General features: G+C 54.6%; 3 protein-coding genes across 3 annotated transcripts; 1 reads left to right on the top strand and 2 right to left on the bottom strand.

The window, feature by feature from the left end:
- Positions 1–16,067: 16,067 nt before the first annotated feature.
- On the bottom strand, positions 16,068–30,801 carry KRT80 (keratin 80). The gene is made up of 9 exons (XM_061442947.1): positions 30,120–30,801; positions 26,748–26,962; positions 22,071–22,131; positions 21,076–21,171; positions 18,354–18,518; positions 17,740–17,865; positions 17,431–17,651; positions 17,040–17,095; positions 16,068–16,944 (listed from the first exon to the last, which is right to left on the bottom strand). Exons 1-9 carry the CDS (start codon positions 30,411–30,413, stop codon positions 16,748–16,750), a joined length of 1,431 nt encoding a protein of 476 aa, XP_061298931.1. The 5' UTR covers positions 30,414–30,801; the 3' UTR covers positions 16,068–16,747.
- Positions 30,802–45,535: 14,734 nt separating this feature from the next.
- Positions 45,536–57,742, top strand: LOC133263231 (keratin, type II cytoskeletal cochleal). The gene is made up of 9 exons (XM_061442946.1): positions 45,536–46,138; positions 46,965–47,173; positions 50,249–50,309; positions 50,809–50,904; positions 51,644–51,808; positions 51,925–52,050; positions 54,992–55,212; positions 55,738–55,772; positions 56,506–57,742. The coding sequence occupies exons 1-9, from the start codon at positions 45,740–45,742 to the stop codon at positions 56,691–56,693; spliced, it is 1,500 nt and encodes a 499-aa protein (XP_061298930.1). The 5' UTR covers positions 45,536–45,739; the 3' UTR covers positions 56,694–57,742.
- A 5,365-nt stretch (positions 57,743–63,107) lies between these two features.
- LOC133263241 (keratin, type II cuticular Hb4-like) lies at positions 63,108–66,930 on the bottom strand. The gene is made up of 7 exons (XM_061442954.1): positions 66,484–66,930; positions 65,804–66,012; positions 65,145–65,205; positions 64,399–64,494; positions 63,982–64,146; positions 63,712–63,837; positions 63,108–63,332 (listed from the first exon to the last, which is right to left on the bottom strand). Exons 1-7 carry the CDS (start codon positions 66,928–66,930, stop codon positions 63,108–63,110), a joined length of 1,329 nt encoding a protein of 442 aa, XP_061298938.1.
- Between the last annotated feature and the right edge of the window lie 1,020 nt (positions 66,931–67,950).

The following is a 67,950-nucleotide window of genomic DNA, read 5'->3' as shown; positions in this document are numbered from 1 at the left end:
AAAATTGCTGCTCTTGCACTGCATTTACCACGTTAACGTTGACAGCTGCCTGAGCAATGGCTGCTGTGAGCAGCTCTCCCTGCTGGGTGCTTCCCTCTCACACACACAAGCACCGAGAGCCTCACAGACACTGCTCATCAGCATTTCTAAAGGGTGACCTGGTCTAAAAATGCTTCAATTCAGCTTTCCCCAGAGCGTGTGACCAGCCCAAGAGTGGAGGAACCAAGGTGAGGAACAGAGAGTTGGCAGCAACGTGTCTGCACCCATAAGCAGCTTCCTCTAGCTGGAACCCAGCAACTTGTCCCTACAGGCTTCTATGGCAGAGGCTGCAGATCTTCGGATTTCCTTTGCTCAGCTGAGGGCAAGTTCCTTCTTGTTCTTCCTGGCACTTTGCTGCCTGTGAATTAAAGGAGACAAGTGAGAGGTGTCCACCCATGGAAACATGGGCAGCTGCTTCTGGCAGTGTGGAGACCTGGGAAAGGAACAGCCACAAACCAAACACCCGAGGTCTGTTTGATCCCAGGGCTCAGCCAGTTCTCTTGCCAAGTCTGGATGCATTCAGTGGGGTGCTGGTGGGAGGAAAGAGCCCTTGTGGCAGAGCTGGGGGGCTCGGTGGGAAAAGTGACCACAGCCCAAGGTGTGAGTCTGAGTTTCACTGTGGACAAGTGCTGAAGGCTGGGCCTGTTTGGCTTTGGAAGTGAGGAGTCAGGGGAGGTCAGAGGGGATCAAAAGGATGAGCTGTTCCCTTCCTTACATTGGTTATGGAAGTGGAGGCAGCTGAGCCGTGTACACTGAGGTTTGATGGCTGGGGGGGAATGGTCCCTTCAGGTCTCTCTGGACCTAGTGGAGAAGCTGCGAGACAGACAAGCAGTGTGTAGGAAGTCTGTCCTGCCATTGCATTCCCTCTTTGGTCTTCAGGGTTTTGTTGCAGGCACCTCAGTTTTCCCATCAGGTCCACTTGTGTTACCCTGGTGGTTTCCCACAGGCCCTGGAGCAGGAATCCCTTGGAGCACTATGGGCAGAAGCTTTGCCACTGGTTCTCTTATCGATCAAGCTGAGTTTCTTGCCTTTCATTATGTGGGGCTGTCCCTTAGGGCTGGGCCACCCATTAGGTTTGGACTCCAAAGGGGTCTCCAGTTTGATGAGGATGGCTTGGGGTCATTCCCTGGGGCTGGGATATGCTCAGAACGCTCTGACAGAACTGCGGGTGCTTCCTCATGTCTGAAAGACCTTTGCTGGAGGTTGGAAGTGTGGGTTCCTATCTCAGGCTGCAGACCCTGGCCAAGCTGCTCCCTTCCTTGGGCCTCTCATCTTGCTCTATGGGAAGCACAACCTGCCTTGGGGGGATAAGCACTGGGGTTATCACAGCCTTGAATACAGAATGCTGTGCAGACCTGCTCTGTTGGGCCCAGACACACACAGAGCTCAGCCAGTTGTAGGTCTGCCTTATGAAATGCTTATCAGCTGCCTGGATTTTTAGTCCCAACCTTAAACACAGCTGATCCTTGGATCCTCAGCAGAGTGGCTTGACTCTGAGCTCTGCGTTTCTTCTGAGTGAGAACGTTTTAAGAGGTGGTAAAGCTTTCTAGCCTCATTCACTGTAGCGTGGGGCCCTTGCAGTGAAGCAGGGGGGGAAGGAGGGATCTCACCCATAGCAGAAGGCACTTTAGATAAGTGCCTTTGTAACTGATTAAACCCCCCTTCATCTAAGGCCAAAGATTACACAGGCGCTGCAGATGCTCTGCTCTGTTTCCTGGTGTGGGGTGCTTCACGATTCCGTAATGGTTACTTCTGCTTTATTGCTGCATTAGCAATCTGAGTCTTCCACGTGAGTGACAAGGATTTAGTTGGAGCTTAGTGTGAGGGTGGTGTCCCTCCTTGGCCTCCTCGCTTCCCCTCCACCACTGGGGTCAACCCAGCGGCTCCCAAGCCCGTGAAGCACACAGAAGCTGCTGAAGTGCAGGTTTGTTGCCCCAGCAGCTCCAAGCCAGGAGCAGTCGTGCTGCAACAGGCCCCCTGCGAGGGAACAAGCTGCAAGGCTGACACATCAAAAGAGAAGGGCAGCTCCGTGGGGTTCTCTGCCAGATCAAAAGGCAGCAGTAAGCAGGGCGGCTCCTCTCCTGCCTGGCCCTTGAGACTGCTCATCTCTTGCTCTTTACGTGTCCCTTTAATCTCAGCTCCCTCCTAGATCACCGCTTCAAGCGTGTGAGGTGGTGGTGGTGGTGGGAAAAGCTCATCTCCAAAGTGGCTTCCATGCAGGAAGAGCTCCTCAGGTGCATGTGGTGAAGGAGAGAGTGAAGGTTTTAGGACAAACCCTCCTCACACAGCAGCACCTTCGTGTCCCATCAGAGCTGGTGACCCAGCAGGAGCAGAGATGGGTGCAGGGGATGGGAGCTGCCCTGTGTGGGTCTGGTGTCAATCTCTACCTAGAGACCATCAGTTCCCTTCTGCAGCTGCAGTGCCTCGATGGTGCCAGGGCAGGAGGGCTCCCCTGTGGGGCTCTGTTTGCTGCAGTGCATGGAGGCAGTGAGTTAGTAGGCCAGCATCCTCAGGTTGTGAGGGCTGTTCAGGAATGTTGGAGGCTGTTATCCAGGCTCTTGGCTTCCCTGGGACTGCTTAGCTGCTGTAACCACTGCATTCTCCACCTGGCCATTCCCAGCCTGGCCAGTGCTGACTCCTGTTGTCCAGGGAGGCTAAGTAGGGCAGATGCTGCATTATTCATTGTCCTGCAGTGCATTCCTTACTGACTCAGGTTAAGCTTTAACTCCCCATCTTAACCATGCCTTACAGAGGCGGTGTTTGGCCTCCCTCAGAACAGCCACAGCTGATGCTTGGCAACTGTGTTGGGTTTGTCCTCATCCCTTCCAAGCCCCCTGCACATCACCTTTGTGGGCAGCTCTGTCCTTGGATCAGGGCAGCCACAGTGACCTGGGAAAACAGCTTTCCCACCTTGCCTCAACCAACCCGAGAGACTTCCCTCCTTCCCTCACATCTTGTGCAGTGCTCAGGGCAAGCACTGACTGCATGGAGAAGCCATAAAGGAGCAGAGGTGTTGAACCTGAGAGCGTGGGCACGTGGAGCCAAGCATTTGGTCTTGAGTGGAGAAGATGCTCTCTGGAAGGCTCTGGCTCAGTGAGAGGGGACAGGGACCTCACAGGGGCCTTCTAGCTGCTTTGGAGAGGAGGAGGAAGGAAAGGGGAGTAACTGGGGATGGGACTTGGGAATCAAATTAGATATTCCTGGGATACCTTTGTATTTATGAGCTCTTCCCCCTGAGGATTGTACCATTGATGCTGGAAGCAGGAATCTCATCTGACCTCGAATGGCATCACTGCAGAACTGATTCTGGGGGGGGGGGGGGGGGTGTTCCCAAGGCATTTACCTGAGCTGGAGACTAAAGCAAAAGAACAACCTGGCCCGTGCTGGGCCTTTCTGTGCCTGGTGCAGGTTTCCCAGGTGAGCAGTGAGTGTCCCAAACACGGCTCCTTGCCTTGGGGGGAGGCGGAGGGCAGGAGCTGCTTTGCTGCTCCCTGTTCTCTCTTGATCTGCGTTTCTGGCTGCTGCTGTCACCAGCCCATTGGCTCTGCTCTCTGCCAAGGCTGCAGGTCGGGGCTGGTCGCTGTTCCTGCTCCGTGTGTAAGTGTCTGCCTCCATGGCAGGGACCAGCTCCAGCTGGTTTGGGTGAAGTGCTGACTTCAGGCACTGCCGAGCATGACTCAGAAGGGGGAGAGGGCTGGCGAGAAGGAGGAAAGGCTTTTTAAGGAGTTGTAAGCTATAAACGACAGCAAACAACGCTGGTCGAGGTGGCCTGGTTCTCTTCCAGGTTCTAAAGGAAGAGTATTAAGGATTTATAAAGAGCTGGCACAACTGCAAGGCAAAAGAATGCTTTATTGAGTGTGTAGAGGCCCATAAAGCCATAGGAAGCCTGATAATGTTGTGTATGTAGAGACAAGGAGGAGAGCAGTCACATACCGAGAAGGTACATGAAGGTTTCCAGAGGGCCTCATGCTCCCTGTGCATTGACAGTGGTCACAGTTGTCATCGGTGGAGCAAGTGGTTGGTGCAGAACCTGCTTCCTTTCAACTCCCTGCTTGGATTTTGGGGCGCAGGGCAGGCGGGTCCATCAGTCGCTATTGCAGCACCTTGAGCCGTGTTGTCTAAGGGTTGTCTTGAAGGGTTAACACTTCTCTGCTCCCCAAGAGTCAAAGGGGCCACTGGATCTCGTAGAGGAGGTCCGGGAGAGCGGCTCACCCTGGTTCCTCTCTCTGGGATGTGCCTGTGTGTATCCTGTAACAGGAATACAGATTTGCCCCTGTGGTAAGACAACGGCCCATTTCCCCCCATCACAGGAGCTGCTCTGCGTGAGACCCTGCTGTGGGCCCCAGGCACACGTCTGACCTCCAGTAACATCACTGCAGAACTGATTCTTTATTCTACAGCCATGTACCTGAGCTGTAGAATGAAGCAGGACATGGTGCTGTGGTGGCACGATGGCAAACAGGAACCGGGTGGACAGTGAGGGGGGCAAAGAGCAGCTTGGTCTGGACTTGAGGGGCTGGGGGAGAGGAAAGGGCAGTAGATGAGCTCTTTGTGAGTGTAATGGGCACCTCCACGTGTGAGAATGCCCCAACACTCCCCTTACACTGGCAGGAGAGCCCCTGCCCTTCCATGGGGTGTGAGTGGGCTCTAATGCAGTGATGGATCATTATGTCTCTTCATCAGGGACTGGAGCGATGGGACAAGGAGTTTGGACTGAAAGGAGAAGTTCAGGTTGGAGATAAGGGAGAAGCTCTTCCCTGTGAGGGTGCTGAGGTGCTGGCACAGGGTGCCCAGAGAAGCTGTGGCTGCCCCATCCCTGGCAGTGTTCAAGGCCAGGTTGGACACAGGGGCTTGGAGCACCCTGCTCCAGTGGAAGGGGTCCCTGCCTGTGACAGGGGTTGGAACTGGATGATCTTACGGTCTCTTCAACCCAAACCATTCCATGATGCGGATTCAGGGAAGCGTCCACCAGGGCCTGGGAATGCAATGGGAGCACTGGTTGTGTAGGGCTGCTGCAGGCATCTCCACCAGGGCTGTCCCACTGCTTATGGCTCTGCAGGAGAGCTCTGGAGCTGAAGAGCTACTGAGTTTTGCTGGTTTCTGCATTCAGGTGGAGAGGCCGGGATGTGCTTTAGAGGAATAAAGGCCAGTTGTGAGATTCCCTTCTGAAGCTGGGTTTGGATCTTGCTGCAGACTAAACAAATGTGACTGCGAAGCTGCTTAATGCTGAGCACCGAGATGCAGCCATGAACATATGCATTAGTGTCTGCTCTGCTCTGCAAGAGGCAGCTGCTGGTGAAGATGTAGGAAGAACTGGAATTGTTTTCTGCTGTGGGAGGATTTAACTGGGGAATGTTGTCAGCCTTGGTGCCAGCCTCACCTGCAGCGCGCCCAGCCAGGCAGTGGGGCTCAGAGATGCTCCCACGTGCACACAGGCACACACCCACAATCAGTGGGGTTCACAGAATCATGGAGTAGTTAGGGTTGGAAAGGACCTTAAGATCATCCAGTTCCAACCCCCCTGCCATGGGCAGGGACACCTCACACTAAACCATCTCACCCAAGGCTTTGTCCAACCTGGCCTTGAACACTGCCAGGGATGGAGCATTCCCAACCTCCCTGGGCAACCCATTCCAGTGCCTCAGCACCCTCACAGGAAAGAATTTCCTCCTTAGATCCAATCTAAACTTCCCCTGTTTCAGTTTGAACCCGTTACCCCTTGTGCTGTCACTGCAGTCCCTAATGAAGAGTCCCTCCCCAGCATCCCTACAGCCCCCTTCAGACACTGGAAACTGCTCTGAGGTCTCCACGCATCCTTCTCTTCTCCAGCCTGAACAGCCCCAATTTTCTCAGCCTGTTCCACACACAGCTACCAGGCCCAGGCACAACCTGTGTGTGTTCACTGTGGTCTGGGCAGTGTTTGCTCCCTGCAGGCTCTTTTCTGTGAGCTCTATATTGCTGAAGAGAGAAAACCCCTTTAAGTCCTCCCTCCCTTCCACCCAGCACTGGGAAGGCTGCTTTTGCTCTGGTTTAACCCCTGCACCAGCTGCCCATACCTTCCCCGAGCAGCACTACGTGCGCATCGACACCGCTCTGTGCAGCGGTTGCTCCCTGCAGTGTCTTTTAACGCTGTCTGGATTGCTCTGTGCTCGCTGTGATTGAGAAACACGAGCACGCAGAGAGCATTAAAAGGTGAGCGCGGAGGGAGCTGGGTGGGATCTGTAAGTCATCCAAGAGTCCATGTCAAAACATCCCCACCCCATTCCTTGCATGGCTGGGATGCTTTGTGAAAAGCCCAGACTTCTCAGTAAATCCCAGAGGAACTGGCACAAAAGTAACTCTGAGAGGGGCCCAGTCCAGCTCCGTGGAACACGCTGGAGTCTAATCCCACTGCTGCTTGTAGCCAATGCTCACTGAAGGTTTGCTTATTCCACTTAGGTTTAAGCTGGCAGATGCCTGTGAGTGTTCTTAGCTTAAATCAGGAGCAAGGTGATGGTGTGGCATTGGAACAGGCAGGTGAAGTTAAGTCTCCGTATCACAGCTCCACTTGTGGACAGGAGCATCCTCAATACAGTCCCAAGCTGGTCCCAGCAGCTCTGTCCTCTCAGTGCTGGCAAGTACCTGAGCCAGCTACCAACCTAAGGTTAATCTTGGGGCTGTGAGGATGGCAGGGGTTGGGGAGGCTCAGGAGCAGCAGAAGTCTTGCTATGCTGATGCTGCCTCTTGTGAGGACCTGGATGGACAAGCATGGCCAGGCTGCCGCTGGTGGTTTCCTTTCCTTGAGTGAAGAACTGGGCTCTTTTCTGGGGTGGGAAGAGGACTGGGATGGCTCAGCCCACCTTAGGAAGGAGAGATTGGAACGCTGCCCCTTCCCAGAACCAAGCAGTGGATGGGAGCTGCAGCCAAGAGGCAATTCCCAGTTGTGAGCCAGGTTTCTAACCAGTGCACAGGGCTGGAGCATTGCTGCATGGTCAGGAGGTGACCATGGGTTGCTTTATCCTCTACTTAATACCTCATCATGAGCTGAGAACCTTCCAGCAAGGGGGAAGTTCATGGTTCTGGGTTACAGGAAGGTATTTTATGTTGAACTTCAGTCCTGCCAGCCCTGGATCCTCTGCTTGGTGCACGTGGGATCCCCACTTGCAAGGTCAGGGGCTCTGCTCTGGATGCTCTGTGGCTGTGCCCTACATAACGTGTGTTGTATAATGTGCACGCTGCAGATACCTACGTGGGCGACTCCTCCAGGGAGAGCAGAATCCAGTGCTCAGGTCTCAACACGTCCCATAGGTGTTTGCTGCCATGAGTCTGAGCTGCCTGGGAAGCTGCCAGCGGAGCATGCATGGATGGATGGATGCATGGAGCCCTTCTCTTTCAGCCAGACACTCCACACCACCCTGGTGCCCTCAAAACCAGGTTGGAGAAGGCGTTGACATGAGGATGGAGCAGCATCCGTGTGTCTGATGCTGCCTGGGGTCTGGCTCTTAAGAGCTGCTGAGTTTCAGGTTTCCCCATGACAAATCCAAGGCTAAAATGAACCCCAGGGTCTTCTAGTGCCTTTGTGAGCTGCTGCTTTAACAGGAAAAGACCTTTGGAGTTGTTTCCCCTTGTGTAGTTTGTAAGTCTTGTGGGCTCCCAGTGTTTGAGGGTTTCCTGTTGTTGGTAGGCTTGACCCAGAAGAGCCACTGTTCTTCCATGTTGCTCTGACTTCAAGAAGTGGGACTTAAACCAGTGTCACCCACTGGGAGAGCTGGTGCTCTGGGGATAAACCGATGCAGCATCAGTGACTTAGTGAAGTTACCCCAGCTTCTATGCAGTGAAGTGCTAGGGCAGTGCTGGATTTACACCTCTTTGAGCTCAGTGGGACAGGCAGATGTAAACCTAGAGTGGATCTGTGCCTGTAGATCTGAATCAGTGGTGTCTTACTCCTTGTCTTTTATTTCTAACCCCTGCAAATGATAACGAAGGCTCCAGATGAGGGTTCCTCTGTTGGTAATGGTGTCTTTCAGCCCTGCTGTACTTACCCTGCACAAAGATCGCTTTGGCTGCATGATAAGGCTCTGGAAGAGCTGGAAACTGAGCCAGATGTTTTCTAGTCCCTTTTTAAAGTGTAAACCTCTTTCCTGTGTGTGTTGGGGCAGCTCAAAGGGTTGAATGCTTATGGGGTGTTAGAGATTGATGGCCAGGGCTTGATGTTGCACTGGGCTATCGCTCCTGGAGCTGATTCAGTGCCGTAGAGGTGGGTTAAGCTGGGCACCTGGGTGTTAGGGACTGGGGAAGGTTTGCTCATGCTAAGCAAAGAGCTCAGCCCATTTCCATGGGCAGAAGCTGGGCTCTGATGGCACCATGGGGAGGCTGGATGGATGCTGGCACTGTGCTTTGTACAGAGGGGCTGCAGGGTCCCCTCGCAGGGCTTGGTTGCCCTCCCCTGACCCTCTTCCCATCATTCCCAGCCCCGCTCCCTGCGTCAGAGCCCCGCCGTGACTCAGGGCTGGGATTCCTCAGCTCTGAAGTGGTTCCTTCTCCCCCCCCCCCCCCCTTCATCCCCAGGTGCTTCATTTCCAAAGCCCTGAATTGCAGGGTGTGCCCAGGAGCTCTCGCAAACAGCGCAGGCCCCAGCAGGAGCGGGTGAGCGGCGTTCCCAGTGTGTGATGAATCCCTGGCTCCGGGCCACCGGGCTCCTGCCAGCCCCAAGCAGCCAATCTGGAGCACCCAGACCTGCTGAGCTCGGGGCTTTTGCTGCTCTTGCTAAGTCATTGCTCTGCAGGGACGGAGAGTTTTAATCTCCTCTCAGCAATAGCCATGTTTTGGTACTGGCTTGGCTGCCTGTGGCATCCCGGTTCCCACGGGGAGCAGCTTCCCAGGGTGTACCGGGAGGGTGGAGAGTAGGAGCAGGCTGCTCCGGCGCTGGGCTGCCCATCCTGCTGTGACTCATCCCGTCCAGCCTGCAACCTCAACCCCTTTCTGCGCCCTGCCCTGCGTGCTGGGCACTGCCCCAGCTCCCCCGGGCCCCTCTGTGCCTTCGAGGGGCTGTGGAAGGGTTGGGGGCTGCCCCGTGGGGCTGTGCATGGGAGAGATCAGTGGGGCTGGGAGGGAGCAGAGCTGGGTGGTCTGGGCACGAAGCATCTCCATTTCCCAAGGGTGGACCTGTGCCACCTCCTCACATGCACCACGAGTGCTTGGTTGTTCTGGTGGGCATGCTGAGGGATGCGTGGTGTTGAAGTAGCAAAGAGGGCGAGGAGCTGAGGCTTCAGCATCACCTCTTGAGCAGACAGTGAACTGAGCCCCAGTTGCAAGCTCTGGCTGCTGATACCTGCAGAAGCCCAAGAGCAGGCTGTCAGCAAGGCTCAGCACCAGGGAAGCTCTGCAGCCCAGGCCAGCCTTTGGGAGCTGTCTCAGACTCAGCATCTATGCAGAGGAGAGATGATGGTGTGAAGCTGTAAATGGTCTCTGAACCACACTGAGCTTGGAGCATATGACAGGCCCCGATCAGAGCTGCAGTGATCACAGCTGCTTCTAACCTGTCCTGTCTGCTTTCCTGCGCTCACTCAGCACAATGGGCACCAGCTCACCACATCTGGCCTTGGCATCACGTCTGCACTTGGGCCAGGATGGCCTTCCCAAGCCTCCACGCTGCAAAGAGGAACATCCCCGACTCTGTCGTGACCTGATGGAAGTTAGCATGGGCCACAATCCATACAGCAACACATCCTGTGGGCAGAGCTGCTGCTCCTCTGCTCCCTGCCCTTGATTCCCACTGTTGCTCTGTGTGTGTGTGTGTGAAGGGGAGAGCAGGTCAGGAGGTGCTGGAAAAGCCTGGTTTGCCTCATGCCTTGCAGGGAATGCGACGTTGCTCCCGCACACGCTGCTCCCACCCTTCTTGTCCCAACACTGGGTTCTGTCCTGCTGGAGGGATTAAAGGGGGGGCACACATCAAATGGCCACCCTCTTGCCACCCGGTTCAGGTGAGGCTCCCTCCATGCCTGTGGATGGGCAGGAGCTGGGGCTGGCTGGGGAGGGTGGTGAAGCAGCAGCCCTGGCAGGGCTGGAGGCGGAGGTGTGGGACCTGCCGGTGCTCCCACCCTGCGGCCCCGGGGCAAGGAGCTGACACAACAGTGCTGGAGCCCTGCTCCTGGCACCACAACAAGGGAACGCTGCAATCCCCGGCCTCCTTTGGTCAGGGCACGGAGCCACCGCAGAGCTGGCACATGGAGACAGCTCCCAGGGGCTGTGGGCACCTCGGTGCCTCTCCTGTCCCTTCTGCCTGGGGTCTGGTTTGGCTTTGTGATGGGCCAAGCGTGTCCTTCATCCCTCCCTTCACCTTGGGCTGTGGCAGCGGGATGTGGCCCTGGGGGACACTGGGCTATGGGGCTGCCAGCCCCATCGCACCCTGGAGTTGTGCTGCTGGGAGTCCCCAGGCATCCCAAGCAGGTCCCCCCCTTGATCCAGCTCCCCCGAAGCGAAGCCTTGAGTGCATCTCAAAGGTGAAGCTCCCCCCGCAGATCTCCTGTATCCCAGGCACTGCCTGGGAGGTGGGGACCCCAGGGCTGCCCTGAGCCAGGCAGAGATGGGAACGGAGCACAGGGATGGCTGCGGGACCGGAGGGGGTGTTCCATGTGTCTGGGGTGGTGAATGACAGCAAGGGGCAGCCCAGCCTTGCAGCGGGCACCGTGATGGGCTGCAGGACCGGGGAGCTCCTTTGGGATGCTGTGCCCGTGAGGGCTCGGTGCAGGACCGGGTGTGAGGTGCTCCGTGTGCTGGGCAGGGCTCAGGTGTGCACATTCCTCCCCACATTGCTCACGGAGACCAAAACCTGGCCTTATATGGTGAGAAAAGCCGGCGCCGGCTGCTCCTGCTCCTCCCTGCCGATGGGGCCGGGCATGTTTGCCTCCACCCGGCCCTGCCCTGCCTGCAGGTGAGGCCCTGGGGACAGCACAGCCCTGGCTCTGCAGCGTGTGGGTGATCAATGGGGCTGGGGTTGTGTCCCCCAGGAGCTGGGTGGGCAGTCCCTTGGAGATCTGGAGGGTAGGGGCAGCACAAATCACTGCCTCCTTCTTGCGTGCGCTGGGCTGGGCTGGAGGTTTTGGGGAGGAAAACTGCGTTTTACCCCCTTCAGCTTCATCCCATCTTAACTCGCAGGTGAAAGCAAACAGGGGAAACTGAGGCACGGTCTTGTCCCAGAGCATGCAGGGAAGGGAAATGAAACTCTTGGCTTTGCCCACACCCGGGGGAAGCTCCTTGTCCCTACAGCTGATTTCCTGGGATAAGCCCCTGGAAGCGGCTGTGCCAGGAGTCAGCTCTGGGAGATCCCTGCAGGATCCATCCTTGTCCTTCTGATTGTCCCCTGGCTCTCGGAGCTGCTCTGGCCACGCTATGGCACAGGGGGAGCACATGTGGGTGATGTGGGACTGGAGCCTTAAACCGGGCTGGAAACTAGAGTGGGCTCAAGGGTGTTCTTTGCACTCAGGGGGTCCTGGTGCAGCGGAAAGGCTCTGGAGCTCTGGGCCGTCCTTCCTCCGTGCCAGGAGCACGTTTCCATCTCGCTTCCCACACATTTAACCTGTGGAGCTCACATGATGAGCTCAGCTTGTGCCAGGTTTCCCCCGTCTCCATTGGCTTGTCTCTGGGAGCCCGGCTGCTCAGTGCCCTGCTACGGACCAGTCTGTGACTGGTTTTAATGGGAGCCTGTTGGGTGCTCTCTGCTTCTGTCCAGGGGAGCATCCCCGCATCTAGAGGGAAAGGGGAGGTGGGAGAACCAGCAATGCTCCCACATGGATGGATGTTTGATGGGGACCAAATGGGCTGGAAGCTGTTTCCAAAGGGAAACCATGGCTTATCCCTTCATAAGGTTATTTTTGGTGTTCTCTTGCAGGGCTTAGCCCCTAGAGCACAACACAAGTGGGGTTTCTGTAGGGTCCCTGTCTTGTGTCAGTGTGGGGCTGGCAGCATCCCCCCTCCCAGCCAGAGCTTCCACCCCAGCCAGCCCCAAGGGGGGAATGTCCCGGCTCCATTCCCTGTGCTGCTGGGATCTGAGGTGTTGAGGGAGGGGTTGCTCATCCTCAGCAGCTCTGCTGGGAATGGATTTGCCTTTCCCAAGCAGATCCCCAGCCCAATTGGAAGCAGAGGGATGGGATCTCAGTGTGTGTGTGGTGGAATGAACCCGGGCCAGCCAGGCTGGAGTTCCACCAGGACATGAGGAGAGGAGCACGCTGCAGGATCAGGCAGACCTCTGTGCCCCATGAAGCACCCACTGCTCTCCTGTTCCTTGCTGCGTGTTATCCTGTTCCCTGGGAGGCCAGGCTCACAGGGGGGCAGGAGGTCCAGGATGGGGATGGGGATGTGGATGTGGATGAGGATGTGGATGTGGATGTTGATGTTGATGGGGATGTGGATGTTGATGGGGATGTGGATGTGGATGTGGATGGGGATGTGGATGTGGATGTGGATGTTGATGGGGATGTGGATGAGGATGTGGATGTGGATGGGGATGGGGACGTGGATGGGGATGTGGATGTGGATGTGGATGAGGATGTGGATGAGGATGGGGATGGGGATGTGGATGGGGATGTGGATGTTGATGGGGATGTGGATGAGGATGTGGATGTTGATGGGGATGGGGATGTGGATGTGGATGGGGATGGGGATGAGGATGGGGATGTGGATGTGGATGTGGATGGGGATGAGGATGGGGATGAGGATGGGGATGTGGATGGGGATGTGGATGTGGATGTGGATGTGGATGGGGATGAGGATGGGGATGAGGATGTGGATGTGGATGGGGATGTGGATGATGTGGATGTGGACGTGGGCTCCGCGTGCCTCCCGTGCAGTGGAGCCACCTGCCCAGCAGAGGGAGCCTGGAGCTCACACTTGGCTCCGCACCCGCAGGCGGTCGCTCAGGCATGCGGAGCCTCAGCCGCGGTGCGGAGCTCAGCCTGCCCCGGCCCGTCTGCTGGCTCCAGTGCAGACGGGAGCGTGTCCCTGGGGAGCCTCCCGGCCCCACAGCATCAGCCCCTGCTCTCAGCACCCGGGTTTGGCTGTCCCTGAGCTTTGGCTCGCAATGAGCCACGTCCTGGCCGTCTGATGGCTCCTTTCGCCACGCTTGGGCTGAGGCTTCAATCCTTGGCTCCAGACAGGGGTTGAGATCATGTTTGGGAAGCCTCTTGCAGTTGAAACTGATAGGGCTTTACCTGGAGATGGCTGTGGTTTGGCTGCATAGATAACAGGAGCTGCCTTTAGTATACCAGCCCCAGTAGCAGCAGCTGGGTCTGTTGGATGCTGCGCTGGCTCAGCATCCTTGCAGGGCTGTCCCCAGCAGCCCGGAGGGGGTCCTGAGATCCTGCTGCTGGTCCTGCCTGGTGTTTCTCAAGGGGACAAGGGGTGTTGGTGTCCTTCACCAGACAAAGGGAGCCAATGCAGAACTTCCCCTGGGAATTCCCCAGCTTTAGGGCTGGCTGTGTCCCTGCTGTAAGAAATTGGTCCTGGTCATTCAGGGCTTATGGGTAGTGTGATGGAGGGGGAGGGATGGGTGCATGGGCAGGTCCTGGAGCAATAGGACTGTCTCAGGCATAGCTCAGGCCCCATCAATGGAATGCAGAAGTTGTTCTGTGTTGCCCTGGTAGGATGTGGCTTGGTTCTCACTTTCCAGTTGCCAGTGGGGAAACTGAGGCACGGAGCAGAGAAGTGACTGAGACAGTGAAATAGTGACTTGGGTCTTTCTCTCCTGGGCCCTACAACAGTGAACAAGACCCCAGGGGTCCAGCTCCTAATGCCCTGCTCAGGCCCCAGGGCTCTCTCCCATTGCTTTGGGTGGTGAAAGCTCAGAAGCAGCAACGAGAGGGATGATACCCACAAGGCTGTGGCAGGGAAGGAAACCAGCTAAAATCTCTCTTCTTGCAGGCCCAGGCTGGTGCTGAGCCCGTGCCCATCCCATCCAGCCTGGCTGCAGACCCCTCTCTGACCGCCCTTGTTCACTCAATGGAACATTGAGAGCTCCCAAACCCCCCGTTCCGCTCCGGTTTCATTCTGGACAACACCCGCGCTGTGCTCCTGCTCTTCCCCTCTGCTGCAGCGCCGGGGCTGTGCAGAGCAGTGCTGGGCCTCACACACCCCGCGGGTGTCCCTCAGCCAAGCACAGCCCCGCGGTGTCCCCGCAGCCAGGATGCGGAACGGGCTGTGTGGGGAGCTGCCTGCAGGGGCAGCTCTGCGCTAAGCGCTGCGCGCTGGGCTGGGTGGGCGGGTGTGACCGGAGCGCAATCACTGCTCCATCAGTCACTGCTCCATCAATCACTGCTTCATCACTGCTTCATCAATCACTGTTCCATCACTGCTCCATCACTGCTCCATCAATCACTGCTCCATCACTGCTCCATCAATCACTGTTCCATCACTGCTCCATCACTGCTCAATCTCTGCTCCATCACTGCTCAATCACTGCTCCGTCAATCACTGCTCAATCACTGCTCCATCACTGCTCAATCACTGCTCAATCAATCACTGCTCAATCTCTGCTCCATCACTGCTCCATCAATCACTGCTCCATCAGTGCTCCATCAGTGCTCTGTCACTGCTCAGTCACTGCTCCATCACTGCTCAGTCACTGCTCCCTCACTGCTCAGTCACTGCTCAATCAGTCACTGCTCCCTAACTGCTCAGTCACTGCTCCCTCACTGCTCAGTCACTGCTCCATCACTGCTCAGTCACTGCTCAATCAATCACTGCTCCATCACTGCTCAGTCACTGCTCTATCACTGCTCAGTCACTGCTCAATCAATCACTGCTCCCTCACTGCTCAGTCACTGCTCCATCACTGCTCAGTCACTGCTCAATCAATCACTGCTCCATCACTGCTCCATCACTGCTCAGTCACTGCTCTATCACTGCTCAATCACTGCTCCATCAATCACTGCTCCATCACTGCTCCCCTTGTCCAGTGAGAAATCAGGTTTAATGTGTGGCTAGCAAACAGAGCGGAGAAAGATGCTCCCCATCCTGGGTCCTTGAGGGCTTTGACTGTTTTGGATCTCCCATAAGTCATAGAATCATGAAATGGTTTGTGTTGGAAGGGACCAGCTCCAATCCCCTGCTATGGGCAGGGACCCCTTCCACTGGAGCAGGGTGCTCCAAGCCCCATCCAGCCTGGCCTTGAACACTGCCAGGGCTGGGGCAGCCACAGCTTCTCTGGGCACCCTGTGCCAGCGCCTCAGCTCCCTCCCAGGGAAGAGCTTCTGCCTAAGAGCTCATCTCAGTCTGCCCTCGGGCAGGTTCAAGCCATTCCCCTTGGCCTGTCCCTACAGGCCCTTGTCCAAAGCCCCTGTCCGGGTTTCTTGTAGCCCCTTGGAATTGGGTGAGCTGTAAGGTCCTTTTCCCCCCCAAACCATTCCGTGATTCAGTGATTTTGGTGCAGAGTTTAGCCAGAGCCCTCAGCTGAGACTGGGGAAGGAGCTGCTCTTTCACATGGGATGTAGGAAGAAATTAGGACACCACCAGTGCAGTGGGTTGTGTGTGACACTCTGTTTATTGTACCAGCCATGGCCCCGTGCTGTGGGTACAGGGGTGCTGCAGAGGCATCTGTCCTGCAGCAACGTGCAATCACTGCGATGCGCTCAACGGAGACGTGCCAAGAGGCTGTTGGCAACTGCCTGGGAGCTCAGAGCTGGGGACTGGAGTGGTGCTGCTGGCAGTGGCTGGGGCCAGAGCCTGGCCTCCCAAAGCAGGACAGTGCATCCCGAAGCAGGACGGGGCAGGGCATGGTGTGGATGTGCAAGAGGGTGATGGGAATGTGTGTCTGAGGCCGGAGCATCCCCCCTGCTGTGCTCACAGGGGACGTGGCACCCACAGAGCTGGCTCTAGTAGCTGTGGTGTGGCATGACCGGTGTCAGGCAGGTAAGGGACGAGCTCCTGTGTGAGTTCAGTAACTACAAAGCCAAGTCCTGCTTGTTGTAGTTAAATGGGAGCCAATGCCCTTGTTTCTAGGACCTACCCCCACTGTGTGTGGAGTGCATTGCTGTGAGACAGGGGGAGATGCTGTTAGAGAGAGGTGTCTTATGAAACTAAAAGGTTCGAGGAGCTTTAGCTTTGGTGGCATGGGGAGGAGTGAGAGGCCACCCCAAAGGCAGTATAACCACTTAAATGCTGCGGCCAAGCATCCCTCAGTGCAACCAGCGTGTTTGTCACCAATTCTGCAAATCCAAGTATCACATACCCATGGCTCAGGCTGTTCGCCTGCATCTCCCCATCAGCTGATGGGGAAAGCCCAAAGCTGCCTTCCTCTGAAAGCCACCTCCCTGAACACCTCAGACACACACAGGGCAGGGCTGGAGCAGGCAGAAGGATTTAGGGATGCTGGTAGAATGGCTGGGCTGGTGGCGGCTGGGTTACAAGCTGCTGTGAGAATACTTCCCCCTCCTGCCAAGTGTCCGATAGGCACATCCCAAAGGCTGTGAGTGCAGATCCTCTGGGGTGACACACCTGGAGAGGAGGATGGCGGTGGGAGTGTCTGAATGGGGGAGTCTTTCAAATCCTGGCTTGGTTTCTGCGTGTAGGTAACAGAGATGTGAACTGGGGTGTTGGGAAGACAGTGGAGGCAGCTTGGGGTGGATTCCCATCCTCTGCCCCTCGGCTGTTGGCTTGAGTTCAGGAGAAAGTGCTTTGGCCTCGTGGGGCTCCAGGTGCCGGTGGGTGCTGTGGTAATGCGGGGGCTCTGGTTCTCCTAGGAGCACTCCTCGGTGGGCAGGGAGCTGAGCTTTGGCTGGGCACCGCTGGAGACAGCTTCTGGTGTCACTGGGTCGTCACTGTGGCTTCTGGGGGGCAGCGCCTTTGGGCTGCCTCCGTTTGCCTTCATCTCCCCGTTGGTGCTGCCTGCTTTTCTTGCAAAGAGCTTGGAGTTTCTCAGGGTGCTGGCAGAGACTGCAGGGGGGTGGAGGGGGGGGAAAGGAAGAGAGGGGTCAGAAACCTTTCATCCCCCCTCGGCTTTCCCAGGCTGTGGGGATAAAACCACTTACGGTGCTTTGGTCTGGAGTGGACGCTGCTGATGACTGTGGGTATCGGTTGCTCCATGCTGTGAATGCAAGGACAGAGTGTGAGGACACATTGACAGTGCCACAGAGGTAAAGAGGATGGGAGTGTGGCCCCCGTGAGCCTTAGGTGTCACTCAGCTGCATCTGGGCAAAGCACCATGTAGAGAGGTGCTGGGACCCTCCAGTGTGTGTGTGGGGGGGGTCTAAGAAAAACTTTAGGGCCAGGAATAGGGCTGAACTCTATGGGGACTGCTGGGATTTGTTCTTTTGTTGATCAAACCTTCAATACCAGCCTCAAAGCTTGGGATGGCTGCTTTCTCCCTACGTGTTTGGGTGCATCCCTTCCTCTCCTCAGGCACAAAGAAGCCCAGCTTACCTGCTCTCCTCCCCTTCCATCAGCTTCCTGTAAGTTAGGATCTCCACATCCAGTGCTAGCTTGATGTTCATCAGCTCCTGATACTCCTTCACCAGATGAGCCATGTCCTCCTTGCTCTTCTGTAGGGCTTCTTCTAGCTTGACCAGTTTGGCTTTGGCATCCTTGAGGGCCATCTCGCCATGCTCTCCCGCTTCTTTGATGTGCTCCTCTAAGTAAAGGCACTGGTTCCGTGAAGGAAAGGGTTGGGAAGTGTTAGGTGTGTTGGAGTTTGACCTGTGCACCAGTCCTGTCACCCAGCCCAGGCCATACCTGGCTCTTTTGGGACACGATGCAGGACCTCAGCTTCTGGATCTGGATGTTCAGGTCTGCGATCTCCCGGCGGCTGTCCAGGAGGTGACCCCCGTAGGTGCCTGACTGGATGCTGCCTTCGTTCAGCTGCAGGTGTTTTGGAATGGGGGGGGGGTTATCTCCTGTGCTCTACCAAAGGGGTCTGCAAGGTTCCCACTGCTCATACGGAGAAGCACCCAATGGGGTTTGGGAAAGATGTGGGGCTGTTCTCTCCTGTTCTGGCTGGAGCTGGGCCAGGTCGCACACACTGTCTCTTATTAGGGTTAATCACATTCCTGCTCTGTTTGGAGGAGGCATCACTGGAATGTCATTTGCATCTTAGGTGGGACAAGCTGCCACTGGGAGATGTCCCTGCCTTTTCCCACTGACAGCATGGGCAGCCCAGAGCAATGAAACTGCCAATTTACACACCCGAGTGAGGAGGAGTTGGTCTGGATGAGCACCGGGTCCCTCCCTCCAACCCAGCTTTGCTCTGTCCCTCCACAGCTTGCTGATCCCTGTAGTTTCGAGGCTGCTCTCCCTCCCTCTTCTCTCCTCACCTCTCCCCAGTACCCATCAGATAAGGAGCCAGATACCTTTCTCCTGGTGAGTGCTTCAGCCTCCTCCCAGCTCCGAAGAGCCAGAGCCTCATACTGGGCCCTCACTTCTTCCACAATCCTGCTCAGGTCCAGCTTGCACGCGTTGTCAATTCCCAGGACAACAGAGATGTCCTTGATTTCTGTCAGCAGCTCCTCCAGTTCCTGAATAGCAAAGAGAGAATGGGGCTGAGATGCCAGGTAGCCAACACAGTGAGCAGGAGAGAGCTGGACCCTGACTGAGCTGCTCTGTGTAGCTTGGGAAAGCATCCTCCATATGCAGTGTGGAGGGGGGGAGATTCCCAGGCTTTGGAAGCTGCTGTTGCTTCATCCAGGGAACCCAGACTCAGGTTTGGGACCTTTGGGTACAACCTGTTAAAGAGTCTGACAAAACTCATCGGTACTGGATGCAGGGCAGGGTAATTGAACTGATGGAATCATGGAATGCTTTGGGTTGGAAGGGACTTTAAGATCATCCAGCTCCAATCTCTGCCACGGTCAGGGACCCCTTCCACTGGAGCAGCTTGCTCCAAGTCCCTGTGTCCAACCTGGCCAGGGATGGGCATCCAAATCTTCTCCATTCAACCCATTCCAGTGTCCCAGAACCCTCACAGGGAAGAGCTTCTGCCTTATCTCCAACCTGAACTCCCCCTGTTCCAGTCTGAACCCATCAACCCCTTGTCCCATCGTTCCAGCCCCTGATGCAGGTCCCTCTCCAGCATCCTCATAGCCCCCTTCAGCCACTGGAAGCTGCTCTGAGGTCCCCACGCAGCTTCTCTGCTCCAGCCCCAATGTTCTCAGCCTGGCTCCTATGGGAGCTGCTCCAACCCCTGAGCATCCCCGTGGCCTGCTCTTAAGAGGAGGATGTTGGTTTGCATCCCCCTTGTTGCTCCAACAGCTCCATGTCCTTATGTTGAGGACACCAGAACTGCACCTAGTGCTTCAAGTGGGGGCTCAGCAGAGCAGGGGGGTGATCGTGCTGCAGTATCTGCCAGTGCTCAGGGAGTGGGCACTGTGTCTTGGGCAAGAGCTAGGGCAGTGTGAATCACTGCAGGCTGGTGCTGCTGGAAAGGTGCCTTTGCTCAGTTCTGCTCGAGTATCTTATATAATGTATAATATTATAATAAATAATATATAATATATGTATATAATATATATCTATATATACTATATGTTTGGGTGGCATGGTTTAGTGTGAGGTATCCCTGCCCATGGCAGGGGGGTTGGAACTGGATGATCTTAAGGTCCTTTCCAACCCTAACTATTCCATGGTTCTATGGCTCTGTCTGCGAGGCTGTGCCTGCCGCTTGTGTTGTTAGAGTCTGCTTTGTGTCTTGTTAGAGCAGGGGCAATGAGGACCCTGCTCTGAGCCCATCCATCACTAGCAAACCTATTCCACTGCCCAGAGCTGCTCGCGTGTGCTGGGGGAGCTCGACCCAGCACGGGGGAGGCAGGAATGTGCACGCACAAGCTGCAGCATCACTGACAGGGGTATTTGCTCTTGATAGCTGGAGCCAAACAATGCTGAATGCAGACTGCCCTCAGTGAACCTGGAAAGGACCCTTAATCCCTGCCCTCCTGGGTGGTTTGTATCCAGGCAAGACGTGACTGGCTGTTGAGCAGAGCGGGGACACAGGCACCCGGCAGCGATGTCCCTGTTATCTCTGCAGTGCTTCTGATGTGCACAGGGTTGAAAGGGAGCGGCCCGGCTCCCTGCTCAGCTCTTCCCTTTCATCTTAATGGGTTTGTTCTTCCCTTTTGTGCCGAGGGCTCTGATCTTCAACAGAGGTATTTGTATTCCTTGCTTACCTGGCCTTCCCCTGGCTGGGGAAACAAAGGGCACCCTGACACGGTGATTCATGAATAACAGGGAAATACCCCCTCACTCTTCCCAGGAGCAGGATGAGGGGAGACTTCCCCACTGGTGTTCAATCCTTGAGCCTCTTTGTTAATCCCGGAGCACGTCAGTAGTGTATGAGAAGATGCACGTTTATTGCAAGTATTGAGCATCCTCTGGCAGGGGAAGAAGAGAACCTGGTGGGTTCTTAATGGGGTTCCTACCAACACGCTGTGGGCAAGGCTGCTCAGAAGGGCTTCTCTTTTTTGCCCTTCCAGTGTGTGCCTGTACATTGATGTCAGTCCCATCAACAGGCACAGGGGAGCAAACGACCTGAAAACAAAGCTATGGAGAGGAGAGAGCAGAGGGATTTTCCTTTCAGGAAGCAGGGATGCAGGTCCTGGGGCCTCTCCGTGCCTCAGTTTCCACACGAGGAATGCGAATATTCCTCTGCCAAGCGTTTGAATTGTTTGTATTGGTAGAACTCAGACAAATTATGAGTGTTCCCAGCACTGCTGAGCCTGCTTGGCCACATTCTATAGGCTCTGAGTAAGTGGCTGTAATCGCTTCTCCCTGTTTGAGGAGATAGAGGCACGCTGCAGCCTCTGCCTTGGGCTGAAGGGCTGTATCCTTCCCCCTGGTGAAACCACACCTGGCTGCACACCCCTCCTCTGAGGGGACCTGGAGTGTGTTGGGTTGTGTCTGTTAGAGGGGAGAGGTCTTGGAGCTGTGGGGCAGGAGGGCATCCTGATCCCCTTTGAAATGGAGCTGGTTATCTAAGGGAAGGGGATTCGCTCATGAGCCCCTGCCTTAAGCATCTCATGGTTGTCTGCAGCACCACACACCCTGTGTGCTCCCCGGCCACCCTCCCAGGTGCAGCTTTACCTGCTCGTAGATGGTCTTCTTCAGTTCCATCAGCTCTTGGAGCCCATTGAGTTTAACCTCCAGCTCCGTTCTGTGCAAGGTGCTCACATCCAAATCCTACAGGATGAGGGAAGGGCATTAATGGACAGCTTGAGCTTGGAGTGAGGAGCCTTTCCCACCTCTCCCCCTGTGTGTTTGTTGTGAAACCTCTCTCCTGCTCTGCGAGGAGGCTCCTTTGTGGACCTTTCCCTCTGCAGTGTCTCTGAGTGGGTGCTTGGGGGAAGCCTCAGCGGGGCAGGGTGGAGAAGGAAGCCGGCAGGGCTGGTCCCCAGCCGCTCAGCCTTGGGTCACCACAAAGAGCCCAGGTTATTGAGAGCCCTGATGCTGCCCTGCCTGGCCTGGAGTGTGCCAGGGACAACCTGCAATTAGCCACGATGCTCATCTATGGGGAGCGTTTCCTCTGCTACTGCCGCGCCGCATTCCTGCCCCTGGGGTCCGAGCTCTGACGGGAAGGCTGCGGACAAAGCCTCCCCTTCCAGCTGATGCCACTGCAGCTACTGCTGGGGCTGGATGTTTCTGCAGGGCGCGGCCATGCAGCAGGGAACAAAAGCAAACACATCCATCACTTCCCAGCCTTTCCCAACCCGTGATGTCACCCGGAGGGAAAACAGGCCAGGGAGGGGAGGTGGTGCCTTGGCAGGTCCTGGGGTGCAGACCCCACCGTGGCCAGGGCTCAGTGCAGTGTTTGGGTATGGTCCGACCCCCAAGTGCTTCCATCCCGAGCCGTGGGGCTCTTGTGGAGCCACGATGGCCCAGGCTCACTTGTTCCTTTCCTGTTGAGGTGCTGTGTTCACTATCTGCTGCCCTCCTAACCCCACCAAACACCTGGGGTCCAAAGCCTTAGTCCAGAGCCTGCCTTAGCTGTGTCTGGACCACGTTGCTTCCCCAAGCTCTTCAGTGACTACACAGAGCCGGTGTAAAGCCTGGCTGGATGGGAAGCTCCTCCTGCCACTGACCTTTTTGAGCTCCATGAAGGTGTATTCCATGCCACTGCAGAGGCGGATTTCATCCTCGTACCTAAGGAGAGTGGGAAAAGCAGTAAGGAATTGCACAGGGTGAAAGCCCTGCGATGCTTCAGGTTGTCCCGCTGGCCCCTAAAAGCATTATCAAAGCTTTCTGTGATGTCCCACCTCCCTGTGCTCCTTGTCCTTGTGTGGGCATCTTGGACAAGAGAGAGGGGAAGGACCACGAGCACTTTAAGGCTGAGGAGCCCCAGAGTAGAGAGGAGGCAGCTTTAATTCTACTGTACTTTGAGGGCACAGCAGCCTCAGGTTACCTCACTTTTGCCACAGAGAGAGGAGACAGAGGGTGGGTTGTGGTGAGGCTGCAGCCCGGACTAAAGGCTCGCAACCTTTCACCCTAAGCTGCTGCCTCCTGTTCCTATGGGGCATCCTCAGCATTTCATTTCCCAGCTCCAGGAGTCTTCTCAAGGGTGAAAAGTGCCCTGTGGGAATTGCAGGAATACTGGGTGAGTGTCATGACTGATCCCGAACGGAGTGGGAATTGTGAAGAGCGCAGGACCTGGCAAACAGTGCCCATGGAGAGGAGGGAACAAACCGGGATGGGACAGGGCAAAGCATCCATCAGAGGAACCAGCCCGCAGGTGGTTCAAACAGGGTTGATAAGGTAGGACCAGGGGAGCAAAGAGCTAGGCCAGGGGCATTTCCTGATGGCCAGCAGCAGGGATGAGGGGAGCGTAGGGAATACCCAACCCTTGGTGGCGTTGGGATGAACGTGTGGCCAGTGCTGGTGCTGCCCAGGAAGCCACAGGGTCTCATTGGGGCCTGGTGGTGACCAGGTTGGTTCCTTTGCCATCCGGCAGCATGTACAATGGGGTTTGGTGTCTCCCATGGATATGTTTGGGGAGCGTTGGCTCTTTGGCCAAGGCCAGGGCAGGTCCCGGCTCTTCCATGAGACCTCAGGCTCCTTTTAGCCTGATGCGCACGTGGAGTTTCCAGGCTGTGAGTGAAAGCTCTCAGTGTCACCAAATGGATCTGGGGAAAGCTGAGTCCTTTGGGAACGAGGTAAAATGGCAGCTCCTAACAGGGGGATGGTGAGAAAATGGGGAATGACTATGGAATGACAGCCATGGTCTGTTCTTCGGTTCATTCCAGTTCCTCCCAAACTGCCGTATGAACCTTTAGGAGAAAGAGGAGCAGAAAGAGGAGAAGGTGTTGGGAATGCAGCACAGGGAACCTCAGCAAAGGGCAGGGGGGAAGTCCTGCTCAGGAGCTGACCTGAAACAGGAAAACCAGCTCCCTGGAGCTGTTGCATCCTTGACAGGGGGGACGTGGCAATCACAGGCTCTACACTTAGGCTCTTCTAAGGTTCCTCTTGAGCACATACCCCCTTGGTGTTAAGCCCAGCCTCTCTCTTGCCTGCTTTGCTAAGCCAGGAGCACGGCCAACAAGATTTACCTGTCTGGTTTCCCTGCTCCGAGCCGGAATGTGAGCAGCTCCGTACCCAGCTTAATTACAGCCTGCCACTTGCCCTTCATCCTCACTGCACCTCAGCCCAATCCCGGTGCGTCCCAGCCTGCCGGAGCAGCCTCCCGCATTGCTGGGCACTGACATCATCCTGTGCGTCGGACAAACACAGCTCCTGCCTGAAAGGGAGCAAGCCCAGCCAGCCAAACACGCTCCCCGCACGGCTCCGGCTCCGGAGGGACCCGGCGGCCGGGCCCTGACTCACATGGGGATGGAGCATAAGGATTAAATCCATCCCATCTCCATTGGTGCACCTGAGACGGGCGTCTGGGCGCCTTGGGGGCCATCCGTAGGGCAGGGAAGCAAAAGCAGAGGGGAAGCAGCTCTCAAGCAGGCTGTGTTCCTCTCTGTGTGTGCCTTCAAGACGACTTCAGGGTGAAGCTTCAGCGGTGGGATGTGGATCTGAGCCTCGTGGCATGAAATGAAGGCAGTTTTCCCCTTGTGGAATGAGGAAATGGGGCAGGAAGTAGCTGGAAACCACCTTTAAGTTGAGGGGTTCTGTCTGGTCTTCATGTCCAAGGTCTGACCAGCGCAACCCCTGGGTCTGAGACACGGACCCTTCAATGTCTGTGTGCCCCAGTGTCTCCCCAGTGCCACACCAGAGGCACCAGTTCCCTGCTTCTCATTCAGGTGGGTCTTTGCGTGTGCGAATCACACGCGTTGAGCTCCCACACGTGTGCAGGTGTGCATCTCTGGGCAGTCATGCGTATGCAGGTCCATTCAGGATCTGAGTTTTAGCTTGACTCCCTAAAGAAGCAGGGGTATTGACCATGTGCAGCCTCCAACCCACTTTCCTCTCCCCTCTCCTTCCTCTCTGCGTTTGGAATTGCTCCCAGTGGCAACCTGGTTTGGAAGGAGCTGCACGCATCCCAGCTCGCTCCATCTCCTGGGTGGGCTTTGGAAAGCAGCCCCTGGGGAGAGAAGATGAACGAGGGCCTGCAGAGGGGCACCGAGAGGCCCATTTCACATCTGGAGGCATCTGCTGGGCAGGAGCCTGCTGGAGTGGTCATGGAGCGTTCCTTCGGGAGCTCCGCAGCTTGGGTGAGAACATCCCCAGTTTCCTTTCCCACTGGAGTCACGGAGTTTTTCCTCCCCATCGACAACTTTCCCTTGGGAAAAGAAACCCTCGGAGGAGCTGGGAGCCTCCAAAATTTGCATGGTTTAAGCAGACCATTTGCTCCAGAAAAACAACTGGGCTGAGGCTTCGGGAGCAGGACTCAACAGAGCCGGGCTGGGCTGGGACGGGGCTGGACGCCTGCCTGGAGGAGCTCAGCACCAGCAGCGCTCTCCTCTGAATCACTGCCTGCTGGGAGCAGGTATCACAGTCACAGGGACCCGCTGAGTTAGGTGCCCCAGCACCCAGGGACAAGGTGGGATTTACCCCTTTACCTTAGGTCCCCCCCGGCAGCTCCTGCATGGGAGGAAGCAAAAGGGAAGGCTCCACAAATGAAGGGCTTTGAGGAGCAGGGTCATTCCCGAGCACTCTTTTCCCATGTCCCAAAAGCGGGAATGCTTCTCCAGACCGATAGCTGGGCCGGTCGTAAGCCATTGTGGATTCTCTGCTGTCTAATATGGCACATGCTGCGTCCTTATCTGCTGGGTTCTGTTCCTTGAGTCAGCCTCTTTTATTAACTTCGAGGGATGGAGCATCCCTATCGTGTCTTATCCCATTGTCCAACCGAGTGGTAACTGCAAGGAATTCAAAGGGAAGGGGCAGACCCACCGCCTCTTTGTGTAAGCACCTTTATCCTTAAAGGACAGTGACTGATCCGTCATTTCTCCACCAGCCCAACCATTTTCCTGTCTGGCTTTTCCAGGGAATAAACCAAGTGCAGGGCCACAGAGCAGTTACTTCCTTAGGGAAGTGCAAGGAAGACCAAGTCTAAGCCTTTTTAGGGCAGGGAGTAAATGGCACAATCCCTGTCGTGGCTTGGGTCCAAGCTCAGGGTTGGGACCAGTCAGCAAAGCAAACAACAGCGAGCCCAAGTCTTGCAGCAAAACCAACATCCAAACAAAGAGCAGCCAGCCAGCCAGCCACCATGAGGGATTTAGGTATTTCTTGGCACCTGGGTGTGAGCGCATCACTTCTTGAAGGATGCTGAACATAATGATTTCAGCATAAGGTTAAAGGAACAGTTCCAATTGCTGCTCCACCAGCAGCTGGATCTGTGAACTCGAGACATTTAACTGCTTTGTCTCCGTCAATCCATCTGTAAAGTGGACGTATTGGTCCTTCCCCTCACTTGCAGCACATTGAGTTTAATCAAAGTCTGCAAAGGGCTTTAAATCCTTGGCCTAAACTCTCAGGGGAGGGCACCGTGAGTATTTCTGCATCACTTTGTACAGCAGGAAGGGGGTTGGATTATTCCTACAGTGATGCCTGTCCCTGCCTCACTGTCCAAACCATCCTGCTTTGACATTGCCCATCCATGGCTCTGCCCCACCTGAACGTGGAAGACTCCAGAGCTCCTGTGTAGGCAGATGGGTGGAACTGGAGGGGAAAGTCTCTCATTGTGGATTCATCTGTGGTATGCAAATGGCAGTGATAATAAGAAAAGCATTGTGCTGGTGAATGAGGCAGGGCACATCTCAAGTGCTCTTATCTGAGCATCTCCAGGCTCTTGGCAGAGCGGTGATAAGCACATGGCAGCTGATGCTCCACTCAACCTCCGGCTGCCTCAATGTGTCAAGAGGTTTTCTGGGCTGAAGTCTGACTGTTTGGTCAAAGGAGGGTTTTGCTGTCAGCGTGATGGGGCGAAGGGGGAAGGATGGGATGTTTGTGAGCACTAAATAGCATAGATCCATAAAACCATTTGGGGGAAAAGTCCTGCTTTGTGCTAACAGTAGGGAAAGAACCATTTCTGTGTTTCAGAGGCTGTCATTCCTGATAACACTGCTCCTGGCCTAAGGCATTCCTCATGCCTTGCACTCGTTGGTACTGTGCTTTTTAGGGGCTTTCCTTCATCTCTGGTTAACTGGGAAGGGGGTGGGATGCTGGCTTGGATGCACACTGCTGTGCACACCAAGCTAGGGATCGCTTGCTGGGAATGAGAGGCTGGGTTAAGTTAATCCCACACTCTGTGCCCACCAAAACCTTTAAAGCACATTCCCCCCCTCCCCCGTAATACCCAGCTGGGAGACACCTACTTGCTCCGGAAGTTATCCATGGTGCTCAGGACCTTTGTCAGCTCTGACTCCAGGTTTTCCTGCTCATAGGTGAGCGCCTTCATCTCGTGATTCATCTTGCTCATGTACTGATCGTAGATGGCCTTGATGTCTGACTCCGAGTGGGAATTGTCTTGATCCTTCAGGAAGTTCCACCTTGTCGTCAGGACCTTGTTCTGTTGCTCCAAGCACTGGACCTACAGGAGAGGGTTCGGAGATATTAGTAACACCAACAGCCAAAATCAAAGCTCCTGGCTGGGCAGGAGATATTGATCTGGAGACTTTCAGAGTAGTGAATCAGCAGGGAATCTGGGTGAGAATGAGAAAATGAGGTCTGAGGATGAGGTTCTGGGGACTTTAAGGGGTTTTACACAACACCTCCTCCTGGATTTCTTGACAGAACATGTTTGCATCAACATGAACGAGCACCTTCTATTAAATCACTGAAAAATAAGACCTGTTCAGTGACAGTCCGCTTTGCCTTGAACATGCTGAAGCAAAGGCTGAAAATCCACTCCAGGTCATGCACTGATGTCCAGGGCGAATGAAAGTCACATTTCCTACCTCGGAGTTGCCCAAGCCAAGAGAGCTCCTCTCCAATGTGCCGGATTACACCGTGGTGAAGCTTGAGCCATGAATCAGAGCCCAGGTTTGTATTGCAAAGCACCAGAGACAAGGCCTATGGGAACTGCAGAGAATAAGCAACCTAATTACAGACTCCACGTGAGGTCTGCGTGTGCCTGTCTGAGAGAGGATCCACCGGGTCCTCATCCAGCCACCGTCTGATGAAGCTGGCACTCTTGCTCGCAACGCTCACCACCTGAGCAGGGATGCTCAGGGTTTAACAGTTTTCATCTTCAAAGCTCCTGACTAACTTCAATTCATTATCTAATTGCTACCTCTCTCTCGTAATGCTCTCAACAGAGCTGAGCTCCTTCACTCACGTTCTGGCTGCTCACTGGGCCTTGCCTCCAACAGCTTCCTCCCCTGTCACGGAGGTGATTCAATGGGGATGCTGTGTCTGTGTGGTGAGCAATGGGGTGCAGATGCTATCAGGCCTGGACCTTCTGCTTTCCCTTTAACCCGTGGCACAAAGTGCACTGAAGAGGCAGCGTTCCCAGCTGCTGACACTGCACAGATGCACAGGGTGGGAGGCAGCAAACTCATGCAATGGTTGGGGCTCAAAGGACCTTAGGATCTTCTGGTTGAACAGAGAGGGAAGCAGGAGCAGAGAGCAGCCAAGCAGAGCACGAGCTCTCTGATGCTCAGTCAGTTTGCAGCTGAAAGGGATGCGAGTGTTGGGATCTTCCAGGTCTTGCTGTTAGAGATCTAGTCCTTTCTTCCTGATATCCTGAGGCATCCCACCAGCAGTCCAGTCTGCTGGCTGCCTGCTTTGTCCTGGCACGCTCTGTGTGCATGCCCGAGGCTGGGAGCCAGGGAAGGATGCTGCAGGGAAGCCAGGAAGGGGCATCACAAGTGGCACAAGTAAGCGGTCTCCAGGGCTACCAGGAGCCAATTGGGCCATTTCTTCTCTCCATCTGCAGCATCTTGTGGGGCTGGGGTCAACCTGGAGGGTTGGCTGTAGGGAACAGCTTCCCTGTTGGGCTGGTAAGTGAATGCCTTGGCTGTTGTTCCAAGTCCATCTTTGACCCTCAAATGAAGTCTGAGGTCCTGACCTTGCTCCTAATTCCTTGGCTGCTCTTTTTCTCCCTCCCCAGACTCTTCAGTCTCTTTCTTGTCGCCACACCTTGCACATCCACAGGGCTGTTACATCTTGGCTTCTTATACAGCATCCCTCTTATCCTTGCAGAGTCTTCTGACAGGAGCTTTGCAGCAGCAGAATCACCCAGACCTCGCCTCATTGCCTGGAAAGGGATGCCTGAGTATAGAAATAGTGACCAGAGCTTGGTCCTCAGAGCCTCTGTGCTGCTCAGGGCTTCAAACAGGGGCTCCGTGACTTGGCTTTTCCTTGTCTTCTACCTGCACGTATCCAGATGGGAAATAAACACCAGGAGGTCTGGAGCATCCTGCTGGAAAACCATCAGCAGCAAACTCCCAAAGTCAGTGTGAGGTCAGTGACCTGAGGACCATCTAATTCCAAAGACACATTGTCTTCGAGGAGGAAGTGCCATTCCTTTCCTCTGGAATGAGGGCCTGAGGCAGAAGGCTGGAGTTTACCTCTTGATGTACCCCTTGAAGCTACAGCCTTCCAAGCTGCCAGCAGGAGCTGCCAGCCCTAAAATCAAAGCCACCCAGCTGAGGTGGAGTGTTAGCATCTTCTGTCCATCATGCTCTGTGATGCACGCTTACTGCAGGCCATCAGACCGGGTTTATCAGGGAAGCTGGAGGCTCTCTCCCTCCTTCCATCCCTATTTGCACGGGACAGGCTCGTGCCTGTGGTCTGCCTCATGTACAGGTTGTGCCATGCCCCTACCCCTGTCCTTTCTGCTGAGGGCTGGTTTCTGAGCAGGGTTAACATCCACACAAGCCCTGCTCTGGAGAGCCAAAGGACCAGCCCTGCAGCACGTACAACACAACCAGGGGGCTGCCGTGCCCCTCCATACAGAGGCAGCCGCCTGGTACCCTCTCTGCGCACACGGAGCCATGGCTAGCTCACTGTGGGGAGATGCTGGTGGAGATGCTCCCCCCGGCCCAGTGTGAATTCAGGTCCTCCACGAGGTAAACCCAAGCCATATAAAAGGGAAGGCAAGGCATGGCAGCTTGGCACCGAGGGCCCGCGTTGTGGGGCGCAGTGAAGCAATCCTGCCGGGAGATTACCATCTGTTTACAGAGCACCAGGGCTCTGCACGAACCTGCCTCGGCTCGATGAGCTGTTCTCCTCGGAGAAACCCTTCTGCCTCCTCATGCATCTGCAGAGATGAAAGTGGCACTTTCCTGGCTGAGGAGCCACAGAGCAGGGAGCTGGTGGGGAGGGTTCTCCCTTGTGCAGCCGCCTTGCTTTGGGGGTGAGGTTCCACCTCTCTTGAGCCCTTCATCAGCATCACTGCCCGTGGCTGTTTGGCCACTCTGGGAGCCAAGGCCTGCTCCGTGGCCCTGGGGCTGGTGCTTAGGCAGGGTTGGGACCCTGAGGGCAGAGCTCTCCAGGGACCCTCAGGGTGATGGGTGCAGCAAAGGGGATGCTGCTGGCGCCCCTTCACCAGGAGATGATGCTGGCCCTTGGTAAAGCAGATAGCACTGAAGGAATAGCTAATTAGTCAATTAGGGTGATATTCAGAGCCTGGCAATACTTAGCTGAAGGCCTGGCTAAGTCTCATGAGAGACTGGTTAGTGTCTGCTTCCCCCCCACCACCCTGGTCCCTGGGTTGCGCCGTGGTCCCCAGTAGCTCACCTTACCTTCTCAATGAGGGTCACAAACTGGTTGTTGAGCGACTTGATGTCCTCTTTCTCCTGCTGCCGCATGGCTTGGAAGTCCGTGTCGATGTCGAGGTGCACGGGGGCCAGAAGTCTCCCATCGATGGAGAAGGAGGAGTAAGAGGAGCATCTGTATCCACCGTCCCTGTAGCCATTGCTGGCCAAGCCATTGGGGCTGCAGCGGCCCAGGCGATCCGGGGATGTGCCTCCTGCTTTCCCTGACAGCTCCCAGGAGGAGAGGGAGCCGCTGCTGAAGGCTGTGCAGGGGTTGGTCATGGCTCAGCTCGAGGGAAGGGGAAGGGAGGGATGAAGAGGAGATGAAGCTTTGCTGCTGCCGCCGCACAGGGAAGCAGAGCAGTGGCACGCCGAGGAGTTTGGCCGGCGTAATTCCCGTCTCCTCGGCTCGTGGGTTGGCTAATGAATTCCAGGCACCTGTTCTCCTATGTTCATTAAGCGGAGGAGGGTGTAACCGTTGATGTAATCCAGATCAACCTGTTGGCTTCTTTTTCCTCCCTTCCCCTCCTCTGTCTGTACCCTCCTTCCTTCGGGAGCTTGTTTGTGTGGTGAGGGCACAGGCAGCACCGACAAATCACTCGCCCGTAATTCGCTGGGCCCCGAGCGCCGGCTTCCCGCAGCCTTACATGGTGAGGAGAGCACCCCAAGGCGCCGCGGGCGTGCGGGCAGGACGGCTCCGAGCGCGGCTGCTCGCTGCTGCTTGGCACCTGGAGCCTGAGCTCAGCCCCTGGCTGCTGTCCAGCCTCCATGTGCAGTGAGGAGCCGCGATTTCGGGGCTTGTTACCGGTGCTTTTGGCAGGGATGCGTTTGAAATCACAGCGTCTGCGCTGGCTGAGGCTGGGAGCGGTGGTCGTGGTCTGCCTCTGAGCACACGGGCGCATCGCGGGCGGGTTTGATGCTCTGGGTGGTTTAGGGATGGTGGATCTGCTTTTGAGACCCCCGGGTGTGGGGAGCAGGAGTCCTGAGGCTCCTCAGTCGTTTGGTCTGGCAACAGCAGAGACCTTCGGAGCCTCCAGACACCAAGCTGGAGTTCAGAAGTGTCCGAGTCCATCTTTGACTGTTCCATTCCCACTCCTCGAGAGCCCTTTAAAAGCTGGCATTGGAGACACCAAACCCCACTATCTTCTAATGAAAACACAGGGAACACACCCTTAAATACCTGCTTGGACCTCGCTGGAAATCAGTGCTGGACATGGCTCTTGAAGGCATTTTCCTGCTCGGTCTCATGTGAAAAGTCAGGACAGAAGAACTCCCACTTCTGCCTCCTTTGGGCATCGTGGTGTTCTCAGGGAAGGAGATGGTTGTCCCTGGCTGGAATCTGGAATTCCAGCTGCATGGGAAAGCTGCTGCTTGATGGTGTGGTTCTGCCCCAGACCAACTGGGAATTTCCCTGCCAAGTGCAGTGGCACAGACCTGCTTCAACAAGAAACGTGTCAGATGGGGCAGTAGGTTTTGTCTTCAGAGGGCCTTCAGAAGGAAGATGACCCCTTCCAGCGGGGTTAACCTCTTCAAGCCTAGTGTGCTTCAATGGCACGTCCGTCTTCCCCAAACACCTTTCCAGGGAAGCCCTCTCCTGATGACCCATTTGAATACCACATCTGTCCCTCAATGTCCATGTCAGGAGTTTCCAGGTTGTTTCCAGGATGAACCCAAACCCTATGGCTGGGATCTGGTGAAAGCCAGGGCTCCTGCAGGCGGAGGTGAGAGCATCCGTGTCCCCGTGGGCTGCTCGCCTGTGGCTTTGCGGCTGCAGGCACATCAGTGTTCCTGATTAGCATCAGGTCATGGGGTCACCTGGCAGGTTCTGTGCTTCAGCTGGGGCTGAGGGCACTGGGGATGGCTCCCCGGGAAGGATCCCTCTGAGGGAAGGAGATGGAGGTGGAATTGCACTGGTTCCGTTTCCTGGCGGCTGGAGCAGAGCCCCGCGCCGAGTGGGGTGGGATGGTGCAGGATAAGATGTTGGAAGATGCCAGGAAGCTCTGCCGCAGGGAAAGCACTGCTGGTCACTGCATCTGCAGCCACATCTGCCCCAGCATCACTCCTGCTCCTTTCTCTTGTAGGTATCCATTCTTCCTCTTCTCCTTTCCCTCCCCACCCCTTGAAATGGATGTCTAACACAGGATCCAGCCCAGTTTGGCTGAAATGGCATCTCCCGGTGCAAAATGGCACAAAACCTCTCCAGATGTAATTGTAACACTTCTCTTGATGCCTTTTGAGTCCCGGTTCCTGCCCAGCATTGTGTACTACACCTCACATCCTGTCTATTATCCTGTCTGGTGTCCTCAACATAAGAAGGATGTGGAGCTGTTGGGTGCAGGTCCAGAGACCATGATCAGGGGCTGAGAACATTGGGGCTGTTTAGGCTGGAGCAGAGAAGCTACACGGAGACCTTAGAGCAGCTTCTGTGGCTGAAGGGGGCTACAAGGATGCTGGAGAGCGACCTGCATCAGGGGCTGGAGCGATGGGACAAGGGGTGATGGCTTCAGACTGGAACAGGGGGAGTTCAGGTTGGAGATAAGGGAGAAGCTCTTCCCTGTGAGGGTGCTGAGGCGCTGGCACAGGGTGCCCAGAGAAGCTGTGGCTGCCCCATCCCTGGCAGTGTTCAAGGCCAGGTTGGACACAGGGGCTTGGAGCACCCTGCTCTAGTGGAAGGGGTCCTTGCCCGTGGCAGGGGGTTGGAGCTGGAAAAGCTTTAAGGTCCCTTCCAACACAAACCATTCCATGATTCTATGATCAGATGCTGGAGGTTCTGCCCTAGAAAGACACAGAAGGATGATGGTTTAGGGTTAAAGCTGTCTTTAATGCTTGGGAATGGAGGGTGAAAAGCCATTTTTCAGTGGGAGCACTGGTACCGCTCTACTCGGAGATGAGCAAGGCTTTTCAAAGTCCTGCTCCTTCCAGCAGGATGGGTATCATTTGCAATACCTCTAAGGAAGGTGTTTGAAGTGGTCATCTCTGCTGGCACAGGTGAGGATGTGTGGGAAGAGCTTGCAGAGAGCATTAACCTGCTTCAGCCTTTCTAAATGCCAAGGCTGAAGCTCCTCTTGTCCCACAGAGGGAGAGATGTGATCCAGGGGGATTCCACGGGCACCCTAATTCCAGTCTAGCCAGGGCATTACTTCATGGCTATGGCCAACAGCTTGATGCTGACATGATACAGCTGCAGAAACCCATCAGCCCAAGCTGTCTTCTCAAGGATGGGGAAGGGAAGGCTGCTGGACACGGTGGCAGCCAAAGCCTTGCTGCATGTTTCTCTCCCTTGCTGTCTTCCCTGCCCTATGGGAGAGGCCGTGCTGAGTCAGGACGTTTCTTCCCTTCCTGCTGATGTTCTCGATGCTCCTCCTCGACCAGGTATTTGGTTCAGTGTGGAATGGGCTGCTCTCCAAAATCAGGCTTTGCCATTCGGCGCCGGCCTTCTTGGCCACGCAGCAAAAACAAGCTCAGGAAGGACGGGGACAAGAGGAGGGTGGCAACAAGGTGGAGAAGGCTCTGGAGGGTGTGAGGGAGGCTCCAGTCACCTCCAGCTGCGCTGCTGTGTCCTCCTGCTCCCCCAGAGTTGCTGCCTGTGTCCTTGCAGCCTGGTCCAGCTTCTCTGCTGATCCATTTGGGTGAAGTCCTCCCCATCCAAAGACGCTGAATGGTCCCAGCATCTCCCATTCTGGACATGTCTGGACCAAAGCAATGCGTGGCGTTGAGTTGGCAAGTGTGGTTGCTTTGTAGGTTGAGGTTTGGGGATGGGCACAGAGGGACTTAAACCATCACAGGGTGCATTTTGGGAGACAAACCTAGGGAGTGTTGTAACCCTTCCCTTGGTACATGGAGATTTATTCCTGCCATCGGGAAAATCACCTTTTAGGGCTATTGCCTCAGCGTGTGTGTGCAGAGTAATAGATTTATCAAGCTCCCATAAGTAATTGCTGTTTATTCAGTCTGGGCAATGCATGAAGCATAAACAAGGAATCAGCATTTGCCCCAAGGAATCGAAATGATTCAGGTTAAGCAAGAGCCAGGCTGCGGGATGCAGAGAGCTGTGGGGCAGTGGCTCAGCAGGATTTGATCCTCAGCAGGCACGCGAGGAGCGGCTGGAGAGGCAGCTCTGTGTTGGTCCAAGTGACACATTGCAGGGGAATGGCTGATGCTGTGGCCACAGGTAGGACAAGGCAGGGGAGCTGCAATTCCTGGCTCCAGAGCCGGGTTCAGTCCTGCGAGTTCAATTCAGGCTTAAAACAGAGTAAGGAGAGGCTCTACTTTGTTAAATGCTTTGGGTTTCTTTTTGGCTGCTGGCCCTCATCCTGCAGCACAAGAGGCATTGACCTGCTCATGGCACAGGCTGGAGATGAGCTGGTTCTATGGGGTCCCAGAGCTGGGTTTGTGGTGAGGGGCTCTGGTTGCAGAAACGTTTCAGTTCAGCTCTTTCTCAGCCCATCTCTGCAGTGCCTGGAGGAGAAGGGAAGGTGCTGGGCTGGGCTGGAGGCAAGCCCAGGCCAGTGCTGTGGTAGGACAGCCAGGGACATGCCAGTGACCACAGGTCTGCTTGGTAATTATGACACTCATGTGGCTTCCCACTGCTCTCCCTGTGTGACCCTCCCCAGCCCTGGGGACAGCGGATGGGCACGGAGGGGAGCGCTGTAGCTGGGATCAGGGCATGGTGACAGGGGCATCCCAGAGTGGGTCTGCGTGGACCCTGGTTTGGGGGATGGATGGGGAGAGCTCTGCAGCCTTCCCCAGCTCCACTCCACCCCAGCTCTTTCCTTCTCTCACTTACTCCTCCTTCCCATGCCCACCAAATCTCTGTTTTCACTTCCTCCTTTCAATCCTGTATTGGATTGAAGCCTGCTCATCCCCATTCCCATCCCCATACTCATCCCCATCCCCACCCCAACCTCATCCTCATCCCCATCCCCATCCCCACCCCATCCCCATTCTCATCCCCACCCCATCCCCATTCTCATCCCCACCCCATCCCCATTCTCATCCCCATCCCCACCCCATCCTCATTCTCATCCCCATCCCCACCTCATCCCCATCCTCATCCTCATCCTCATCCTCATCCTCATCCCCATCCCCATCCCCATCCTCATCCCCATCCCCATCCCCACCCCATCCTCATCCCCATCCCCACCCCATCCTCATCCCCATCCCCATCTCCACCCCATCCTCATCTCCATCCCCACCCCATCCTCATCCCCATCCCCATCCCCACTCCATCCCCATCCCCATCCTCATCCCCACCCCATCCTCATCCCCATCCCAATCCCCACTCCATCCCCATCCCCATCCTCATCCCCATCCCTGTCCACATCCCCATCCCCATCCCTGTCCTCATCCCCATCCCCATCCCAATCCCCATCCCCATCCCCTTCCTCCTGCCAGCCGCATTCCCTCCTTCCTCCTTTTGGATTCCTGGGTGCCACAGCGGGTAGCTAAACCCTTCTGCTTAAATCACTTCCCAAAGCAGACGTCACTCGCAAAGAATTTACAGGAGGGTTTGGGAGGCAGGACGGGACGTGCCCACGTCGGCTTCGTGCTCAGGGAGGTTCCAGCCCATCCTCTGCGCTCCTGCTCTCGTTGTTTCCAGGAAATTCAGGTATTAGGAGAAAAGCCCTGCTAGGACTGATGGAGTGGTGGTGACAGCATCTGTCCCTGCTGCAGGCTCCTTCCCTAGGCACTGTACCAAGAGCCTGGGTGATACCGGCCAGCCCTGCCGAGGGCTGGGCAAGCAGCTCTGGGTGTGAGATCCTCCCATGTCCCTGGCCAGGCTGGCTCCATGGCTGTGCCAATGGGATGAGGTTCAAGAAGGCAAAGTCCTGCACTGGGGCCACAACAACCCCCTGCAAGGCTCCAGGCTTGGGGAAGAGCGGCTGGAAACTGCCCATGGGAAAGGAGCTGGATGAATGGAGCTGAGCAGGAGCAGCTTGTGCCCAGGCAGCCAGGAAGCCCCCAGCATCCTGGCCTGGCTCAGCACCAGTGAGGCAGCAGCAGGGCCAGGGCAGGGATTGTGCCTCTGCATTGGCTCCCTCCAAGTGCCAGACAGGAGGATGGAGCCAGGAGGGGCTGGGCTCTGCTCCCAAGGACCAAGGGATGGGACAAGAGGAAACGGCCTCAAGCTGCACCAGGGCAGGTTTAGATGGAGCTGAGGAACAATTCCTTCCCCAAAGGAACCTGTCCTGTTACTTTGGCAAATGGCTTCTCCTTTCTCAATGTCCCAGCTCATAAAAACAGCGTAACTGAGCCATGCAACGTGAGGAGTTACTGTGTGTGTGTTTCTCAATCCACACCTGAGCAAATGACTTCATTCCTTTCCGACAGCACCCAGTATCCACCACTGATTCCAATCTGGCTCTGTCACTTTTAATTAGGCAGTTTGTTACTGCATTGTCTGTCATTCTCACATGCTCTGCAGCACTTATAATGATGTATTGTGTGTCAGTGGGTACCAAGAGCCTTCAGCTCTTAATGAGCTGCGTGGATATTTATGAGGGCACCTACCTGTTTTGCAACACGGGGTTCTGAGGCTAAAATCCACTGGGATCTTTGAGACCTAAGACATCAAAGTCATAGAAGGTGGACGTTTGCATTGGGATCATTTGGCCCCAAGGTGGGCACTGGAGGTTGATCAGAGCGATGCCACTGCAGTGGCTTCTCTCCTCAAATGAGCGTATGGGATGAGCCAGACATTGCAGGGATGGCACCGGAGGTGGGGTCTCTTTGGGTGTTTCTTTTCCCCAGCGAGAACAGGGATTTGGGCTCCTGCTGCATTTGGCATCGGGTGGGAGCCATGAGCTGGGAGCAGGGCATGGAGAGGGTGGGAATGGGAGCTGGGGATGGTGCCACTGCTGGGTGCAGCTGCTGTGTGACTGAGGGGTAATTTGCATTGGAAAGCACATTAAGATCACCCAATCCCAACCCCCTGCCATGGGTACGACTGAATGGGAGCTCAGTCTCCCACTTGCCTTGTGCCACCTGCACTTGTAGAATGAATGCATAGCAGGCTCTCAGCCATGCCTATGCCTCCTTCAGCCTTCCCGGGGTGGTTTGTCACACTCCATGCTTCCTACATGATGCAACCCAACCCCTGCACACGGGTGGAGAGCAGCAGGGCTCTGCTCAGAGGGGCGATTGCAGTGGGTGGGTTTGGTGCTGGGGTTATCCCGGGGCTGGGGAACTGCTCTCAGCACCGCAGCATCCAGAGCCGCATCCGTCCCGACATGGCTGCGAGGGGATGGCTGGTACCAAACGCTGTGCCCTGTAGCATAGCTCAGCAGGTCTGGAGCGAGCAGGAGGTGCAGGCATGGGGCCAAGCCAGCACCTTAATGACAGGGAAGGAATTGCCCACTTGCTTTGCTCCAGCTTGGCTTTAAGGGGACAGTGTGATGCAGCGCTGCTGCTGCGTGTGCCCATGCGATGGCCCCACACAACCCCGTGTGTGTGAGTGTGTGCCAGGGCCATGCGAGCGCTGAGCCCAGGAGCGAGGCTTAATCCCTCTTAAATCTGGGACCAGAACTGATTCATCCTGGATTTTAGCTCCTGGGGTGAAATCCTGTGCCACTGATTCATGCCGGGTGCGCGCGGGGAACCGGGAGCTCAGTCCTGGCTTCAAGGGCCCTTCTGCCCCTTTGCACATCCAATAAAGCTCTTCCCCTGCCCTGAGGAGCTCTGCAGCCTGAGGTGTGCAGGAAGGAAGCAGCATCCTCAGCATCACACAGAGCTGGTCTCACTCCTGGCACTGTTCTCCTCTTCCTTTCCCTGTTCTCTTCTCCTTTCCCTGCCAAGTCTCTCTCATCCTGCACTGTCCTCATTGAACCATAGAATCCCAGACTGGTTTGTGCTGGAAAGCTCCTCCAGCTTCACCCCCTGCCACTGGCAGGGACCCCTTCCACTGGAGCAGGGTGCTCCAAGCCCCTGTGTCCAACCTGGCCTTGAACACTGCCAGGGATGGGGCAGCCACAGCTTCTCTGGGCACCCTGTGCCAGCGCCTCAGCACCCTCACAGGGAAGAGCTTCTGCCTTATCTCCAACCTGAACTCCCCCTGTTCCCGTCTGAACCCATCACCCCTTGTCCCATCGCTCCAGCCCCTGATGCAGGTCCCTCTCCAGCATCCTTGTAGCCCCCTTCAGACACTGGAAGCTGCTCTGAGGTCTCCACGCAGCTTCTCTGCTCCAGCCCCAATGTTCTCAGCCTGGCTCCTATGGGAGCTGCTCCAGCCCCTGAGCATCATCATGGCCTCCTCTGGCCTTGCTCCAACAGCTCCATGTCCTGTTGCTGGAGGTGGCTTTGGGAGGCTGTTGGGTGTGGATGGGTGCTGGGGCTGGAGGAGGATTCTCTAAGCAGCGGCATGGGTGGGGGTCCATGCGATGCTGGACCTGATCTTCCCTCTCCTCCCACAGGCCCCATCCATGTCACAGGGGATGTGGGAAGGTGCCAGATAATGCTGCTGCTGCTGCTGATTATTATTGTCATCGCTGAATGTATTGATTGTGCTGGTGCCTGAGAGCCCCACCACACCCTCTGCTGCCATCAGCACCCAGGGCTGGGCTCCCTGACAGGTCCAAGGCTGCAATCCTGCCCTTTGCTCGTACTGTAAAAACCTGATACCAAGTCCCAAGCTGGGAGAAGACCAAAGGAAAGGGGGCTCGTGCCTTCCTTTTGCCTCCTATTTGGAAGCTTCCAGCTCTGTGCTGTTTGGGTTAAAACTGGGTGCTGGAGGTGAGATAGGAATGCTGAGATAAGGCTGGTGTGAGAGCAGGCGGGTAGGAAGGACTGAAGCGCTGAGCTTGGCAGCCTCATTCTCTTGTGCCTGTGTTTCCTGTGTTTGCAATGGTAGGAATACCCCTTGTCTCCCTGCGAGCTGGATCGCACCCTCTACAAGCAGAGAGCCTGCTGTTACAGCCCCAATCACATCCCTGGGGCAAATTCGTTGTGTGCATTTGATTTGCCTTTTCTTTCTGCTCCCATTTTTACACCGTGTTAAATTCCTGCAGGGGAAACATCCCTGTTGTGACATCCCCAGTGCTTGTCCTGGCTCTGGCAAACCTGGCTGATACAAAGCACCCTCGGTCTCAGGAGGACCCTGTACGCTGAATGTGATGGAGTTTCTGCAATCCAATGGCCTGAAGACTCAAAGGAATCCTCCCAGGCCGTGTTTGGCACCGTGTCGCTCCGTGTGCAGGGAGCGGAGGGAGGCGATACGGGTTTTACTCCTGCCTCTCCCACGTACATCCTGCCTGCGGGACACTTGATCTCTAAATCACTACCCACAGCTCTGTGTTTTCCCTGGTTGTTTTTCTTCCTTAGGAGCACTTTGGGGTGACAAATGTGTTTGGACAGCTTTGATTTTTCCAAAAGCTCTTGGAGTTTGTGAATGGGGCCAGAGCTTTGTTCCCGTGGAGCAGCTCTGTTCCCGTGGAGGCACCAGGGTGAAGGGGGTTATTTGTGTTGGGGCAGCTATTAAGAATCGCAGTCATTGCGTTGTGCCAGGGGCTGTACAAACGCAGGGAGTTGGGATGGGTGCCGTGGTGGATGCTTGGGGGAAGTAAGCCCTTAATCCTCCCTGGGCTTGGAGGATCACTTGGTGCAAGGTGGCGGCGTGCCATTGGCTCTGCCCAAGCTGTGTCAGACAAAACAGAGGTTCGATAAGAGCATTTTTCCTTGATGACTGTGCTGGGTCATCCCCCTCCTTCCTTGCTCCATTCACCTGGCAGCATTATCCTTTAACCCAGACATGAATCAGGCCCACGGACTCCTGCAATAGCGCTGAGCCTCGTTGCACTGCTTTGATTTCAGCTCCAAGGTGTTCCCTTGGCTGTGGGGAGGTGACCTCACAGCTTCCTCATCTTCTCTGAATGGGACACATCAGTTTGCAATGGAGTTAATGAAAAGAGGAACAGGGGAAGATCTCCTCGCACCATGTGCAATCTCATGGCCGCGGGCTGGAGTGAGCAGGGCTGAGTTAAGTGAGGAGTGGAGCAGCAATGGGGTGAGGAGCATCAGCAGCGGTTAAACGTGCCGGTCAAGGTGCAACCTCCACCTTGGGAAGGGTTAAACAGCTCATGGCTGGAGGCTGAAGAAGTATGGCCAGAGGATGGAGATATACTTGCCCTGTATTTTGGGGCTGGCCAGCGTGTATTATTGAGATAGCTGGACTCTGATGTGACCTGACTTTGCCTGCTCTGTACTGTGTGAGTATCCACAGTTAGGTCAGCTCAGCTGGCAGGAGCTTGAACAGAGCAACAGATCCAATGGGCAGGACTCAGAGAATCAAAGAATTGGGTTGGAAAAGACCTTTAAGACCACCCCAGCACTGCCAAGGCCACCACTAGCCCATGTCACAAAGGGCCTCATCTACACGGTGCATGAGCCTTGGAGATGGTGACTCCAGCACTGCCCTGGGCAGCCTGTTCCCATCCCTGACCACCCAGTCCTGGGGGATTTTTGTGGGGACAGAACGTGGGTTTTCCATTCTTTTCTGATCCGTGTGATTCCAGAAGACCTGAGCCCAGCATTGCCAGGGCTGCAATTCCACCCCGGCCCTGGGAATTGTGGTGTTTTAAGGTGTTTGTTTGGTTGTTTTTCCTTCAGGCTTTAGCTGTGGGAGTGACTTTCAACTTTCATGTAAAAATTATCCATGTAATTATGATTATACATAATTAGAACGATATTTATAGTTATTCCTTCATGTTTTCTTGTAATCATAAGATCTGGCAATTTGGGGGAGAGGGGAAACAACCCAGCTGTAGGTGAATGTAAAATAGGCTGGAGGGGGGGAAAGGCCATAGCTGGGATGCGTCCCCTGTGTGTCAGGCACAGAGAGGAGCTGGTGTCCCCAGGAGGGATCCCACAGCCCTGCATGGGCTGGGTTTGCTGCTTTGTCCATGCTTATGGCAACGTGCAGAGGTTCCCATTGCTGCAGCCACAGCACTTTACCCCAGCAGTGCCAAGGCCACCACTAACCCATGCATGTGAGCACTTGCAGGGACGGTGACTGCAACCCTGCCCTGGGCAGCCTCTTCCAATGCCTGAGCACCCTCTGGGGCAGGAATTGTTCCTCAGCTCCATCTAAACCTGCCCTGGGGCAGCTTGAGGCTGTTTCCTCTTGTCCCATCCCTTGTTCCTTGGGAGCAGAGGCCAACCCCACTCACTACAACCTCACTGTAAGGTGTGTGCTGTTATCTAAACACCTTGAGGCTTAGAGTGATGCTTTATGGGGGCTTCAGCAAGGGAACAAGCGTGGCCAGTTCTGACTCACAGAGGTGTTTCTTGGTGCTGGAATACGTGGCCAGCAGCAGGCACCTTCCCAGGCAGCAAGGAGCTGAGAGCCTCCGAGCCTCAACAGAGCAGAAGTGACACAGAGCTCCTGCAGGGACAGGAGCTTGCCATCAGCCTTGTTAGCATGGAGCTGGCTCTGCCACCCCAGGCAAGCTGTGTCCAGCGCTTCCTGCTCGTCCCTGTGGTGATGCCTCCCTTTATACGGTTTCCACGTGCAGAACTGCATGGAGGCACCGCACAAACAATACCGATGCACGAGGCAAGGGTGCTGGAGCAGAGGGAGGCCACGGGGTGGTTTCAGGTGCTCAGGAAAGCTGCTTGTTCATGAAACAGGTGAAGATTTAGAATCACAGAATGGGTTGGGTTGGAAAGGACCTGAAGGTCATCCGGTTCCAACCCTCACCCGAGGCTCTGTCCAACCTGGCCTTGAGCACTGCAGGGATGGGGCAGCCACAGCTTCTCTGGGCACCCTCATAGGGAGCGCCTCAGCACCCTCATAGGGAAGAGCTTCTCCCTTATCTCCAACCTGAACTCCCCCTGTTCCAGTCTGAACCCATCACCCCTTGTCCCATCACTCCAGCCCCTGATGCAGGTCCCTCTCCAGCATCCTTGTAGCCCCCTTCAGACACTGGAAGCTGCTCTGAGGTCTCCACGCAGCTTCTCTGCTCCAGCCCCAATGTTCTCAGCCTGGCTCCTATGGGAGCTGCTCCAGCCCCTGAGCATCCTCATGGCTTCCTCTGGCCTTGCTCCAACAGCTCCATGTCCTTATGTTGAGGACACCAGAGCTGCACCAGTGCTGCAAGTGGGGTCTTAGCAGAGCAGAACAGAGGGGCAGGATCCCCTCCTTCAGCCCATTCAGTTTACCCAGTGAAAGGGGTGACTTCACATTAACAGGGGAATCACACCAGGTTCTAAAGAGCCAGTGGTTTTGGAGTCGGGCAGTGGCAGAGCACTAAAGACACCAATGGGTGAGCTTCCTAGGAGATGTAAGGCCCCGCGTTATGGCAGGAGGGTTCCTGTTGCCAGGCAATAGCTATGGTGAGGTACCAACCTTTGGAACCAAGGCTCAAGCTGCTGGTGCCTTTCTGAAGAGCCTTCCGAAGAGGTGCGTCATTATATGGAGCTTTCCAGCCCGAGTGACACAGGCAGCAGGACTACATAAAGCAATAAAACCTCCTGGGAGATAAGCACCTCGTGGAGCAGGGCTCATCAGGCTGTCAGCACATGGGGCCTGCGGTTGGGAGGTTCCCTCTGGAGTCACAGGAATTAGGGATGAGCTGGGAATGTTTCGTGTTGAGGTGATGGAGATCTGGGAAGGGGTTGCTGCGAGGACAGCATGGGGGGTTGTAGGGCTGCAGGTGGTGGTGGAAGTACTGCTTTAGGGTGCTGTTAGCAAGAGCAACAGCTTGAGAGTGTCCTTCTGACAGCCCTGTGGTGACACCCCCATCGGTGCTATCGCGATACCCCCGTCATGAGCCCACCGCAGCCCTGTGCAGTGCTGGGGCACTCAGTAATTGATGACTCAGCGCCGAAACACTTGGGAGCAGCAATCGCAAACCGGAGCTGTGCTGTGCAAACACCAGAGCCAGGGGCACTCCCTGCTCCAGGAGGCTTCCAGTCCAAACACTGCTCTCGAAAGACACAGCAAGGGGTAGCCGTGGGGTAGGGACAGAAGATGGGGAAGCAGCGGGTTGTCGCTGCTCAGTGTGTTCTTAACACGTGGGTTTGCTCGCCTGCGAAGGCTCCTTCCTCTTCCATTCGGACAGGATTCCCTGCCTACATCCCCCTGCACTTTCTGGGCTGGAACTGAGACCTTGCTTTGTTTTCCCAAGGGTTTAGGGAGGGATGTGGCCGTCTGTGGCTCTTTTTCAGTGGCTTTGTGAGCATCGGTGCACAGTGATGGGCTGTTCGGGGTGTGCAGGGACCGGGCTGGCTTATTGTGGCACCAAACACAACCGTCCCGCCACCAACAGTGTCAAAGCATTCACTTCCCCAAGAGAGTGTTTCAGCAGCCACCAAACCTGAATCCCCGGAGGTCACTTCAATGGGCTTGGAAGCATTTACCAGCCTGTTGGGTTGTGAAACTGTGCAGTGTCACCATGGCACCCAGCAACACAAGCAAAACTGCTCGCGACAGCTCGGCACTGCCGGATCCCGCTCTGACTTAACCTGCCTTGAAACCGGATTTCAACGGAGAATGTTCCCTCTGCGGGATGGGTGCAGGGGATCTGGGTTAGCTGTGATATTGGGAGTGGGGAGTGCATAGCAGCAAGGTGAATGAGGCCCTCCTGAGCCTCTCCTTCAGCTTTGAATGGGAGACGGGCTCATCCTTACCTAAAATCAGTGGTGCTGCACGTGGTGGTTGAGATCAGGAGGTGGATTTCCACTGAGTGCAAAGCAGAGGGGAGCTCAGTTCTGCTGCTGCTGAGCTGCTCTTCCTGCTGCAGCTGCTGAGAGCAGCTTTGCCTTGCTGATAGCGTATCTCAATCACACTCAGTTCAACCCCTGTGTCTCAAGACAAGGCAGGGAGCTGCAGGGGAGCAGCTCTGTGAACTCAAAGGACCTGCAGCTCTGTAAAGGGAACCCCATCAGCCATTAGTAAATCTGGGTGTGTGTAACTTGGGAGCGTGCTTTACCCGCACTGGGTTATATCTGTTCTGCAGGTGGAAGCCGAGCCAGCTCCCAGGCAGGGAGCAATATTGCCTTGGATGTCTCTGGCTGGCTCAATCTCCCCCTTTCCCTCTTCAGAAGGAGAATTCCCTTTAGTAAGCGGGCTCTCCAGCCAGCTCCCATCTCCCACAAGGAAGGAAGTGCATGCCTGTAACAGGCTGTGGCCAGAACGTGTAGCCAGCGCTATCTGGCTGTCCCGGTGAGGGGGAGAGATGAAGGGTGACACATTCAGGCCAGACTTTGAAATGCCATGGAGGCATGCCTGATAGTCCCTTCCAGCCTTCTGCATTCGCCCATGCAGCTCATTCTTGTCTCTGCCTCTCCTGCACAGGAATTTAAGCAGAAACGTGTCTCCTTTGGAGCCTGGACCAGTGTGTTGGCTGCTTCCATGGGCACGGGGCTGCCCACCTAAACCACCTTGATGTTAACTCGAACAGGAGAGAGGAAGCAAACCCAGGGCCAGCAGTGGCATCTCTGATGTGCCCTGCTGCTGGCAGAGCAGGGGGTGAGTGTGCAAGGCTGAAGCTGGCTTTGCTGTGTATTAAACGAAGCTGGACCAGGCACTAAGCTGAGGCCTCTTCCCTCTTTCCTGCTGTGTTACTGCAGGAGAGTTACAAATCAGTTCATATTCCTTCTCCTTTCAACCTCCGTTTAGGCAAGTGCAGAGGAATGCAGGAGCCTTGAGGACAGGGGGATTGGAGCTGTCCCGTTACAACCCCTACCAGGGGCTCCAGGGTCACATCCCCTGCGGCGGAGATGAAGGGAAGCACCAGGTGTGTCCTGTTCCTTGTCCATCCCTTCCCTGTCCCTTCCCTGTCCCTTGCCCATCCCTTTCCTGTCCCTTGCCCATCCCTTCCCTGTCCCTTCCCCGTCCCTTCTCTGTCCTTTACTTGTCCCTTGCCCATCCCTTCCCTGTCCCTTCCCTGTCCCTTCCCTGTCCCTTGCCCATCCCTTCCCTGTCCCTTCCCCGTCCCTTCTCTGTCCTTTACTTGTCCCTTGCCCATCCCTTCCCTGTCCCTTCCCTGTCCCTTCCCTGTCCCTTCCCTGTCCCTTGCCCATCCCTTCCCTCTCCCTTCCCCGTCCATTCTCTGTCCTTTACCTGTCCCTTGCCCATCCCTTCCCTGTCCCTTGCCCATCCCTTGCCTGTCCCTTCCCTGTCCCTTCCCCATCCCTTCCCCCTCCCTTCCCTGTCCCTTCCCCATCCCTTGCCCGTCCCTTCCCTGTCCCTTCCCCATCCCTTCCCTGTCCCTTCCCTGTCCCTTCCCCATCCCTTGCCCGTCCCTTCCCTGTCCCTTCCCCATCCCTTCCCTGTCCCTTCCCTGTCCCTTCCCCATCCCTTCCCCATCCCTTCCCTGTCCCTTCCCCATCCCTTCCCTGTCCCTTCCCTGTCCCTTCCCCATCCCTTCCCTGTCCCTTGCCCGTCCCTTGCCCGTCCCTTCCCTCCTCTCTCCCCGCAGGCAGGGGCTGGGCGCTGCCGGGCACTCCCAGCTCCCCGCAGTAAAACGATTCCTCTCCTGCCCTCGGGCCAAGCCCCGCTCTCCTAACGGATAAAAGGGGAGGCGGCCGCCGCGCCGCTCACTCTCTCCCTGCGCTCCAGCTCCGCTTCCCTGAGCCCCGAGGCCTTGGGTACCGCCGGCCCCCTCGGAGCAGCCATGTCCCGCTCTGTGAGCTTCAGCTCCCGCTCTGCCGCCGGCCCTGGCATCAGCCACGTGCGGGTCAGCACCGTCTCCTCCACCCGCGGGCTCGGAGGCGGCTCCGGCTTCAGCCGGGCTGGGGGCTTCGGCAGCTCCAGCCTCTACAGCCTGGGCTCCGGCAGCAAGCGGGTGTCCCTCGGGGGGGGCAGCTCCTACAGCGTTCGCTCTGGCTACGGCTTTGGGGGCATGGGGCTCGCTGGGGCGCCCGGCTCCGGCAGCATCCAGGAGGTCACCATCAACCAGAACCTCCTGACGCCCCTGAACCTGGAGATCGACCCCAACATCCAGCGGGTGCGCAAGGAGGAGAAGGAGCAGATCAAGACCCTCAACAACAGATTCGCCTCCTTCATCGACAAGGTGGGGTGCTGGGGAAAAACCTGGTGAGCAAATCTGGGCCAAAGCTCGCTTAAGCCAATGGGAGGGGGTTCACGGATGGGCTCAGGACCTGGTCCTCAGGAGCCCGGTGTGATTTGCCTGCTGCAAGACAATAACTCCTATTAAAGCCCTCTGCAGTTACCCATGGCTTTCTGTAAAGGGTTTTGCCCTGCTTAGGCCTGCTTTGTACCCCTTTTACCCGTAATGTGGATGGGAAATAGCTTTTATTTAGTGTGTGTCCCCTATTCTTTAGCTGCTCTTGCCCATAATGTGGGTGGGCAATAGCTTCTTTAGTTTATTTAGCTATTGTCCATAATGTAGATGCAGGCTTTAAAGATCCAGTCTGCACCCAAGCACACCTCTGCCAAATGCAGGGAGGAGGGGGCCGCCTGGAGAGGAATCCTCCCAGTAGAACAGGTCTTGATGTAAGTCAGACCTTGCTGTGTTTGCACTGCCCTCCACCCTGTGGCTTTACTCTCTTGCACTAATTGATCCTATGGCCTGTGTAAACTTCAGCTCTGGCATCCTCAACATGCAAGGAATCCAGACCTGGAGTTTGGGTGATTGCCTGAGGTCTGTGGATGGCTTCTGTCAAGTGTCGAGCAAGCAAAATCTGCTTATCTTGAGTCCATCCAAAGCCTTGAAATCATAACTGCTCCCTCCTGGTCTTTATCCCCCTCACAGTGCTCCCTATGGGCAATCTAAATTCTTCAGCTACCATCCCCAGGCTCTCCTTGCCCCGGGATCAGCTCCGAGGCAGCTCCCCCTTCCTCTTGCTTTCACAAATGACCCCTGCATCGTTTTCCAGGTCCGCTTCCTGGAGCAGCAAAACAAGATGCTGGAGACCAAATGGAGCCTCCTCCAGGACCAGAAAACCACCCGCAGCAACATTGCCCCCATGTTTGAGACGTACATCAGCAACCTGCGGCGGCAGCTCGACGGGCTCTTGAATGACAAAGGGCGTTTGGAGGGCGAGCTCAAGAACATGCAGGATCTTGTTGAGGATTTCAAGACCAAGTAATGTATCATCTTCCCGTCTAACGGTGTAGTTGGGTCGGTGTAACAGTGTGGTTGGGTCGGTGTAACAGTGTGGTTGGGTCGGTGTAACGGTGTGGCTGAGTTGGTGTGATGATGTAGTTGAGTTGGTGTAGTGGTGTGATTGGTGTAATGGTGCAGTTGAGTTGGTGTAATGGTGCAGTTGGGGGCTGTAATGGTGTACTTGGTGTAATGGTGCAGTTGGGTTGGTGTAATGGTGTAGTTGGTGTAATGGTGTAGTTGGGTTGGTGTAATGGTGTAGTTGAGTTGGTGTAACGGTGTAGTTGGGGTGGTGTAACGGTGTAGTTGGGGTGGTGTAATGGTGCAGTTGGGGTGCTGTAATGGTGTACTTGGTGTAATGGTGCAGTTGGGTTGGTGTAATGGTGTAGTTGGTGTAATGGTGTAGTTGGGTTGGTGTAATGGTCGTAGCTGCAGTTAGAAGCTTGTTGAGATGTCTCCAGCTTTTTTGCTTGAGGGGGGAGATTTTTCTAGCCATGAGTAAGGTGCCTGAGTGCAGGGAAGCTGCCTGGCTCCTTGCCTGGATTGCTCCTACATGATTCCAGTGGCTCCATCCCCTTAAGCTTTGCTTTGGGGTCTCCTCAGGGGTGGCTTTGTCCTGGGGCTCTGTAGGAAGCCCATGGAGCTCAGCAGGTTGCAGCAGCGGCTGAGCTGCTGCTCGCTTTGTGGGCAGGTAAATGGAGCAGGGGACCTGCCACTTTGAAGCTGCTTTTCAGTCCAAACCGTGTCGCTTGGGAGGAGGCCCCTGAAGAAAGCAGCCTTTGTCCCAGTGCGGCCCAACCCAGCGAATGCCTTGAATAGAAAAGGGAAGAAAGCAAAGAGGGAGCTGGCAAACTGGATCCAGCAGGAACTGAAAGCAAACAGCGCTGGTAATCTCTGGGGTGTGCTTAGGGAAGGTCATTCCCAGCCATTCCCAAGGAGGTGCACGGCAATGGTGCTTCCTCCGACTCTGCTCCCTTGTTCCTGCTCTGCTCAGCCCCAGGTTTCATCCCTGCAAGGCAGCAGCAAGGAGCTGGTTTGCACCCAGAGGAATTGCAGCCCTCGTTTTACTTGCAGGGCACAGGAATGCGAGGGGAGAGGAGCGTTCTTATTCCTGTAATTCCTTGTTACAGGTCCATGTGAGACCAAACCCTGGTTGTGCTATGAGAAGGAAAGCAGGAATTTCCCTTCATCAGGGACTGGGGGAATAGCAAAAGGGGTTAAAACTGAAACGGGTTTCAGGGTTTCGGTTACATCTTAGGCAGAAGCTCTTCCCTATAAGAGGGTGGTAGGACATTGGCATAGGGTGCCCAGAGAAGCTGTGGCTGCCCCATCCCTGGCAGTGTTCAAGGCCAGGTTGGACACAGGGGCTTGGAGCACCCTGTAGGAACTGGCTGAGCTTTAAGGTCCCTTCCAACCCAAACCACTCTTGTGATTCTATGGATCAGGAGCCTAAAATGCTCGTGCAGCAGAGGGATGTAGCAACTGGAGTTCAGAACCTGCCTCTGCCCATTCCTATGAAGGAAATGTCATGCTCCAAGTCGAATACCCAAACCAGGACTGCACTTTCTGTGTCTGTTGCCTCTTTTTCCTAGGGCTGGTTTACACAATGATGCTCAGTTCACATCCGGGGTAAGGGAGGAGGAGATTTATCTGCATCAGGCTCCAGGGGATGAGATTCAGTCCCTTACTCAGTAATTGCATTGCCTAAGGGTGTGGTTCAGAGCAAGCAAGGGTAGGAGCAGGCTGGATTCACTCTGCCCACGTGGCTTGGCGCAGGGCATGCCAGGGTGTGAGAGTGCCCCAGGCTTCCGGATCACCTTGGGAGTTCCTGGCATGACTTGTCACTTGGTTCGGCAGCTTAGTCAGGGTTCCCCCGGGAAATGAGGACTTCCACAAACCCTTCCCGAGCAATTCAGCCCTGTTCCCTATCCCTGCTTGTCCATTCTGCCCTGCAGGCTGTGCCTGTGCAGCAGGGGCACATCATTTCCAGGTCACCTATTACCCTGCCATAGCAATGGATGCAGCTGATGCGCCTCGGACGGCATCCGTGTGTGCCAGTGGGATGGGCAAGCTTCCAGTGCGGAGCAGCACATGAAGGCTGTTGAAAGTGAAGTAGCTCAAGCGAAGGCAAATGCCAGCGCTCGCCGTGCAGGGACTGTGTAAACAGAGAGCAGTGCTCTGGCTTTGGCAACAGCAATTCCCAAACAGCCAGAGAAGGTGGCTCCTGCTCTGCTCCTTGGCTGGCTTTCAGGATTCCTACAGCAGGATCCGGCTGTTTGATTCAGCAGTGGCTGGTGTAAGGCAGGTCCCGAGAGGCAGGAACAAAGCAGTGATGCTGTAAAGCCAACAGAGCATGGTTTTTATCTGCTGAGCATCTAGCTCATTACCTCTAAAGGTGATCACCTGAAGAGGGCTTGTAGCAAGCTCTAGGAGCTGGAGCAGCTTTGAAGCAGAGCCACTCTGTGCAGAATGAGGGTCACTACACTCAGCTCGTACCAGGGCCGTGGCCTGTGATGGACACCTGCAAAGTGCTCTCAAGCGCCTGGAATAGGGAAGTGCACGGTGAAAGCAGCACCAGCAGCTGCTTAGACCAGCAGAGGGGAATTGGTTGAACCTGCTGGGATCCCTTCCTGCTTTTGTATTTGCTCTCTCAAGGGGTAAGGGAAACAATTGGGAGCCTCAGGACCTACGCTGCAGTCCTGCAGCCATCCACGAGTGAGGATAAGGAGCAGAAACCTTCTTAAACACAGTGAATATTAAGGAATATGGGAAAGCAGGGGTGAGAAAGGCTTTCCACGTTAGTGGCTGTGGTGTTGTGGACCAGAATAGCTTTCAGGCTTCAATTCATCCCAACAGTACCCTGGAAACGGGGCATACATTTCTCTTGTGCAGAAGGCACGCAGGAAGCCTCTGCCTCTGGGGAGGTCATAGGCTTTGATGAGGTTGCTCGCAAAGACAGAAGCGGAGGGAGATTAAAACCCCTCAGGGTAACTCTTGATGTGATGCTTCCCCTTTCCCCAGGCTCTAACGTCTCACCAATGCCTTCCTTCCTGGCAGGTATGAGGATGAGATCAACAAGCGCACGGCAGCAGAGAATGAATTTGTGGTGCTCAAGAAGGTGCGTGCAGGGACGTCCCCTGGGGCTCACCATGGGTGTTTGCAGCCCTTCTCCCCCTTTTGGCCCTACATTTGCTTTGCTGTCCCTTCATCTTTTAGCTGTGCCCAGAGACCTGCAGGGGAAGAATTCGAGCTCTCCTTTCTGACTAAAGGCTGCCTCAGTAGGCACTGGAGGCTCTCTAGGAAGCTGGGAAGCAGTGCAGAGCCCAGGGGTGTCCTGGATTATGGCTGTATCTCTGGGACATTTCCCAAGGCTTCTCTTGACTGTCCAGACTGGCATTGGGCTTGCAAAGATAGTTCCAGGGATCTACAGAACAGAAGGGATCCTGCACATCAGCAGCATCGAGTGCACCGGTAGATGACTTTTAGGACATGGTGGATCACTGGGCAGAGGGACATAGAGAGCCTGGGGAGCGTGGTGGGCTCCTGACTGCTTTTGCAGGCTGGGTGGACTTAGTGCTGAAAGCTGCAGCAATCTCAGTGGATTCTGACTCTTGCAGGACGTGGATGCTGCCTACATGAACAAAGTGGAGCTGGAGGCCAAGGTGGATGCACTCACAGACGAGATTAACTTCCTGAGGTCTCTCTATGAAGCAGTAAGTTCCTTTGTGCTTCGGGGGGCTGCTGCAGTCTGGCATCACCAGGGAGGGAAGAACAGTGACTGGTGGCTGAGAGAATGAATGTGCTGCTTCCAGAGATGAGAGAGGTGATGGAGACCCGGAGTGTTCCCTTCCATGAGCAAAACCAGACCTGCGAGTGGACTGCTCTGTGAGCTGTCACAGTGATTTCTCCCTAACTGGGATGTGAAATGGATTTATTGATGCTGTTAGCGTGAAAACATGGGAAACTCGTGTGCTATAGCCAGGGCTGTAGTGCTGGTGTGTGCCTGTGTGTTTGTGTGCTGGGAGAGGGACAGAAAGGAAAGCTCCTTGTCCCAGACTCCTTTATCTTGCCCATTATTTGCAAGGTAAGAACTGGACACGTTGCATCCTTGGGTGGGGTGGTGGAATTTGGCCCTTGCATTGCTGTGAAGCTGATGCTCATGTTTCTTGGATTGAGCATTCCATGCTGGGCGCTTATCTCAGGAATGGGATAACCCAGCCTCGCTGTCAGAATGTGGCTGATGAGTATCTTCATTTCTCTGCCGGTTACTTTGTGCTTTGCAAGGTTGATGTGATTCGGTTGGTTTCCTTCTAATTAATGACTGTTTTGATTGCATTCTTGTTAGCTGCCTCCCTTTCCCTTTTCTTCTTGGATTCTCTCTTTAATTGGCTTCCAAAAGAGAGGCCCATAAAAGCCAGTGATTGATGGTACTCTTTTTAATGCAACTGCCAGGAACTCCAAGAGCTGCAAGCCAAGATCTCTGACACCTCAGTGGTGCTGTCTATGGATAACAGCCGAAACCTGGACCTGGACAGCATCATTGCAGAGGTCAAAGCACAGTATGAGGAGATTGCCAACAGGAGCCGGGCGGAGGCTGAGTCCTGGTACCAGAGCAAGGTGAGTTTGGGAGGCAGAAAGGCTTCTGTTAGTCCATGCATCCGCATGGCATGGCCGGGGGGGGCTTTTAGGCACCGGAGTGCCAGCCTGACCCCTTCCTCTGCTCCCCGTGGCAGTACGAGGCCCTGCAGGTCACCGCAGGGAAGCACGGGGATGACCTGCGCAACACCAAGAACGAGATCGTGGAGATCAACCGCGTGATCCAGAGGCTGCAGGCGGAGATCGAAAACGCAAAGGCCCAGGTGGGGATGTGATGTGAGCAATAGGTGAGAGTCTGTGTGTATCTATAGGTGAACTATAGGTGAGAGTCTGTGTGTATCTATAGGTGAACTATAGGTGAGAGTCTGTGTGTATCTATAGGTGAACTATAGGTGAGAGTCTGTGTGTATCTATAGGTGAACTATAGGTGAGAGTCTGTGTGTATCTATAGGTGAACTATAGGTGAGAATCTGTGTGTATCTATAGGTGAACTATAGGTGAGAATCTGTGTGTATCTATAGGTGAACTATAGGTGAGAATCTGTGTGTATCTATAGCAGAACTATAGGTGAGAGTCTGTATGTATCTATAGCTGAACTATAGGTGAGTGTGTGTATCTATAGGTGAACTATAGGTGAGAGTGTATGTATCTATAGCTGAACTATAGGTGAGAGTCTGTATGTATCTATAGCTGAACTATAGGTGAGTGTGTGTATCTATAGGTGAACTATAGGTGAGAGTCTGTATGTATCTATAGCTGAACTATAGGTGAGAGTCTGTATGTATCTATAGCTGAACTATAGGTGAGAGTCTGTGTGTATCTATAGCTGAACTATAGGTGAGAGTCTGTGTATCTATAGGTGAACTATAGGTGAGAGTCTGTATGTATCTATAGCTGAACTATAGGTGAGAGTCTGTATGTATCTATAGCTGAACTATAGGTGAGAGTCTGTATGTATCTATAGCTGAACTATAGGTGAGAGTCTGTATGTATCTATAGCTGAACTATAGGTGAGAGTCTGTGTGTATCTATAGCTGAACTATAGGTGAGAGTCTGTGTATCTATAGCTGAACTATAGGTGAGAGTCTGTATGTATCTATAGCTGAACTATAGGTGAGAGTCTGTATGTATCTATAGCTGAACTATAGGTGAGAGTCTGTGTGTATCTATAGCTGAACTATAGGTGAGAGTCTGTATGTATCTATAGGTGAACTATAGGTAGATCTCTATATAGCTGAACTATGGGTGAGAGTCTCTATGTATCTGAACTATAGGTGAGAGTCTCTTTATATAGAACTATAGGTGAGATTCTGTCTATATAGCTGGACTATAGGTGAGTCTCTCAATATAGCTGAACTCTAGGTGAGAGTCTGTGTGTATCTATAGCTGGACTATAGGTGAGTCTCTCAATATAGCTGAACTCTAGGTGAGAGTCTGTGTGTATCTATAGCTGGACTATAGGTGAGTCTCTCAATATAGCTGAACTATAGGTGAGAGTCTGCGTGTATCTATAGCTGGACTATAGGTGAGTCTCTCAATATAGCTGAACTATAGGTGAGAGTCTGTGTGTATCTATAGCTGGACTATAGGTGAGTCTCTCAATATAGCTGAACTATAGGTGAGAGTCTGCGTGTATCTATAGCTGGACTATAGGTGAGTCTCTCAATATAGCTGAACTATAGGTGAGAGTCTGCGTGTATCTATAGCTGGACTGTAGGTGAGAGTCTCTATATAGCTGAACTATAAGTGTGAGTCTCTCTCTGTATATAACTGGACTATAGGTAGATCTCTATACAGCTGAACTATGGGTGAGAGTCTCTATGTATCTGAACAATAGGTGAGAGTCTCTGTATAGAACTATAAGTGAGTATGTATCTGAACTATAGGTGAGAGTCTCTCTTTATATAGAACTATGGGTGAGAGTCTCTATATAGCTGAACTATGGGTGAGAGTCTCTATATAGCTGAACTATGGGTGAGAATCTCTATATAGCTGAACTATGGGTGAGAATCTCTATATAGCTGAACTATGGGTGAGAGTCTCTATATAGCTGAACTATGGGTGAGAATCTCTATATAGCTGAACTATGGGTGAGAATCTCTATATAGCTGAACTATGGGTGAGAATCTCTATACAGCTGAACTATGGGTGAGTCTCTCTCTCTCTACCTAAACTATAGGTGAGGGTCTATATGTTTATAGCTGAACTCTAGGTGAGCCCACAAGCGATGCAGTAGCGCAGAGGGGAGTGATGCAGTAGCGCAGAGGGGAGTGATGCAGAGCCGTCTCCAAAGGGCACTGCTGCGTGTGGCCTCCCTCTCGGCCCCACACATTCCTTGGGCCTTCTCTCTTCTGGGATCCTTGTCCATGTTTGGGCACAGGAGGGAATTTTGCAGCTGTATGGGCGTTCTGTTTGCAGGGCTCTTATCGCTTCATCAAACGGCTGGTGCAAGCCAGCCCAGTGAATGGCTGAGGGCTGGAAGGTGGTGGTGAATAACCAGGGTGCACAAAGCTGGAGATAAGCCATTGTGATTCATCCATTCTGTGTTTGTTTGGTTTCAGGGCAGGGAGGCTTCAATGCACGCTTAGGAGCCAAGAGCTGACCCGGTGCAGCTCCCTTGAATAATGGATGAGAGCATAAAGTACATGTGTTCATTGTGAGGCCTCCCTGGCAAGCACAGGGCCTTTGTGGAGGTGCAGGGGCACAGCTGAGGCTGCATTAGGGCTGCCAGCTTGATGTGGCCCCACAGGGATGCTTTTGGTCTGCATTGGTTGTTAACTGCAGGTCTGCTCTTGCCTCACATCAAAGCCTGGTGGAGACCAGCTGGCACCGAACAAGCTCTTGGGGCATAATAAATAGGAGAGAAACCATGAGCTTACATTAACCCCAAGTGTTGTGTGAGGTGTGGGTGGGCTGAGGATCCCCTGAAGAAAGTCTTCCACAGTCGTGGCCAGTGGAGAGAATAGGGTCTGCCTATGAGAAGAGCACAGCTTGGCCTGAGATGAGCTTCCTTTGCAGCTGATCTCCATCCAGTGTCCAAACCAGTGTGTAGGCATGAATTCTAAGGGATCTCAGTTGAGCAGAAGGCTCCAGGGCTGAGCAGATACGTAGAGATGTTCAGAAGTCCATGGGCAGCAGTGTCCTCCACCAAGGAGGTGAGATGCCCACTGATGCCCGCGGATGTGCCCTGCTCTGTCCCTGCAGCGCGCCAAGCTGGAGGCAGCCATCGCCGAGGCTGAGGAACGCGGGGAGCTGGCCCTCAAGGATGCCAGGGCCAAGCTGGAGGAGCTGGAGGCAGCCCTGCAGAAGGCCAAGCAGGACATGGCCCGGCAGCTCCGTGAGTACCAGGAGCTCATGAACGTCAAACTGGCCCTGGACATCGAGATCGCGACCTACAGGAAGCTGCTGGAGGGAGAGGAGAGCAGGTGAGGGTTTCACATGGGGCAGGTCCAACCCTTTGTTCCCTTTGCTTGGGACATTGTGAGGGCCCAATCCCAATTTTCCCAAGGAATTCCAGAAGAGAGAACTGTGCACTTTCAACTGCGTTTTGGTCCTGAAAGTGCTTTGGGTGAAGAGCCAAACTGGGGGCAAGTCCTGGGGAGAATGTGATGCTCTTGGAGAAAACATACAAAGAAGGAAGAGGAGTTGCTCCCATCCTTTGTTCAGTGCCATGGCAGGAAATTCCCAAGTGGCTCAAATCCCCATGGAATTAGGACAGAGCTGCTGTGCTCTTTCAGCCCCCCCTCTGCCCAGGTGATAACAGAACTGTAACTGTAGGGCCAGAGCAAAGCACTGGATGGCACACGTATCTTGTTTGAATTATTTACAACAGCAATAACTCATTGCCATTGTCTTCACCCTCAGCACCGGGGCCCTGGGGGAGCACTGAGTAATGCAGAGTCTAACCTGGCCTCTTCCTTTCTGCCTTTGTGTTTTGTCTTCTCCAACAGGTTGGCAGGTGATGGAGTTGGCAGCGTCAACATCTGTGAGTTGGTTTTGTGCTTTATGGTAGTTACACAGAGCAGATGCAGGTGGGGACCAGCTGGGGCTGCGTGCAGGAGCCTCAGTGCCCTGCCTTAGCTTCTGCAGCCCAGTTAATCCCTTCTTAAATGGGAGCCCCCCAAGACAGACCTCGGTAATGCTGTTGCCTCCGTGGCAGACTTCAGCTCCAGCTCCTCTGTATGAAGTTGAACTTGGGGCAATATTGGTCTCCCTTTCCTCCCATTTTTATACGTGCTAATGAGGAAATGTATTCCCTGGGTTGGAAGTTAGTGCCAAGGTGACATTAGAGGGTGTCTTTCCAGCTTGGGGAGCATTGGGTGCTCACCTTGCCTGGACTTTGGAGAGATGCTGGTGTCTTGGAGGTGCTGTCTACAGCTCTAAACCAGTGACTCTACTTCCCATCCGTTTACTTGCTGTTGGACCACATGCCCACAGCCTCTCTGGTGCACCAAGAGATGAGCTGAATGTGTTTGATATGGGCTTCTCCATGCTGCACAGGGTCCTGAGCCAGGTTGAGTGCTGGTGGTGGAGCCTGCTCAGCCCTCAGGTGCCCTTAGCACACAGAAACACGCTCCAGGCAAAAATGCATCAGGGGAGGAGCATTTTGTAGGGATCAGAGAGAGTTTTCCTCTCGCTGCTGCCCTTTCCTGGGGGTGCCAAACCGGGATTGAAGCTCCCTGATGCTCACGTTTGGTTTCCTTCTCTCTGTGCCGCAGCCGTGGTCAGCTCCAGCGGTGGAGGTGGCTTTGCCAGTTCCAGTGGATTGCTGGGAGGAGGACTCGGAGGAGGCCTCAGCCTGGGCTCAGGAATGGGCAGCGGAGCCCTCGGCTTCTCCTCCGGGGGTGCCACCAAGTCCTACACTGTCACCACGACCTCGTCCAGCAGGAGAAGCTTCCGGAAGTAATGCCGGGAGTGGAGAGCAGCGGTACCCGTTCCATGGGAGGGGGGGAAACCACAGAAAGCAAAGTCTTTGTTGCCTTCCTAGGACAAACTGGCTGCAGAATTCCAGCAGTGGAGAAGGAACTGGAGTGAGAAACACCAGTGCCTGCCCCGGCCACGTCACCCCAGGCTTGATCCTGCACTCCTGAACTTGGTGGGAACCATTCCACGGAGAGCAGGTTCAAGCCTGTAGGGTGAAAGTCATCCGGTGAGGCAGGCGGGATAACGCTTTTGTTACTTGTGTGCTCGGTACCCCCTGCTCAGGGCTGGATTTCACCCTTTGAATGGCAAAGCAATCGTTTGAGTGGCAAGGAATTCCTCACTCGTGCTGTGGGTTTGGAAAAGACACCAGGAGATTATCTGCTTTGTAATAGGATTGGGAGCATTTCATTCCCTTGGGCTCCTCAGAACAGCTCAACCCGTGCTGAGATTGCAGCCTGGGTTGGTTTTGTTCACGTTCACCAAGAGGAGAACAGTGAAACTGCTTTGGGGTTCCCTTTTCTTTGGAAATGGCTCAGATGTGGAGCTCTGTGATTCTCCTCTGACTGAAGCTGGTTTCTCACCGAAGGCAATGCAGGCAGATCTACTTGCAGGCTCTTTATAGCCAAGTAACTCATAAGCAAGCTCCCCACCCCATTCCCTCTCCTTAAAAGAAGCCCAAAGCTTATGGGATATGAAGTTACTTACACATTCCCCATCTCTGAGTGTCTCTTTTACCACCCTGGCTTTCAAAGCGTCTCTACTACAGGTAGGGAAGAGCGTGATTTGTTGGTGCATCACTACAATAACTACTTGTTCCTGCCAAAGCGTGTCTTCAGCTGAACTGTGCCAGGGCCATAGGTTCTTACTGCAGTAGGAATGATTCTTGGGTAAATAACTCACAGAAGCTGCGCAGAACTGTTGCGTTTCATGCTCAGCCGTGTCCTAGCAGTGCATCTCTGGTTGCTGTTTTACACCTTTGTGGTCTGGGAGTTTGTCATGAGGCTGTTAATAAAGTTTCCCTGTTGCATGCTGCTTCCGTGCCAACCGCCTTCCTTGTCTGTGCTGCCCTGGATGCTCTGGGAAGAGCCCAGTGTTATCCCTTCCTCCTGCCTCCGGAGCCTGCTGCCCTGGAGCAGTGCCACGCTGTGGTTGGAGGTAGGATTTAGGGTTTGCTGCCTGCACAGTCTTCTGTTTCTGGGTGAATTTTACCTGCTTGCTCCCAGTCTGGGCAGTGGGGCGATGGCATTGGTTTGTTCAAGCACTTGGCTGCAGCCCAGGCCCTGGTCAGGACTGAAACTGAGACCAATCCATCCCCGAGCATCATCTTCCTCTGCTGAGCAGAGGAGCTGAGTGCTGGAGGAGACCCCCTTGCCAACAGCCAGAGCTTGGAGAGGAGAGCCTGGGCCTTGCTGCATGAGGACAGCTCCTTCCTGCTCCTTTTGGGGCACTGTGGGGTGAGGAGGACTCACCCAGGGGGGTTTCTGCTTGCTCCCACCCCTCTCATAGAACCATGGTGCAGATGTGGGGCCAGCCCTGGTTGGTGTTGCTCAAAGCATCACCCCAGTGGGGCCAGGGCCAGGCAGAGGGTTTGGAGTCACTGATGCCTCCAGGCTGGTTTGTGCATCCTCCAAGGATGCTTCACCTGCCTCTGCAGTACCCAGATCCCTTTCCTCTGGTGCCCAGCACCACCCAGCCCCTTGTGCTGAGCCTGTGTGTGGTTTTACTGCACACATGGCACTTAGGTCAAGGAAGGGAGGCCTTAGGGTGCCCAGCAGAGCTCTGCTATCAGCACTCAGCACCCAGCTCACAGCTTTTGTGTTGTAGCCAAGAAATCAAACTGAAATGAATGCTCTGAAATGAAGAGCTCAAAGGCAGCACTGCCCGGCGGGGTTTGGCAGCGGGTGCCACTGGTTGCTGCTGTTTGCAGTAGCGAGGAGATGCAGGACAAGAAGTGATGGAGAGGGCTCCATCGCTTGAATCCTTGGGGAGCAGCAGGCGTGCAGGAAGGGGCATGTGCAGGCTGGGTGGCTGCAGCTTTTCCATGTTCCCAGGACAGCATATGCTGGGGAAAAGGAGGTTTGCACAATGTGGGAAATACCAGGGAGTGTCTTTGTGAGTCCATGAAGGTTTGAACCCATCACCCCTTGTCCCATCGCTCCAGCCCCTGATGCAGGTTCCTCTCCAGCATCCCCCTTCAGCCACGTGGAGCTCTGAGGTCCCCATGCAGCTTCTCTTCTCCAGCCCCAACGTTCTCAGCCTGGCTCCTATGGGAGCTGCTCCAGCCCCTGAGCATCCTCATGGCCTCCTCTGGACTTGCTCCAGCAGCTCCATGTCCTTACATTGAGGACACCAGAGCTGCACCCAGTGCTGTAAGTGGGGTCTCACCAAGCAGAGCAGAGGGGCAGGATCCCCTCCTTGAGCTGCTGCTCATGCTCTGTGGGTGCAGCCCAGCACGGGGTGGGGGGGGTCCTGGGCTCAAGCACACACTGAAGCTGGGTCATGTTGTGAAGCCAAAGTGCCCTGACTGGGTGTAAATCGGGTGCATCCCCAGTGTTCTGCTCCCTGCACTTACTGCAGGTTGGATGCAGGAGAAATGATCCAGCTTCAGAAGCAGCTTTGCAATGGGGGTGAGTTTTGCACTCGTAGAGACTGGAGACGGATGTGACCCAGAGGAACCCAGCGCCCATCCCCTGCAGAGCCCTCTCCATGCAGCATCACCACTGCTGGGCTGATGCTGTCACTTGGGCTGGGTGCTGGGTGCCAGACTCTGCCTCCCAGCAGCAGTTTCCCTTGCTGGTGGCAGGATGCCACTGATGGAGAAGCAAAAAGGGATGCTGAGGTATTAAATGGTAGGAAAAGCCATTAAAGAACTCAGTACAATAATAGTGGGTTGTTTAACATGGTACAAGACAGTATTTTTTGGCCTCCCTCTTTTGCAGTGACTCAGAAGAAAAACAAACACCTGAAATGGGCACAAAGTCACACACAGACAAAGGATGCTCGTGGTGGTGCAGGGCCGGGAACGCGCCTGCTCAGGCCAGAGTGACCCAGGGAGCTGCTGTGCTCCATGGGGTTGCTGTGGGTTTGGGCTCAGGGAATTTAGGAGAAGCTGGAGGTTGCCTTGAGGGAAAAAATGGAGCCACAAAAGGCAATTGCAGAGGGCAGCTCCTCCTCGAAGGGGCAAGTCTTTGATCTGCTGGTGCCATCGCTGGGATGCGCCTCTGTTCAGGCTTTGGGGAAAGGCCAACGCATCCCAGCCCCATTTTCCCTCCTGTTATGGTTATTATGGTACTTGTTTAACTCCACTTGGTCCGTTTTTATCTAATGCTTTAAGTCAGACTTCTCTGTGTGTTTGTGGCACCGGTGCTTGCTCCTGGCCTCTGCATTTCTCTGCCCCTAGGAGCTGCCCTGGTTTCCTCTCTCCAGTGAATTGTCCCAGCTGGATGCTGTGTTCCAGCTGGACCATCCCTGCTGTTTCCTCCTGGGCTGCTTGGCAGGATGCGGTAACTGCTCCATCCACTGACCCCTGTGGCTCTGCTGTACCACCACCAAGGGAGGCAAGGTTGGATGCGTGCTATTGTAATAACAGGACTGAGCTCACTGGCAATGCTGTTGTGGCCACCGGTGTCAGAGGGCTCTGCAAAGGGGGTGAGTTCTGCTCTTCCTCGTGGGGAAACTGAGGCAGGGGAAGGTGAGGACTTGGATGCAACCAGGCCTGGGAAGAAGGCTGCAGATGCTGGGGAGCTTTCTTCGGTTCCCCAGTGTTTAAGCTGCGTTTGCTTCAGTTCCCATCAGTTTTCCTAAGGCTAAAACCCTGCTCTGAGGTTGGGGCAGATTTTCATCTGATGTTTAAAGGGAATTAAATGGCATTGAACCAGTATGGGCATGGAGGAGTATGGTGGGGAGGGGGAAAACAACTTCTATCCTGGGAAGGCTTCCAGCTGGGAAGCCTCATTGGAAGCCTGATTTCCTTGAGGAGGTTATAAAGGGCAACACCCCCTGCACTGGAGATGGGAAGAGGCTTTTCTGCTCCTTATGGGTGATGGTGGGATTTTGTGCTCTTGGACTGGCGCTGCAGCTGGGGCATGGGTATGAGGGATGGAGCATGGGCTGGTGTTGGCTCTGTTCTGCTGCGGGGCCGGTCCAGTGCAGGGTGAGAGGAAGGACAAGGGGCTGCAAAGCCACCCAGCAGCTCCTGGTACCTGGCTTTGAGGTGTTCCCAGGCAGCTTGAGGTACTCAGGGGATGGTTTTAAGAGGATTTAGCAATCGGTGATAGTAATAAAGGGTTTCAATTAGCTTTATGCAAATGCATGGAGCATCTTTGCTTAGTCAGTGCCCTCAAATGCTTGTGTTTGTTTGGTTTTCCTGGGGGAAAGTCTCTGGGATCTCCACCCCGTCCTAATGAAGATGTTTAACCAGGGAAGCACCCGTTTCTATGCCTCACTGGCACGAGAGTGTCAGAAACAGCGTCAGGTGGAAGGGATCCTGCTCCCTGTGTGCTGTGGGTGTGAGGAAGAGGAGAGCTGTGCCTTCGCCTCGGTGCTGCTCTGGAGAGAGGGTCTGACCCTCTCCTTGCAAAGCTGCTCCTGTGCATGGAGAGCAAATGTTGGGAGTTATGGACAGCCACTGAGGTGCAGTGCCTGGGTTGGGAAGGAAGAGTCTCCAGTGGATGGAGGGCTCAGCCTGTGCCCGGTTTAGACCCCTCTGAGCTTTGGCATTTGAGATCCTGGAGCAGAGACAAGACTTAGTCCCCTTTCCCCAAGTGCAGGTGTTGAATGAAGGGAACTGAGTTGCTGTGTCAGTTTATTAGAGATGCAAGAGTAAAGCTGGAATAAAAGCCACTGACAAAATATGTCGTCATTAGAAATAAATCACTGCTTCCCCTTTTCCTTCCAACAGGGTTCATGTCTTTCTCTAGCAGTTCAATGGGCTAGGTATTGCATGACTAGGGAAGAAGTTGATGCTGGTTCTGTGTGTTTAAGGGTGGGTTTGGATCCCTTGTACAAGATCACAGAGGAGCTTTGTTTCTTAGGGACAGACACATCGATGCTCAGCCCTTTTCTTACCTGACAGCAGAGTTTAGCCCCCAGACCCTTTGGTTATGATGGAATTTATGGCAACAGATGAGCCAAAGCATTGAGAACCCAGAAGAAAAAGGGAAGCTGAGGGTGAGTTTGAAAGCAGATAGTGCAGGTACATAAGCAAACTGCCTTCAAGCAGCAACAGCCCTTGAAATCTACCCTTTGGGGCACAATAATGGAACCAATGCAGTGTGTAGAGAAGCTGCAGGCCAGGCTGTTTTAGGTGAGTTCTGCTCATGCCCGGGGTGTGTGTAATGTAAAAGCCTGACTGGTGAAGCTGCTGGTCAACTAATGTTGATCCAAGGTGGGATCTGTGGAAACAACTGGGATGGATAAAGCTGTACTGAAAATGCTCTTAGGTAGAAGGTACCTGCTCTCCCATTTCGTTTTAATCCTGGAATGTAGGAGTAGAAAGACCAGGACCTGCACCAAAGGCATCTTGGTTTAACTGCATAATGGGGGCAATGAGGGGGATTTTCGCCCTTCTTGCTCCTGAATTCCTTAGCAGAAATAGCAAAACTCTCGAGCACCCAAAAGGCCTCTTTGCCCTTTAGTATCCCCATGGAACGAAACATGAGCAGTCTTGGGGAGCTGTGTGTCCCCTGGCTCTGGCCTGGCTGTTGCTGTGTGTTGGCAGAAAGGGATGTGTGCTGCTTTGTTTCCAGCATCTGCAGCTCTTTACATGTTGCTCCTGGCCGACTTGGTCATGGGCATCACCTTCATGCGGGAGCTCCTCGTGCTCTTGCTGCTCCCATCGTCGCTGCAGCTCACTGCTGGGAAAGGCAGAGCAAAGCTGGGCTTCAGCTTAGGGAATTCCCTGGAGAAAAGGCAGAAGTTGCCCAGGTTTGGTAGAAGGTGGACATTCCAACTTACAGCTGTTGATGGGGAAGCCGCCTTCTGCACAGAGCCTGGAAAGAATGGGAAAGGGTGGCACATTATCCACCTATCTTCAAATGCAAAGCCCTTTAGCCTCATACAGCTCATTGCAGCCTTCCAGTGTGTGAAGGGGGCTACAAGGATGTTGGAGAGGGACCTGCATCAGGGACTGGAGAGATGGGACAAGGGGTGATGGGTTCAGACTGGAACAGGGGAAGTTCAGGTTGGAGATAAGGAAGTTCTTCCCTGTGAGGGTGCTGGGACACTGGAATGGGTTGAATGGAGAAGGTTTGGTTGCCCCATACCTGGCAGTGTTCAAGGCCAGGTTGGACACAGGGGCTTGGAGCACCCTGCTCTAGTGGAAGGGGTCCCTTTGGAGCTGGAGGGGTTTTGAGGTCCCTTCAAGCCAAACCATTCCATGATTCTATGATCCCACCACTCACCTGCTCTCCTCTCCCTCCAGCAGCTTCCTGTAGGTGACAATCTCAACATCCAGGGCCAGCTTGACGTTCATGAGCTCCTGGTACTGGCGGAGCTGCCGGCTCAGGTCTGCCTTGGTCTGCTGCAGAGCATCCTCCAGCTCGGACAGCTTCTGCTTCGCATTCTTGATGGATGTCTCCCCACGTTGCTCAGCGTTGGCCATTGCGGCTTCCAGCTTGGTGCACTGCAAGGAGCAGGACAGGGTGAGTCTTGGCTGTCTCTTGCTACCTTCAAATGTGATTAATGCATTCTCAGGAGATGGGGTTAAAGTCTGGTTGTGGATTCAGCCCAGCAGTCCCTTCTGTTGGGGTTCAAGGGAGCTGGACTCGTAGTTTCTGTGCTCCCTTGTGTTGCTCGCAGGGGAACATCTGTAACTGCATCTGCCTTCAGGTACTGCATTAGCTGGGCTTTAATGCAGCTCTGGTTGGAGCAGCAGGGTCCCAGCTCATGGGATGTGCTACAGCACCATTTAATTTAGGTGTGGGAGCAGAACAACAATTCACTCTCTGCCCTGTTGAAACAACCAGACCTGGCTCTTGGTCTCACCACATCTTGGTGCTCACCTGGTCCTTGGCGCTCTTGACTTCTCCATTCAGCCTCTGGACCTTCCGTGTCAGCTCAGCTGCCTTGGTTTTTGTCTCTCGCAGGCTGTCAGTGTTTCTGCCTGCAGTAACTCGCAGCTCCTTGAACTAGAACAACCCAAAGGATGTCCCAGAACACACTTTGGGTTAAATCAGAGTAAATCTGGAGGGGGGGGATGGTGTTTCTCTGGGTTTGAAGTTGGTCTGAAGAGTGGAGCTGCACCCAAACCCTCCCTCTCCAGGTTTTCTCACCTTACTTTCATACCAGGCTTGTGCTTCTGCCCGGCTCTTGCGGGCAATGTCCTCATACCGAGCCCTCGCATCAGCAGTGATGCCACCCAGGTCCAGATCTTGGCTTTTGTTCATCTTGATGACCACTGAAGTAGCAGAGATCTGGGCCTGCAGCCGGTGGGTTTCCTGGTGGTGACATGGGGTTGAGCTGGTCAGAGATGCTGGTCCCGCTGTGCTTCCAGCCCGGCCTCAAGGGGTGTCACCCACCCTGCGCAACTCGGTCCCACTTGGTGAGGACCACGCAGAGATGAGTTGCTGTTCACCCAAGGGATGACCACTGCCCTGTGCCACCCCTCTTCCCTTGTCCTTTGGGAGCAGTAGCTTCAAAATCCAGCTGGGAAATGCAAAGGATGCTGGAGTGATTGACCGCTGCCTTACCTCTTTGTAGATCTTTCTCAGGAATTCAGCCTCTTCTTTCAGGCTTCCCACCTTGGCTTCCAGCTCTGCTTTGTGTAAGAAAACATCGTCCACGTCCTAGAGATGCATTGAGGATAGAATCATAGAATCATAGAATAGCTAGGGTTGGAAAGGACCTTAAAATCATCAAGTTCCAGCCTCCCTGCCATGGGCAGGGACACCTCACACTAAAGCATGCCACCCAAGGCTTCATCCAACCTGGCCTTGAACACTGCCAGGGATGGAGCATTCCCAACCTCCCTGGGCAACCCATTCCAGTGCCTCAGCACCCTCACAGCAAAGAATTTCCTCCTTAGATCCAATCTAAACTTCCCCTGTTTCAGTTTGAACCCGTTACCCCTTGTCCTGTCACTGCAGTCCCTAATGAAGAGTCCCTCCCCAGCATCCCTATAGCCCCCTTCAGATACTGGAAGCTGCTCTGAGGTCTCCATGCAGCTTCTCTTCTCCAGGCTGAACAGCCCCAACTTTCTCAGCCTAAAAGAAGTTTGTCAGTGAGTAGACCCAGGGATACCCTTGGGCTGAGGGACTTTGAGTGCTGGTACCGTGACCGTGCGCCAAGTCCCAATTACACCGTTGCTGCTGATTTGAGTTCAAGCGAAGCCAAGCTCCAGCTCCTGCTTGTACTTGTTCTGTGTGCTGCTGTTGGGAAATAAATCACCCCAAAGACCTGAGCCTGGAGAGGAGAGTTCAAACAGCCCCTTGCTCACCTTCTTCAGGGCAATAAACTTGCTCTCGGTGCAGGGCCGCTGGCTGCATTCGTCCTTGTACCTGCGTGGGAAAACGGGAGATCTCGCTTGCATCCAGTGCAATTACACCTTTGTTTGGGTTTCTGCAGGGCTCCTCTCAAGAAGTGAAACTCCTCGTTATTTTCCTTCTTCCCTAACAGTGTTTTGGGATCTCGTTCCATTGCCCATGGGAAAGCAAACTCGTTTCAGAGAGGTTTCTGTGTCTATAAAGTTGCAGCGGAGCTGTTTTCGTTTGACCTCTGCAACAGCAAGTAACTGTTGAGCACTCCTAAATGTTAACGTCTTGGATTAGGAGGGAGGCAAAGAGAACCTGGAAGGGGAACATAGAATCACAGAATGGTTTGGGTTGGAAAGGACCTTACGATCATCCAGTTCCGGCCCCCTGCCATGGGCAGGGATGCCTCACCTTAGATCATGTCACCCTAGGCTCTGCCTCCTCTTCCTCCATCTCTGTAAACTGGAACCTTGTTTTATGTACCAAGATCATTTGCAGATCTCTCCATCTACCAACTAGTCTTCTGGGAACCATTTACTGCTATGAAAGGTTCAGTCTCTGCATGCTGACAAATCCTGAGCAACATTTTGAGCTCTGCACTCGCATTTCTCTGTTTTTTACTTACATTTTCTTGTTGGTATCCAGAAGCTGCTGGGTTGTTTTCAGGTCCGTTTCTAACTGGGCTCTGGTGCACCCCAGTGCTTCCATCTGCTTCTTCAAGTTCCCAATGTAAGCCTCTAACATGGGCGTGATGGTGTTCTTGCTGTGATTTTGACCCTGCAGAAAGCTCCACTTGGTCTCCAGCACCTTGTTCTGCTGTTCCAGGGATCGGACCTGAATCCCAGTGAGCAAAATAGGAAATGAAATGAGGATTGAGAGCTTGTGGGAGCCACTGTTTGTGCAACGGCAGTGAGATGTGTTCTTGGTGCTCGTGAATGCAGCGTTTCCTAATTGAGTGGCTTTTGTTCTGGGCCACCCTTGTGGAAAAGCACAAAACCCCAAAGTACTTCTGGAAATGAGAGGTTTGCATTAAATTGGGATGTGTGGAGAGGAATTGGGAAGGAACTGGAATGCTGATGAAACTGGGTTTAGCTTGTTCTGTAGTCAGGCCTAGAAATCAGAGCAATCCTTCCTGTGCATTGAAGCTTCCCCAGTGGCTCAAACCCACCCTGGTGCTCAACTGTCCCCCTGAAGCAAGCTGCCTTCAGCATCCAGAACGAGTTGTCTTACATGGATTCCATGCCCTTTCCATGCCAGACACCTCACTTATTGCAGACTTCAGCTGGGGAGGGGTTCTCAGCTCACCTTGTCAATGAAGGAAGCAAATTGGTTGTTGAGGGTCTTGATCTGCTCCTTCTCTTGGTTCTTCACCGTTTGCACATTGGGATCCAGTTCCAGTCTGAGTGGCTGGAGCAGTTGCTTGTTGATGGTGATGGGTATGACAGTGCACAGCCTGGAGACTCCACCAACCCCATAGGCAAAGCCTCTGTAGCCAAACCCCATGCCAGCTGCACCAAAGCCACATCCACGTCTTAGAGGAGGACACCTTCCAACAGCCATTCTGGGCCTGGCGCATGCCGCACCATCGAGACCTCTGCTGCTGAAGTAACCCAAGCCGCAGTAGCCCATGCCACCACCCCAGCGACGCCAGGCAGTGCTGAAACTACATCGGTTCCTGGGAAGAGCTACAGAGGAAGAACCCAAGCTCCTGCCAGCACGGCCAGAGCTGATGCTGCAGGAGCAACAGAACATGGTCAGTGGTGGGAGAGAGATGGGTGCAGTGATGCGCTGGAAGCAGATTCCCTCTGACCACAGTGCAGCGCCTTCTTCCTTTTATTTGGTGGAAGCTGGGGTGAGGCTGCATGAAACTTCCACAAAATGTTTGTGATGCAAAGAATGTGAACTGCTCAGCATGCACTGCGCCGGCCAGCGGGGACAGCAGCAGCTTTACCCCAGGAAGGCTTGAAGAATGCTGGTAGGTCAGAGGGGGCATGTTTAGAGGGGTCGTGCTGGTGAATTGTGGTGATAAAAAGGGGAGCATACAACTTGTACTGGGTTGGATGAAGTGGAACTGAGACTTGACAAAGGTAAAATGCTGTTCTATCAAAGGAAATCTTGATGCTTTGCTGGCACCTCAGCTTGCAAAGGAGAGAATGTGACTCAACCTGCTCTTTAATAAAAGCTAACAGTGATAAATGTGGGAATTAATGAACAGAATCGAGGAGGGAGGTTAGGGTTCAATGTTTTTTTTGGTTCTGCCTGTAAAAAGGCAACGTGTTTCAATGCCACGTCAACATCTGCTCCTCAGGGTGACTGTTCTGCAGGTTGATGGTGTTTTCCAATGCCATCCTTTGTTGTTGGGGGAATTGCTGGTTCGTTGCCATTGAAACCAATGCTTGGAACACTTCTGCAGAGGCGTCTATTGGCCAAATCCTCTGAAAAGTAGCGTCTCTTCCTCCCCTCATTGAAGACTGGGTTCCCACCTTGTTTGGGGCAGGGCCAGGCTTGGTCCTTCACCTCCTACGTTGCCCTCATTGCGGTGTCAGGGCTCGGACGCACGCGTGTGTGCATCCAGGTCTTTGGAAGCGCAGGGATGGGGCTGGCGCCATGGTGTGGGAGGGCGGCGTGGTTTCTGTTCTCAAGGGGCAGGGTGGAAGCTTCAAACCTGTGATTTAGTTTTGTTTACTGCATTTCTTTCCCCTTCCCTATGCAGTGGTTGCAAGCCACACGAGCCATCTTTATTCATGCGCCATCTTCCAGATGGGGGAAGAC

The sequence above is a fragment of the Pezoporus flaviventris genome, unplaced genomic scaffold, assembly GCF_033815535.1.
Source record: "Pezoporus flaviventris isolate CSIRO_AGI_PZ_B2104156 unplaced genomic scaffold, CSIRO_AGI_Pfla_v1 ptg000257l, whole genome shotgun sequence".
Classification (NCBI taxonomy): domain Eukaryota; kingdom Metazoa; phylum Chordata; class Aves; order Psittaciformes; family Psittacidae; genus Pezoporus; species Pezoporus flaviventris.
The sequence above is the reverse complement of the archived record's forward strand: the minus strand, read 5'-3'. Positions and strand labels throughout refer to the sequence as shown.

Bases quoted from the DNA above. Each gene is read 5' to 3' on its own strand.
- LOC133263241 (XM_061442954.1), bottom strand. From the start codon at position 66,930: ATGTTCTGTTGCTCCTGCAGCATCAGCTCTGGCCGTGCTGGCAGGAGC. The intron at 64,495-65,144 runs GTGAGCAAGGGG...ATGCATCTCTAG, and splicing joins AGTTTATTGCCCTGAAGAAG to GACGTGGACGATGTTTTCTT. The intron at 64,147-64,398 runs GTAAGGCAGCGG...TGTCACCACCAG, and splicing joins TGAGAAAGATCTACAAAGAG to GAAACCCACCGGCTGCAGGC.
- LOC133263231 (XM_061442946.1), top strand. From the start codon at position 45,740: ATGTCCCGCTCTGTGAGCTTCAGCTCCCGCTCTGCCGCCGGCCCTGGC. The intron at 52,051-54,991 runs GTGGGGATGTGA...CTGTCCCTGCAG, and splicing joins TCGAAAACGCAAAGGCCCAG to CGCGCCAAGCTGGAGGCAGC. The intron at 55,773-56,505 runs GTGAGTTGGTTT...TCTGTGCCGCAG, and splicing joins AGTTGGCAGCGTCAACATCT to CCGTGGTCAGCTCCAGCGGT.
- KRT80 (XM_061442947.1), bottom strand. From the start codon at position 30,413: ATGACCAACCCCTGCACAGCCTTCAGCAGCGGCTCCCTCTCCTCCTGG. The intron at 22,132-26,747 runs GTAGGTGTCTCC...CACTCTCCTTAG, and splicing joins ATGGATAACTTCCGGAGCAA to GTACGAGGATGAAATCCGCC. The intron at 21,172-22,070 runs GTCAGTGGCAGG...CTCATCCTGTAG, and splicing joins CCTTCATGGAGCTCAAAAAG to GATTTGGATGTGAGCACCTT.